Source organism: Antechinus flavipes, chromosome 1 (assembly GCF_016432865.1).
Source record: "Antechinus flavipes isolate AdamAnt ecotype Samford, QLD, Australia chromosome 1, AdamAnt_v2, whole genome shotgun sequence".
NCBI lineage: Eukaryota > Metazoa > Chordata > Mammalia > Dasyuromorphia > Dasyuridae > Antechinus > Antechinus flavipes.
In genome coordinates, this window is record NC_067398.1 from 303,079,305 (window position 1) to 303,151,393 (window position 72,089).

General features: G+C 35.2%; 1 protein-coding gene across 1 annotated transcript; it reads right to left on the reverse strand.

Annotated features, from left to right (window-relative positions):
• Positions 1 to 17,370: 17,370 nt before the first annotated feature.
• HAPSTR1 (HUWE1 associated protein modifying stress responses) lies at positions 17,371 to 59,642 on the reverse strand. Its single transcript, XM_051963564.1, has 4 exons — positions 59,323 to 59,642; positions 58,252 to 58,332; positions 48,153 to 48,428; positions 17,371 to 22,942 (listed from the first exon to the last, which is right to left on the reverse strand). Exons 1-4 carry the CDS (start codon positions 59,543 to 59,545, stop codon positions 22,698 to 22,700), a joined length of 825 nt encoding a protein of 274 aa, XP_051819524.1. The 5' UTR covers positions 59,546 to 59,642; the 3' UTR covers positions 17,371 to 22,697.
• Between the last annotated feature and the right edge of the window lie 12,447 nt (positions 59,643 to 72,089).

Here is a 72,089-nt window from a genome sequence, read left to right on the forward strand (position 1 = left end):
AAAAAGAAAAAAAAAGTGGATATGGGAAGGGATCTCATATTTTAATAGAATTTTGTTGGGAGGTCCAACAGAAAAGCTGTTATCACTAAGCAATGAAACAGAAAGTACCATCACCATATCTACTTATGAATATCTCATCTTACCTATTATCAATTAAGAATTTTTTGACTAGAAATTATTACAGTGAGTTTCTAGGACCTGAGGAAAATTTCTTTGAGAAGGAGAGAGACAAAGATCCCCAAACTGTTGCTGGAACAGCAAGTACTTGCCATCATTACCATTGATCACAGGCCTTTTACACATGGCCTAGCAGCAAGATTCAGTCATATGGTCCCTTCAAGAATAGCTGACCAATAGATGATGAATAGGCAAAAACGGGAGGGAGGGGAGAAGTAATGATGACTACAACCACCCCTATTAGAGAAAGGGGATGGGGTGGGATGAAAATGTCACATGCCAGCAGAAAACCACTTTAGGAAGGAACCATTCATCCCACTCAACATTAGCATCCTGGCGTACAGCTTCAGTTGTCCCATAGTAATATAGCCTCTTCTCTGTGAAGTTTTGCTCTTTTCTGTTTCTGTTAAGACCTATTTAAAAAAAAAAAAAAAAAAAAAAACTTTCCGTACTTTTGGCTCCTCTTTGGGAATGAGCAGAATGAAATATTCCTGCTGTATAGTAGGATCAGAAAGCCTAAAGGTCTTAGAACATAGTGTATCCCACAATGAAATAGGATGTTATGTGCCCTTCCTCCCAATGCTTGTCACTCTTCTCTATCTAGACGCAGTTATATTGTAACCTACAATCTTAGGAACTCTTAGGTATATTCACACTGTCCTTGGGACTAGATTAGAACCCATCTGACTACCAGTAGTGGTAATCCATTGTTGTTCCACAAAGTAGGAAGCCAGGAACACATTTGCTGTAAGCAGAGGAGAGCACCCCTAAGCAAATGATGTACTATCAGACACTACTTTCTCAGAAGGCTAGATGACTTCTGAGGTCCTGTTTGAGATTCTATCATCTCAGGTGAAAATACCTTCTCTTAGTGGAATACTTTAGCTCTGAAGCAGTTTGGGGATTTTTCCATTTTAATGTCCTTGAGTTGCCTTAATGATGGTAAAGATGATGGTGATATAACTGGGCAAGGAGAACAGGACACAGTGATTTCTCCTCAACCAGTCATCATCCACCATGTCCCCAGACATGCTCTATCTCATTGGGAAGGGAGATTTAACTTTTTGGTTGAAGTATCTCTTTATTAACAGCCTAATTTCTCTAATACCTGCCTTTGTTTTCTTCATTTCTTAAGGGTGACAATTCTATAAAATCAAATAGCTAGAATACATGGGGGACGGAAGTTCTGGATAATTTAACTTTCTAGTTTGTAATGTATGCTTAAAAAGAAATTTTTTCAAGACTTTTTGGAAAACTTCCTAATGCCCAAGTCAAAGCCCTTCAAAATCTAGCCCCCAGCCCTACCTGTCCAGTCACTCCAATGATACTTTTCTCCTTGATGTTCCATGAATAATGGTTTGTTTTTTGGCTATAGGCTTTTTATCTGGCTATCCCCCATGCCAGGAATGCTCTCCTTCCTCATTTCTGCCTCTTGGTTTCCCTAGTTTCCTTCAAGTTCTAACTAAAATCTCATCTTCTACAGGAAGCCTTTCTCAACCCTTCTTAATTCTAGTGCCTTCCCCACTTTTTAATTATTTCCCATTTTTCTGTTATTTCCTGTTATATAGCTTGTTTGTATTTGTATAATTGTTTACTGGTTGTCTCTTCCATTAGATTATGAGCTCCTGGAAGGCAGGGATTTGTCTTTTGCCTTTTTTTGTATTCTCAGTGCTTAGTATTGTGCCTGGCACATAGAAAGTTTCTCATAAAACCCAAGTCCCATTTCTGACTTTGGTACATAGGGTCTTGATGACTATCTTGAAACCACTGATGACTGAGACTCAACTATTGTCAAACATAAGTTTTTATTTTCTAGGATTGTAAGCAGTTGGAAAGGGTTAAGCTAAATATGGGCTAATCATAGTTAATCTCCAGATGTTATTTTATTGAATTGCTTTTTGCCCATGATGACAGGTGAGAAATCATAGTGGATGGAGAGTTGTCCTCAAAACTCTAATACTTGTATTCAAATGCTGTCTCCAACACATAACTGGCTGTGTATTCCTCAGCAAATCACTTTACTTCCCAGTCTTCTATTTGTCTAGCACTATAAATTGCTGAGGAGGAATAATCTGTATTGCTAGGGCTCTTTCATCTGGTAGTTCCCTTTATTCCAAGTCCACTTCCCAACACTATCTCCTAAATCTCTGATTCTATTTTATTGTCCTCTTCTAAACAATGGCTAACAGAATGAAAATTCTGGTTAAATATTCTGGCTAATTGACTTCTAATTAATAAAAGCTACACTGACTCATATTTACATATTGCTTCATATCTTTTACCCATATCATTTGATCCTCAGAACAACCTGTAAAGGCTTTTCTTTACAATAAATGGTCAGGTCTGAGGTTATTGTTTCCATTTTACAGATATGGATACTAAGACTCAAGAGAAGTTGCCCCCAAGGCAACACCGTTAATGTGACTCCATAAGATTAGAAGCCAAGTCTCCCGTGACTCCTAATTCAGTTTTCTTTTATGGAGCCTATTCTCCAAGATACTATCAGACACTACTTTTTCAGAGACATTGTTCTGAGCCAGTTCTCAATTATCTATGGAGACCTGGGCACATGCCATTCCCCAATCCATTCTAGGACTGCTTGTTGTTTTTCTTTCATTCTTGAAAAGGTCCATGACATTTGGAAGTGAAATGGATTTAAGTGAGGGAGAGGTGTGCAAGGTCACTTGCCTCACTTTCTTCCCTGGAGCAATGGTAAGATATAGATTAGAACAACTGAAGATGGCCCCAGATGCAGTTGGAAACCTTGGCCTTTTCAAACAAATCTCAGTTTGACTGAGGCAATGTTCCATCAGTATTTAAGGCTAGGTAAGAAATGAAGCTGAGAAAGAACTCTTACCTAGTTATTTACACAGATAAAAATATAAATTTCTGAGAGAGGAAACCTGAGAAGGGAAGACCCTTGGGGTTTCTGGCCAAAACAATTTGCCATTTACATTCACTCTGAGTCAATCAGGGCCCAAACAATGACCAAGTGGGGCTTGGTTTGGAACCTATTATTGGTCAGTCAATGAGAACCAAAGTGATTTGGATTTAAAGTATGATCCTAAACTATAAGCCCCAAGATATCTTGTGAGGTTTCAGAGATTAAAATTAACATTCCATTAAGCAGAACACCCATCAGTAAGGATATGATATCCTATGACAGAGGAAAGAGAAAAGAAAAAAGAAAACAGATGTGTTCAAGATCCAAGTCATAGTCTAGAAAGAACTGAGGTTAAGTATGGAAATAGACAGGTGGGTATAAAATCAACATGTAAGTATTGCAAAAGTCTTTAAATTTTGGTAGATGCATATTATGTATGTTCGTATATCTATGTATGTATGTATGTATATATACATACATATGACATAGATTTTTAAAATCTCTTTACTCTTGAACTATGAATCCTTCATCACATGCTGATAATAAGCATCCCTCCCCAGTTGTCCCACTAGCTCCATCACTGGCTCTGATGGAAATCCTCTCATTTTATCATTGGAAAAAAAAAAAAAAAGGAACCCTTTCTGAACATCTTGCTTTGGAAGTTCTTATTAAACTCTATTCCTCAGTCTTCTGGGGCTTCCTAGCTGGGAGAGAAAGAATGAAAACCTTACAAAAAAGTTCATCTAGGACTCGTTTTCTTCTGTCACAAACAATCCGGGGCATTTCAGGGTTCTATTACTATCTGGGGCTCAGCAGGAGGCCAGGCTCTTCTTTACTAGCCCCTCTAGATGGCAGTAGAACATAGTAATTCTTTCCAAATCCAAGGGCCACATACAACAGCTAGACCACTTGTTCTTAACCTTTTCTATATCATAACCTTTGGCAGTCTGGTGAAATCTGGATGGATCCCCTTCTCAGGATGTTTTCAAATGCATACTACAAAAGAAACTAGTTATATTAAGATATAAAGTTTTTTGGTTTTTTTTTTTTTTAAATCAGCTCATGGACTCCAAGAACCCTCTGAATAAGTGTAACAATGCTCCTCCCCCACTTTGCTGATTAGGAAAGTGCAATCCAAGATGATTCTGACTACTCTCAGATCCCTAACTATGGTCCTTTATCCTGCTCTGTCGGTCTTACCCCCTATAAAATGGGGAAAGAGAAGAAAATACTATCTGAAAGAAGGTGGACAATTGGGTGAGAAAAAGTTAAAGATGAGAAAACATCCATCACTGCACTGATTCTTCCATGTGAAGAGAAGGAAAAAATATATATATTTCTGAGCATCCATACCTACACAATTCCACTCAGAGGAGAAGTAGTGCCCAAACACCAAAGAATCTACCAATAACACAGCAAATTTTTATAAACTACCAACTAGAAACTAACAAGCTCTTTCTCTTAACAACGAAATACCTCACAAGGAACTGAAAATTATAAAGGTAATATAAAGTGTTAAGAGAGTCTATATGTAGGATCAGGAGAACTGGGTTCCTGTTGTGACTTTTGCACTTACATTGTTTTGTGATCATGCTCTGATTTTCATCTTTCTCAGTTACCAAAGAAAGGTGAACATTTTCTACTAGCTAGCTATCTTCCTTTCCATTTTAACTTTTCCCATACATTTACCACCACTTAATTTGTATTGTCATATATGTACACCTCATTTCCTTTTAAATAATAATCTTGAGAATCTGAGTTATACCAATATAATCATCCATATTTATGATAATAAATAATAAATTTATGATAATGCTGCAGAGAAGCAAAAGGGAGAGAGGGCCAGTCTTAGAATAGGGAAGGTCGAGTTTAGTGTCTACCTTCTAATGCATACTAGATTGTAATCTTGGGCAAGTCCCCCACCAATTAATTCTCTAATGAAGGAATGAAAAAGAACTAGATACATCGTGGCTATGCTAAAGTCTGAGAGTGCAAATAGAAAAATTAAATTTAATAGTCTGCTCATAAGAAACACATATTCTTATCAGGATATATAGTTCAGTTGCAGGGCTAAGAGTTTCAACTGTGGAGTAGATGATATAGCTCATAGGTTTTTAGATTATATAACTAGTTAAGATGACATTGAGAAGGATAGAGGAAGGCATATGAGGGCAAGGCAGATAATAAGGCACTAAGGATATTAGAAGGAAATAACAGGGCAGATGGTAAGACCCAATGATAATTCTATGTCTCAGAAGGAATAGAGGGAGGTGTTAACTCCCATATCATACAAGTTCTGTAAAATAGGGCAAAAGGAGAAAGCAAGATTGTGGAGCACCCCCAGTGGTGGAAATGCTTCTTCTCACAATTAGGCCAACTTCATGAATTGTGGGACAGCCTAAGGTGAGGGAGAGACAAAAGGAAGGAAAAAAGGGTGTCCTGCCCGTAATGATGGCTTTTGCTCCCACCCAGATCATCCTCAAAGTTGTTTAGTCTTATATACAAGTTTGCATATATGGTAACATTCCAAGGTCTTTAGAAATCTCCTCTGTTCCCTAAAAACATTATACCTGATTTGTTGATCCTTTCCCTAAATCCCCAAGAGCAAAGACTAAGACTTAAATGAGTGTTTCAAAATAGGAGTCACTTTTTAAACATGTTAAAAATCATTAATTTTAATGTCTCTGATTAATCATCACCCTCCTGGTGGAAAGTTTACTAGAAGGGAATAATAATCTCTTTAGCACCTATTCCTTCAGGAGCAAACAGAACTATTCCTGAAAAAGTTAAGATTTTGATTAATACAAAGAAAGATAAGATGAAAATTATAAATCCTGGCATGGGGAAAAACTAGTTAGCATTACATATTGTAATATAATTGTAATTGGAATCACATATTGAGAGTCACAAAGAACTAGAGGGATCCTTTTAATTCAATTCCCCTTCTCTTCCAAATGAGAAAGCTGAAACCCAGTGAGATTAAGTGACTTGCTTAAGAGTGTGCATAAGAGCAGAACTGGGATTTGAACTCAGTTTTTTGGTCTCCAAAGCGAACACTCACAGGACCACACTATCTTGTACAATGCCAAGCCCTTACTTTAAAATGTTTGGCTTTTACAATCTCACACACTCCGTTCTGTTCTCCAGGTGTTTAATCAGGAGATTAAAACTGGTTTGACCAAAGGGGAGCTTTTATATCACAGGGCAAGGAGGTGCAGCGTACAAAAAAGGAGTCTGTTACCAGAGCAATAATCTGTTTAGTAAGAAAAGATCTGCCAAAGGTCATTGGATCCACAATCTTGTTTTTGAGAAATTCTGCTCCTAAACCATGGCCTTCCGTTTTTCCCCACTGAAGCTGTCTTTTTGTTATTTTTGATGAGTGAAATGGATCTAATAAAAGACTCTAACAGTACCTGATTTGTTCTTATTTGATCTCCCTCATACACTTGAATCAAATTCTAATTTGTAGTATATTTATTTCTACTTATCTTATCCCCTATTAGATACTATGCCTCTTGAGAACAGGAATTATGCCAATGCTCATCTTTTTATCTTTGGCATCTTAGGGAGTCTTATATTTAGAAGTTATTTCATGTTTACCATACTAAGTTGAGTTCTTATTAAATCCTCCTTGTTATAGGACATCCTACTCCTATAAAGCTGAAGAATTGCTAGTTTGGGAGAAATTGGTCAATGAGTATTTTTTTGACCACAAACAATGTCAGGCACTATGCTAAGGGCTGAATGGGTGAGTAGAAGCAAACAAGGGAAAACAAAAACAGCAAAATCCCATTGGAGTCTGAAGGTCCTGTCTTGAACTTCCTAGAAAATGGGAAGATATGTTCAATTTGGCATCCTCGGAATGGGATTTGAGCAAGTCCTGCCAAGGCAGGCCATAGGTAAGCAAGAAGTGATGTTATGAGAGATCCAGATAACCACTAGCAACGAATAGACCAGTAAACAGAAATCACCAAATTGAAACAAATTCAAATAAGGTAGAAAAATGACACAAACAAGCACCAGAGTAGAATCCCTTGGCAACACATCACTTCAAGGGTATAATCAACCAGAGAATGTGAGGGCTTGCAAAGACCTTAGGGATCATCTGGTCCAATCTCCACCTTATCTCAATAAAGACCTGAGCTGGAGCCCCAGAATAGGAAACACTGCCTTCAGGTCCAAGGACTCAGATTCTATCCTCAACCAGCTATGAAGCACCTTTGGGCTGAAAGACAGTCTTAGACCAACAACTACTGTCTTCTTCCAAAAATTCACATCTCAGAGCATGATAAGCATAGAGAGTTATATCTTTTAGGTCCTTGTGCTGACCAAATAGGCCCTGGAAACAAAACAAGCTTTTCAAGTTTCTTCCTGAGTGAGGTGGCAATATTAAAGAGCTCATACGGTGATTGTGTGTCACTATATATATTTGTTTTCCTTTTTCTCCAATGGGGAAGGGACAGAGAAAAAGTCTTTTGCTCATTGGAACAAGTTAAATCTTAGGGAAAAAAAATTGAGAAGAAAGAGAACAACTTATTCTTTAGTACCTTAAAAGGGAGAATGGAGAATGGGTTAAAATCTAAAGTTTCTATCCCTTCTCAACTTGCATCATCATACAAAAAAAATTTTACCAGCTTAGAAACAAAGCCTCCCTTCAATCCATCCCCCGACCTAGTGCTTGCAGGGCTCCCAAGAGAATCACTGCCCTACAGGCTGTATCTTTAAGGTTCTGATGGGTGTGGTCAGGAAACTGGCTCTGGGCCACCCTCTGGGTTTCCTCATGTTCCAAATACCACATGGTTTCCCATCAGAATACTAAACAGGAAGTGAGTCACAATGAGTAGCTCTCCAACTCCTAGACATAGGGCCTGGCATCAGGGACTCTCAGACTCTAACTCTGCCTCTTCTACATCTCCTCACCCTACTATAGACCCATTTATAAAAACATCTGAGAACCCTTCACATTATATTTCTTTTGTATCTTCCAAAGGAATAATATGGCATGCACTTTAGTCATTCCTGATCAAAGAATGAATTTGAATAAGGTGAAGGGTCACAAAAGCTTGTCCTACAATTCCCTGGTCAACCATTTCACAAATGCAGCTGTTGTTCATCCCAATAATAGCAGCTTACTATGGGTGGTTAGATGGCATAGAAGATAGAGTGCCAGGCCTAAAGTTAGGAAGCCTTATCCTTCCTGGGTTCAAATCTGGCCTCAGACACTTATTAGCCATGTGACCTTGGGCAAGTCACTTAATCCTGTTTGCCTCAGTTTCCTCATCTGTAAAATGAGCTAGAGAATGAAATGGCAAATCACCCTCATATCTTGGCCAAGAAAACCCAAATGAGGTCATGAAGAGTTGGATTTGACTGAAACATGTGAAAAATAACATTACTATATGCCAGACACTGTGTTAAGCACTTTACAATTATTATCTCATTTGAACCTCACAAATCTTGGAGTGCTAGTTTATCCTCATTTTACAGATAGGGAAGCTGAGGCAAACATTGCCCAGGGTCATATGGCTAATAAGTGTCTGAGGTCTGATTTGAACTCGGGTCTTCCAGACTCCTAGTCCAGCATTTGGTCAGTAGATAGTGCCACACAGCTGCCACCATGAAAAAGACCAGGTCATCAAGGAAAAAAAAAACAGGCCAGAGTGTAACCACGTATAGGACAATACTAAAAAAGTACCCAAAAATACATTGTCCTATGTGAAGGCCTTTGGAAGGAATGTGAATACATTGCTTCTTTTTTAACCTTAAATAACTTTACCAAATAGGTGTTCTGTGGTAGCAGAAATGAAATATCCCACTGTCCTTCCCATTCAACTTTCCCAAAAGGAAAATCCCACCAACCCAAATTCTCTTTAATTCATATCTGTTACAGATTAACCTACCACTTATCATCTATAAAGTGTTTAGCACACTGTCTGACACACATAGTAGGAACACTTGTTCCCTTCCTTCCCTTGCCCCCCACAACTTCTAGAGATAACAAACTCAAATCAGCCAGTCCCAGGATTCCTCCAACAATTTTGAAACATACTTTTCAGGAGAAAAATTAACTCCCAAGCTCAGCACTGAAGCTTTCAAAAGGGAAGTCAAGGGAGGGAGATGGTAAATACTTCTTTGGGCAATGTTCCCAGATCACATTCCTTCTTACTACAAATTCTCACTCCAATACTGTCATGAAGAAGGGGTTTAGAATTATAAAATCTGGGTTCCACCACTTCCTGGAGAATATCATTTAAATCTATTTTCTTATTGGCAAAATGTGGATATACATTCTTGTACTATCTACTTTATGGGACTGTTGGGAAAATAAAATGTTTATAAATTTTACAACCAAAAAGCACCACATATGTGTGTGATTACAACTAAACTCCATTAAAAGTATGATTTAACACAATCATCATTCCTTCTCTTCTTAAAAAAAAAAAAAATCAAGCTGAGGTGACTAAGGTGAGTAATTATAGAAATAAACTCTTCCCCATTCCTAGGATTAAAATGATGCATCAGAATCCCTGCCTTAGAAAACATCACCAACAGAATAGTCATATAGCAAGAATATAGATAGCAGATGGAAAGGGATTAATCATTTACTATGTGCCAGGTACTGTACTAAGCACCTTAGAAATATCACCCCATTCGATCCTTGCAACAACTCAGGTTGTTGGGTTTTGGGGGTTTTTTGTTTTTGTTTTTGTTTTTTTTAACAAATGAGGAAACTGAGGTAAGCAAGAGGTCAAATGACTTTCCTCTGAGGCCAGATTTAAACACAGATCTTCCTGACTCCAGGCCCAGAATTCTATCAACTGTACTAATTCCTGGTGATCCGTATAGTGTAACAAATCATTCATCCTTCATTTCTGGAATATCCTGTTATCTCTGCCAGTCAAAATCTTTCCCTTCCTTCCAGACTTGGTTTAATTGCCTCTTCTGGGATAAAAACTTCTTTATTCCTTCCCTAAGCAGCTCAAAGTAAAGCACACTTCTCCCCTGAGAAACTTTGAATATTTTTTGCCCCTATTTCACTCCATCTTGAAATATACTTGTATGCAAGTTTCATTTCTACCCCATCCCATAAGAATCATACATCAGGTAACTATGGTTTCGTTGTCATAGAAATCCCCAGTATATAACTTTCTCCACCTAAACAGATTATAGTCCAACTATAATTTATATTCTGAAAATTGTTTGAGGCTCTGAGAGATTAAATGACATATTAGGTGTCAGAGGTTAAAAACTCAAGGCTTCTTGATTCACTTTTTTCCACTATACCATGTTTCTCCTTGATTCTGAAGTCCTTGATTCAAATTTATTGATTCAATAATTTAAGGTTCCTGTCATATGGACTAGGCTAGTTTTTCCTCAATGAAACTGTCCTTGAGATTTATTTAGCCTAAGAAATTAATTACTGACATGTTACTAGTCCATTAAGTACAAAAGGAAATGTAGTAGGAGTTACTGGTTCCTCCAGCTGCACAAGTTATTTCTGATTGGTGTGACACCATGATCAATGAGAGGCTACAGCCATGTAAATCCACAATGCATCCTGACTGACTAATCTTTCCACCCTATTCAGAAAATGAACCACTGAGCCACCAGACCAGTTTGAGTAATTTGGTTATCAGTTGGCAGGACTATCTGAGAATGACCTCATGGTTGAAGAGAAAGAAGGAAAGAAAGGTGGGAGACTCCAGTGATCAGAAGTCTTAATACAAACCCTTGTAGTTTGTGACCTTGGTACCAAGTTATTCACCAGAAAGTGGCTCACCTTGGTCTGGAGAGAATTAGAAGGTAAATTCTACAACTAGGTAAAGATAAATAAAAGTCTTAAAAAAAAAAAAATGCCCTGAAAAATAACAAACATTGTAAACCAGAGGTCCTCAAACTTTTTAAATAGGGGGCCAGTTCACTGTCCCTCAGACTGTTGGAGGGCCGGACTATAGTAAAAACAAAAATTATGTTTTGTGGGCCTTTAAATAAACTTCATAGCCCTGGGTGAGGAGGATAAACGTCCTCAGCTGCCGCATCTGGACCGTGGGCAGTAGTTTGAGGGCCCCTGTAATGTAAACTGCTAGTGAATAACTTATATTTCAAGACAGTAGTATCCTGAGAGGACCAGTTTTGATAAGTTTGAATTCTCTGTGAAAACTGGTATTTGGGAATTGTCTAAGAACTGGAAAGAATAATTTGCTTAGAACTCTGTGCATGGCATTTTGGAAGACCATCATGAATTATGTCACAAATTTTGTGGAGGATCTTTGGTACAAGGCACCAGAAGAGGGACTTGAAAGAACAATACTTGAGCCTCTGCCTCTTCAGCCAAATCTCATGTTACTACTCTGCACACATACCACACTCTGGCCAACCTGAACTATGACTCCCAAACACTCTACCTTCTTGCCTTTGTTCACATTGTTCTCTGAGACTGGAATGCTTTCCTTCCCTTTTTTTATCTGTTAAATTACCATATGTCTTTTAAAAGTTCAACTCAAAAGAACATTTATTAGTCATCTGCTATGATTTTCTAAATACTGTGCTAGATCCTATGAAACAGTCCCTGCCTTCCAAGAGCTTACATTCCAGAGGGGAGCAAAGTATACATATTTAAGAATATTTTTTTAAGTGGGGGAGGGGGGGAGGAAGGGGAGAGGAGGGGGAATGCGTAGCAAACTATGAACTGAGCTAAAGGAGAAATCAAGAAAGACTCGTTTAGAAGGTGTTACTTGAGTTAAGATTTGAAATAGGTAAGAGATACTAAGAAATGAATGGGGATAAATCAGACAAAGTATAGTCAGAGTAACAACAGAGATGAGAGATGGAATATTTTGAAAAAGGCCAAACTGATTAGACCACACAGAACCAGGAAGGACATCATGTGCAATAATGCTGGAAAGGGACACTGGAGCCATGCTATGATGGCTTTTGTCAGATTTTACTTTTGGTTCAGTTTTTTTTTTTAATTGCCAGAACCTTGTATTTGATACAAAGTAAATTGCTGAAATTCACCAAGTAGGTCCATGACATGGTCAGAAACTTGGGCTTCAAGAAAATCACTCTAGCAACTATGTGAAAGATGATTAGAATGAGGAGAGATTTGAGTGAAGGACCAGTAAGGAGGTTATTTACCACAATTTTCCAAATAGTCTAGATGATCTAAGGTGACAAGAGTTTGAACTGAAGTAGCAGCTCTATGGTTGGAGAGGAAGTGTAAGATACTCTAAAAGAGAGATCCTCAAACTACGGCTCACAGGCCAGATGCAGCAGCTGAGAACATTTATCCCCCTCACCCAGGGCTATGAAGTTTCTTTATTTAAAGGCCCACAAAATAAAGTTTTTGTTTTTACTATAGTCTGGCCCGCCAACAGTCTGAGAGACAGTGAACTGGCCCCCTTTTGAAAAAGTTTGAGGACCCCTGTTCTAAAAGTACAAAATCTGAATTTTGGCAGTTTATTTATGTGGCGTGAGAGTGATTAGAAGATAACACCAATGTTGTGAACCTGGATGACTGGAATGATTTTGCCCTCAACAGAAAAAGGAAGTAAAGGATAGGAGAAAGGGAGGAAAGAAGATAAAAAGGGAAGAACGAAAAAGAGAAAAAGACAGAAAGAAAAAGAGAGAAAAAGAAAAAGGAAGGAAGGAAGGAGAGAGGGAGGGAAGGAAGACCGAAAAGGACAGAGGAAAGGAATAAATAAGGAAAGAAAAAAGGAAAGAAAGCTGTCATGGTTTTCTTCACTGTTAATTTGGCTATTAAATATAGTCTCTCATTGTATCCTTTTCACTTTATTTATGCTTTCTCTAATTAGGATTGTAAGTTTCTTGAGGGCAATAACCATGCTTTATTCAACTCAAGAGGGCAGAGATGTTGGTCAATAAAGCCTTTTTGAACAAATGGCCTTGGCTCCCCAGAGAGATCTATGGACTTGGCTTTTGGATCACTTCCATGGATGGAAAGAATATGAGACTGACTCAAAATATCATACTATGTTAACACAACATGGTGCAAACAAAGAATGCTGGAATTAAATTCCCATTCTATTACTCACTACTCATGTAAATCATTCACTTCTTTAGGTTATCAGTGACTTCATCTTTAACATTAGGAAAATGAAATATGTGAGTACACACACATACAAAAAAGCACTGGATAAGAGATTCTTAGTTTAAATCATGGTTCCTTCACTTAGCAAAGTGTAACCATGAACAAGTCACTTCTGGATCTCATCTATAAGATGAGGAGGCTGGGCTAGAGAATCTCTTGGTATCTTCCAGTGCCAGATAATCTATAATTCTAAGACCCCTAAATCTAATCCTCCTGTGATCCTAATACTCAGAGTATTTTAATAGAGGTTAATGTCTTAGTTCAAAGTGATAAGTATCTTAAGAACCCTGGCAATAATTCCAGAAAAGGGTTTCAGGATAACATATTGATAAGAATTTTACTTGGTTACATCACTATTTATACATTTCAAGGTAAATAATTTAATCTTCCTGGTTTTCATTTTGCTCAGCCGCTAAGGAAGTTTGAACTATCTCTTCCAGGTATAAATTTTGACTTCAAATGATTGACATAATTTTTACCATTTGACGTGCTATTGCCCTTGGTACTGGTGTCTCTAAACAGGATAACACTAAATGAAATGAGGGGAAAAGACAAGAGCTAGGAAATCTTATAAAGGAGATACTACTTCCAGAAATAATAGGAGTTAAGACAACAGAATTAGAGATTTAGAGCTCTGAGCCCAGAAGTCTTTTCATCCAACCACTCTCACTTAAATGTTTGGGATACCCATATATTTTTAAGTCCTAAGTGGCAAATGGAGTTAGGATATGAACCTAAATCATCTGATACCATTGGTCTTTCCACTATACTATATTACTACATATTCAAAGGACTGAAGACTCAAAAATGAATAGATCAGGAGGGGAATGAATATAAAGCCTGCTTTAAAAAGTTGAATCACTGAAGAAATGCTGGTTATTGGCAGCTTAGAAAAAACTGGAACAAATTCATTTTGCCCTCAATGTTAAAAGCATCAGTTCAGTGTCTGTCCGTCCTACTTTTTACTTCCATGTCTCAATTATCATCTCCATAAATAACAAATTTCCTCAAAGGAGGAAGGCAAGTGCCAGTGGCAAAAGAAAATTGAGGAAGGGAAGGAGAGAAGGTACTACTCAGCCTGAGCAAAAAGCAGAGGCTTATCTAAGTTATCAACTTTGAGTTTAAAAATTCAAATTCACAAGCTGCCTTTTCATTTCCAATGACTCTTAAAAGTGTGACAGCTCATCATTAGTCAACTAGACTTCTTAATCTCTAAGGGAGGTGCAAAAAAGACAGCCCATCAATCATCATTCTTCCTTAAGGTCAGGGAGAAGCCCTGCAAAGTCTTACAATACTCTCTCACTAAGGGAACACATTCAACTATGTTGAAACTTCCTTTAAAAAAAAAAGTTTTTAAATGGCTTCAGAATGCAGCATTCTAATAAAGAAGAGCCAAATTGCCATTTATCTCCAGTATCTCAGGAGTAGAAATAGGATAAAACAAGACTAAAAAGTTAATAAAGTGCTTATTTGGAAAGCTCATTTTACTAGCCTACTCCTGGGGAAGAACAACTCCCAACAAAGGTCTTTGTCAATGTCTAGCAATGCCTACTAAATCATTAATGCACTGCAGTGCATTGGTGTTTTGGGCACTTTATCAATAATGTATCAATGATTATCATATTTACTGCAAACTGGGAAGATCTACTTCTATGATTAATTTCATGTACAATCATAAAATTTGTTGTAGAGAACCTTAGTCTAGGATCCCTTAATAAATGAAGACACTAAGAAAAATTAAGTGACATATCAAGGTCACAATAATTAGTGATCTAGGAATTGAACTTAGTTTGGTTCTAACCATTGCAACACACAATTCTGCCTTTCTCCTAAGGTCCCTTCCAGACGTTCCTGTGAATTTATATAAGGGTAAACTAGTATACTGGAAGCAAGACTGAAAATCAACCATAAGATGGGCCTGGCAAAGGTCTCCTAACGCAGTACTACATTAGGCGGTGGAAAAGTACAATTGCTAATATGTTAGAAAGTCACAAAAAGACCCAGAAAAAAGAAAGTGAAGATATGAAGAAAATGTCAAAGTTTCCTGGAAACTTGAACAAATTTAGTTAAGACTTTTTTTCTCCCACACTTCCATACCTTTCATTATATTAAGGATAATTTCACAAGCAATGAAAATTAAAATGCATTTCTATGTTCTTGAACCAGAAGCTCCCAATTAGTAGTAAAGCATTAACCTCTGGATTAGGAAGTTTTTACCTGAGTTTCCAAAATGATTGTTGCCGTGTCCACACATCACTGTCCAGTTTGGTTCAACTTTCAGCCTGACTTTCCACAATGTTTTATGGTTTGCAAAGAACCTATTTGATTCTCATAACTGTGAGGTGTTAACAGTATCATCATTTTACTGATTTTTTTTTTGTTTGAGAGACTTGTCCAGGGTCACCCACTTAAACAGTTGAAGCAGGATTTGAACAGAGGTCTTCCTGATTCCAAATCCAACACTGTATGCATGATAGTTAGCTACCTTTATACAGAGATTGGACCAGTATCACCTTCCTACTAGTCCCTAAGGAACTATACAATAATCTATAATTCTCTTCAGTACTCCATCCCTAAACAATTTTCCCACAGTTATTTTAAAGAATTCTACCTCCCATGCTAAAGACCATGGCTTATATTAGCAAAGTGACTTTAAGTACATTGAAAATTATAGAGAGAAGTACTACAAATATTCCAAATCCTTTAATCTTATACCACAATTACCCACCCTATCCTGAAGGGATTTCCTTCTTAAAAACCCTCTTTCCTTGGTTGTCTGCCTCTGAGAAGTCTCTAGCTTTATCAATGAGTTCTTCCCAATGTGGCCATTAAAACTGAGTAATATATAATAATATATAATATGATCTATGCAGAACACAGTAGTTCCTTAATTCAGGAACATTGTCTTTCTTAATGCCATCTAAGACTGTATCTCTTTTGTTGACCACCTTATCACTCTAAAGTTCTATTGCCAAATCTCCCCAAATTTTTTTCAGGTCAAATAGTCATCTATCTTGTACTTTGTGAAGTGAATTTTTTAATATAATTATGGAATTTTACATTTATCTCCATTAAAAAATCTCATTCTATTTGGTGTGACCCAATCTTTTGGCTTGTAAAAGTTCTTTATTTGGAATACTGATTTTGAAAACAATCCATCAACTATTCCTCCCTATTGTGTCAGGCTGCAAATTTGCTAAGCCTTTATCACTGATAAAATGCTAATAAACAGCACAGCCAGGCATGGATAAAACCTGGGGCATTCTAATAGATAGCCTTTTTTCCTCCAAGTTGATTTGGAATCATTACAAATCCATCTAATGTATCATCTAGCCCAGGGTTTCTTAAACCATTTTCCAGCCATGACTCCTTTTTGCCTGAAAAATTTTTACATTGACCCCAAGTATAGTTATGTAAAATAGGTATACGAATCAAATATTTACTGATGATAAATCATAATTCTGAGATCCCCACACTCAGTTACAAGATCTCATATAGGAACGTGACCCAAAGTTTTAGAAGCTTTTGAAACCTGACTAGGAGTGCATATATTATGGTAAATCCTTCCTTTCCCCATCCCCCCCCTCCCCACTCCCATCCCTTGCCAGTGGTCATGCTCTTTATGCCAAAAGAAAACACAAACCAATAAGAAAATAACTATGACCATTCAAAATGACTTCACAGCTCAGGACCTGTTTTCTCATCTATAAAATAAGTGGGATTAGATGACAGGGGTCACCTTCTGAGTTCTCACATTCTACAATTCTAATATATTCTAATATCACCTTACCTCAAAATAAAAATTACTACTAAGCTGTAGGGCTCTCCCACCACAAGATGATACTTTTCCAGTCATAAAATAGCCGGTCGTTGTAGCATCTGTGCTAACAATTCATCCCATGCAGCTGTAGATTTCAAAAGATAAAGTTTCTTAGAGTCAATGTAAATGCCAATACGGTTTATCACAAGACAGTTCCATGCAACTGGTCAGTGTTCCTTAGTAAGGAACTTTATTAACAAGTGAAAAAAACACATGAATTGGTAATCCCTTATAAAAATATTAACACTTTCAAAATTCAAAGTCTCACTTCAGGTTTCAAAAAGGTTATGGGATATGTTTTATCATGCTTAAAACTACCTATCGCTAAAAGTGCTGTAAATCAGTTAAGTTGTGAGAAACCAGTAGTTCAGGTTCTAGTTCATTTTCCAAATTAACCACATTTATTAAGTTACAGTACTGTGCATTTACTTATTACAACAAACTCTCACAGAGGATAGAGTCCTAAAAAAGTGCAACTTGAAACAATGCCTCCAGTTACAGATGTTCTCCTATTAGCAGGCATACATTTAGCATATATGGGAACACTAGAAGTATTAAAGGGGTTCTAAGGCTGACCCCTACAAGACCAGAGAGAAAATAGCTTTTCTTTGGAAAACGCTCCACCATCACCACTCCAACCCACCTTCAATACATCTGTTCATCCTGTTCCACAAAGCACAGTGACAAAGATATTTAGAATATCATAGGATCATAGATGTAGGGCTAGAAAAGAACTTCACAGGCTAGTTCAACCATGTCATTTTACAAATGAAGAAACCAAGGCCCAAAAAGGTTGGGTAAACTTGTACAAAGTCAAATAAGTATTAAACATCAGAAGAGATTGTAAACCCAAGGTCTCTGACTCCAGAACCAGTGTTCTTTCCTCTTTATTATGCCCAAAGTCAGAAATGGGTATCAAAATACCAGTTTCCCTCACAACTAACAATTTGAGTTAACAAAAGCAGTATAATATAGAGTGAACACTAGACCCAAACTAGAATAAACACTGGTTCTAGTGTCTTGGCTTTGGAGTCTTGGCTTTGTCACTGACTTGCTGTTAACTTTCGCTAGCAGTCACTTCTGAAAATGAAGAAATTGTACAAGATAACCTTTGACAAATTTATCTTTTAAGGCAAATACCCCCTTCACAGCCAAGTAGTAATTAATACCTTGCTATGAACTAATCAGCTTGTCTAAAACCCAAATAAATAGTAGAAACTCATACTATGTTTTAATAGGAAAGAATTTTACATGAGAGGGTAGCAGAGGAAGAGAAGCAGAGTTTAAGGTAAGGACAAACCTAAGTAGAATGTTTTGGAGAAAGAGGTGCACGATACAATGAGGGAAGCACTAGAAGTAGAAGACAAACTTTGTCTTCTTACTTCCTCGATTTTAACAGACCCTCTCATTATCACCTCAAAAATGGGGAGCATGGAAAGTTCTACTATTGTTATCAAATGTGCATAAAATGATTTGACATCAGTAATTGGGATCCAATTGTATATTACCTAGCAATATATATATGTATATATATATGCCTCAAATTGTGCAATTAAGAAAAAAAAACACACGCAAGCACACACACACACATACACACACATTAGGGCAATGATGGCAAACTTACATAAGGTTTCCTGTAACTGGTAGATAGGCTTAGAAAACCACAAATTAACATTATCTACATTATATTTTATTTTTATTTATTTAGACATCTCAATTACATTTTAATCTGGTTCAGACTACATTCATTTAACATCTCTATACTAAGGGAGCTTGCTATTTAAAGAAAATCTATTTTCTTTAAGTTTGGCAAAGGAATTCATCATCCCTACCACTGCCAAAAAGTTAGGGAGCATCTCCATAGACTTTAAGAAATTGCCCCTGGTAGAAATATTTCCATAGACTAAGAAATTGCCTCTGGATTTGGGAGGGGAGGCAATGGAAATGGGAACAAGTTGCAACTGCCAGATGTAACTGGTTAAGTAACAAACCATTATAGAGGCAGCATTAGCAAAGGAAAAAGAAATAGGAAATGTTAGAAAACCTAAGTTTTCATCTCTGTCAACAGGAAACACTGTGTGACCTTGGGCAAATTATTAGATTAAGGCCAGAGATAATTATTATCCCCACAAAAAAAGCCAATGAAAATTGATAATGTGTTAACTTCAAATGTAACTATTTAAAAAGCTTGTACTCAAGTGTATTAAATGCCAAATGTCAACTTCCTGTTCGTATAATTTTCCAAACTTAAGGCTGCTGTTTAGATCCAAAATGAACAATTTCTTGGCATTTTCACTTTTAATACATAATGAAGCTGATTAATTTTTAATTCTCAGGCCAGGCTTTGCCTACTTCTCCTATCATAGTGACCTCTCAACTGTGTTCAATATCAAACCTCTAACCACTTTCTTTTTACTGATTTTCTAAAGTAAGTTATCTTCCCTCAAAAAAAATCAAAGTAATTTCATGACATTTTCACTTTTACCACACTATAAAGTTCACTAAATCTTCAAATTAAACCTTACCTATCTCTTTTACTTATCCCAATAAAATAGCACCTTAAAAATTCCATAGCTCTTTGGCCTTTAGAGATTCAAAATTACACACCTTGAATCTGCAAATTTAAGCATAAAAATCAGCAACAACTTCAAATCAGTGAATTCTATGAGCCTGGCAAACTTAGTAGACTTTGGTTCCTTTAGGAATTTTAACTCTGTTTATACCAAGCAGTGATCCAGGTTATGATGACCCAAAACAAATTACAAACAAGCCCCAGTGTTGATGTTTTTTTTTTTTAAATATTTATTAGGATTATGATTTAAGGTGTATATTACTTCAGTTGGGTAAACCACATTTAAGAATTTGACTGCAGGACTTTATAAATTCAGCCAAATGCATTTTCCATTAATTTTGTTTTATATCTTGTATATGATGATTTTTTAAGTTTTTAATACTTTAGTCAAGCTCAGGTCACTGCAGTGTAAAATGTATTGAACCCACTCATGTCAAATTAGGTCTGCCTACATGGAAATAGAACTGATCAGCTGTGGAAGTTAAAGGACCAAAGGATAAACAAGGTTAAGAGGTTTTGGTTTCCCAACTTAAACTATGTTTTCAGTTCAATGTACATTGTTCTTAAAAGACCAAAAGTGTCTTTTAAGAGTAATTTTTCCAAAAAAAAAAAAAAAAAAAAAAAAAAAAAAAAAAAAAAAGGAAAGAAAAAACACAAAATAACACACACAAAGGCAATCTTCCATGATTTGTTTTGAAACTGGCACAAGAAAGGCTTCAAAATCCTAAGTGCTGGACCTATTTTTCCTTTTAAGAAATTATTCCCCATTCTGCTGGGGAATACATGCATCTTAAAGGTTTATTTTGTATATGGGTAGCAAATGTAAGGACTGGGGCATGGGAGTAGGAAAAGGGAAAGGAAGTACTTTAAGTGGCAAGTAGCATTGAGATTAAATAAAATTGAAAAAAGTAGCCAATATTAAAGTTTAAAAAAGTTTAATGGAGCCTGTCAGGCTTATAAATTGTGTTCTGGCAGACATTAAGACCTGCTTTTCTCTTACCAAAGAAAATGGCACAAGTTTATCAAAATTTGACAATTTAGTGTAAAGGGTACTAGGACTAAGGTTCAGAGCACCAACTTAAAACAAAAAAAAAGAATTGTTATTCAACTTGGAAAAGAGGAGCTAGTACATAAGGGATGGATTAAATCAACGTGTTCCACTACCTCAAGCTCACTTAGGCATAGGAGCGCCATCCACTCTTAGCATCACATCAATACACCCCAACTTCAGCATTCAATTTACAAGCAATAGAAAAACAAAGATGATCCTAGATGCATTTCTTGGTGCATTATTATTAAGTGGAAGGCTGGGAAAAGTGTTCATAATACATAGGCATTTTCCGTTTCAGGTTAAATATGACAGAGCACTATAATTTCACCTGCAGCTGTTTTCCTTACAAGAGGCTATGAGAGACTGTGTTATATACCTCTGAATGAGTGAGAGTGAGTGTGTGTCTATGTGTGTGTGTGTGTGTGTGTACACACATATTCTGCAAAAATGGATGATTTAAAAAATCATGCCTAAATTTTTGTCTTAGGATGGATTTTCATTTCAAGCTCAAGTATGAAAAAATAAAATCAAAAAAGGAGCCCAGAATTTCAATTCATTCCAAACTTTCAAAATTCCATTCACATCCTATCAGGCCAATGAGTATTATGGGTCAAATTTATCCAAATTTCATTTAAGTCTTCACAAGACTATAAAGTGGTTCAATAAACAACAAACTTTAGCTAAATGCTATAATTAATTATTGGAAAATCCCTACATTGATTTGTAATGGTCTTGAGACAGAAACAGGAAATAACTGATAATGGGCAAGGAAACACTCTTATCTTTGTCCTACATGATGTAAGAATGCCATTTAGTAAGTTATAGTGACTGGCAGGCTTACATTAAGTTCTTCATCTAAAGAACACTATATTTGGTTCAAGATATTAGAAGATGAAGAGAAAACATGCTTCAAAACATTGTAGCTATTAAGAGGTCTTACATTTGTCCAGAATTCTATTTGAAAGAACTTTTGGTTAGGTCTACCTAACAATTACAGAACCTGCATAAGATTCCATCTTTTTTTAAGAATGATATTCCAATTGTTTCCCCTCCCACCCCCCTTTTTATTTAAACAGTGATCATATCTTGTTCATTAGCAGGCAAAATACATACCTTTACCCTCCACCCAGCCCAAAGTTAACACCTGCCACAAACATGGGCATTCATGAGAAATGTAAAACTGGATATATAGTTGCATACGATACCTACCCCTTCACTAATACTGAACCCAAAAGGAAGCCTATTCTCAATTTTCACGACCTCTCTAAATTTAGGTCACTCAAGAGTGCAGTCTGCAGTGCTTACACTTACCACAAGGACAGTACCGGCATGTAAATAAGTACATTATATCATTTCAAAACTGAAAATTTTTAAGTCTATGAGGTTAATTGGGGAAAAGTTTAATATTGCTACTTTTAGAGCACTAAAACACACAAAGTGAATCCAATAAAGATCCTTGTATTGATTCAATATTAAGTATTAATTGCATGACCATCATAGCACCTCTTTACATTATCACACAATCACCAGAATTATCAACTGCTTTTAAAACTAAAAAGGGCACAGTCCAATATTTATAACTTGCACACTGTTACTATATAGAAACTAGGTGCATGGTACAGTGCTGCGAAAATGGAAGCCTGCAGATTTGACAAAGATGCCAAGTCATGTTTTAGACAATTTCAGTCAACTGGCAAATACTGTTGAAGCAAAATACTCAACACAGCAGGAAATAAAGGACAAAAAAGCATTCTATAACCAAATAAACATCTGATATTTCCTTTCCCTTTAAGAATACAAGTAAGGTCACTTTTAGCCTTGGAACGGATACATGTTTGCCTATGATGATCTTGCTAACTACTACACAATATCTGATGTCCTCTGCTAGGATTATAGTTTAAGAAAGCCATAGTTACAAGAGGCATCTACTGTAATACCTAAAACTTCCTTTATGGCAATCATTATTGAATTCACTTGTCTTAAACAGTGAACAAGGGAAGATGGCCTCATGTTTCCTTTTCAATAGTATGTTGAGGATCAAGTGGCTTTCAAGCAGCATGGTGGGTTTGAAAATTTTGCAGTTTAGATCATTCTGTTGCGTTTATGAGTTGGTGAGTCTGTAATGACATCGCCACATTGGGCTGAGGTACGCTTTCTAGTTCCACCATTGTCCAAGTGGAGTGCCATTTCTTCTGATATGAAAGTGTTCAAATCCACATCATGGAGTCCATTTCTCCTTCGACTAGCATTCGATCCACTGCTTACATGAGTAGGAGAGCCTGGAGTACTTGAACGAACGCTTATACTAGCCATTGCGCCACTAAGACCTAAGAAGAGAAAAAATAGTTTTAAAAGTTGTACAGTAATAATATAAAGCGTAAAACTTAAATTTTGCATTCTATCGCACTATAAAATGCCTGCCTGTATTTTGATTTTTGCCAATCAAGGAAAAAGAGTAAATAGCTATCTGCCTACCAAAAAAATTCATGTATGTATGTTACATACTATATCATAATACCTAATTCTTTCAATATGTATTCTTGGGGGCAGCGAGATGGCAGCTCGGTGGCAGTGAGTTCAAATCTGGCCTCAGACACGTAATACTTCCTAGCTATGTGGCCCTGGGCAAGTCATTTAACTCCAATTGCCTCAGCAAAAAAAAAAAAAAAAAGTATTCTCATTTTAACATATCAGGGCTGGCCGATTTCAAATCTTTACTTCCTCTGACTATTTTTAGACTTAATGCACCTACCTCTAGGGCCCAACCCAACAACTGTGGGGACTCTTAGGACTAAAAATTATTCAGCTAATCTGGCTTCAATGCATTCTACTGTCCTAACCCCCACCTGACTTCAATTAAAAGACTTCTGGATTTTGGTTTAAAGTTCTAAAAAATTCAGTAACAGGATGAAAGTCCTGCCATTATACTTTAAGATATAAAAGGTAAAAAGATGTGATTATGGCACCTAAAGCCCTGTTTGGGAAACCATGTCTACTGGGCTCTCTCCATGAAATCAAACCTCACTCCTGACTGACCAACATAACTTTAAGCCTTCAAAATATGCTTGGATCAAATCTGGAAACCTGCATCACATGAATGTCTATATTCAAGGAAAAACTGTAACAAAATTATAACAGCAGTTAGAATTTAAATCTTAAATTATGTTTTAAGAAATTATAGGCCCTTTCAAGGTTCACTAAATTTTGTTATACAACTCTATGTAATCAATATTTCTAAGACCAATTTATATTTTTTATATTCATAAAAAAATTACTGAAAATGCTAAATATAAAATTCAGCATATTCATTAAGCACCCACTATATACAAAAGGTATCATTGCAGGTGCAATAGACACAAAACAAAAACACAAGGTCTTTGGAATTCCACAATCTAATTAGGGATGAAGAATGGAGTTATGACAATAATCTAAACAAATATTTCAAGTAATATAAAAAAGAAGAAATTATTTTCAATTTTGAAGTAAGGAAAAAAAGATCAAAGAAGGTTTCATGAAAAAGGTGGCATCTGAAATGGACATTAAAAAATATTTTTAATGGACAAGACTTAATGACAGTGGCATGAGGGAAATTGGAAATTAATTCATGGAGGAATGGGCAAAATGAACTCAGAAACCACCTACTATTTATTCTAGATTGACCAAAACTGTTCAGAGAAATGATATAAAACAAACTAAGAAGTATACTGGAACCAGATAATAGAATGCTCTGTATAGTCAGCTAAGGAAATAGTATTTTCTCTTATAAGCAAATGGAAGGCTTCTGAGCAGACTAATGATATAATTACTCCTATATAATATATATTATACATATAATATATATTTTTCTGGCAGCCATGAAGGATAGATTTTACAGAGAAAAGACTAAAAACAGAAGAAAACAAACTGGATAAAAGACAGTGAATACAGAAAAATATGAACTATCCTGCTGATTCTAAAGGAGCAGGCAATTATATGAGATGAGAGGAAGAGAGCCCAAAAAGCAGAGGTTCTGCATCTGAGTGACAGGACAGAATAAGTCATGCAAATAGGGAAGTTATGAAGAAAGGTAGTTTTGGATCTGAAGATGAATTCAAGTTTTAAACATGTTAAGTTCAAGGGTACCAATAAGACACACTTCTAGAGTTATTTAGCAGGAAGTGGGAACTATAAGGCAAATGTTCAATGCACTGTTTGGTTTTAGTTATTAAGTAAATTCATGGCAGAGGTAGTAATTAAAGCCACAGGAATGAATGAAATGCCCAAGACTAAAGAATATAAATTAGAATGGTTAAATAAGCACAAAGTGTAGGTGAAAGAATTGATAGTGTACACAGAATGTTTTATGAACTGTTAGATATATTCTTCACTGTTGGTGGCCAAATTTTTGTTTTTAGTTGTTAGATGGGAGAGTGCATAGAAGAGAGTAAAAAAAGGACAAATCTAGAAGTGAATGACATAAAAACAAGAAGGCATCAATGTAATTTATTTTTCAAAATGATTCTAGTAGAGAGGGAGTCAAATAAGAGGAGGGAATAATTTAAAAATCTCGGAAGAAAAAGGAGGACATAGGGTACAAAGGGGACTAACCTTGGCAAGGACAACTGCCTAATTCTTTTGGAATAAAAAAAGAACAGTTGAAGATAGGTTTTGAGGTATGGAGTAGGGAGTATGAGGAAGCAACAAGAAAAATATGGAAGGATCAAGAGATAATATTGCTTGGTTAAGAAGATTTCTGTGAGGAAGGAGGGTAGAAGAGAACTTAAAATCAAGAATCGTGGTGCGTAAAGTATCAGATGACCAGAGTTTAAATGAAATTCATGAGAGTGGCAAATTTCAACCAGGAAATGAAAAGAATCAAAGACATTGAAGTCACCAATCTTGATGAAAAGAACTGAAATGGAGGTATTAAAAAAATTTTATGGAAAAAAATACCAAGCATTTTTAGAAGGAAAATGAAAGTATAAACTACAATTGTATGGAACAGTATCAAATGATGGCAACAAGGATCAAGACAGAATTATAAAAGCATAGTGGCATGATCAGCAAATATTAATGAAGGTAATGCTGATAGAGCAAGATTAGAGAAACTGCAGAAAAGAGTACACCAATTCCTCTTAAGTTCAGATTCAGCATGAGAAGGGTCCTAAAAGAACATCTAGTCCAATCCCCTCTTTTTTCAGATAAAGAAACATAGGCATTTAAAGGTTAAATATGGCTTGGCCATGGCCACACAACTATTAAGTGTCAGACTTTAGCCCAAGGATTTTTGACGCTTAAGTTAAGCCTGCTGTCTACATTATTCATCTCTTGCTGATCCTATAAAACAAGGGTTATGAGAAGAGTGATCAGCCTTGAAAAGAATCTTCAGGGAGAGACTACTTACCTCTTGATGGTGGAGAAGGCTTTAGTTAAACATTCAGCAATTTAATGTGAAATTAATTTTAACTGTGCAAAATGGATAAGACTTTTGAACTCAAAAAAAAAAAAAAAAAAAACATCAAAAAGAAAAAGCCAGAAAAACAAAATGAAAGAAATAAAAGGTGATGGAGATTTCAAGAATAAAGGCATTGCTAATAGTCATAATTACTACTACTATTACCTATTCTGCATCTAAATTTTGACTGGTCTCCAAGGTATTTTATACACTTTGATCCTACAGTTTAACAATTTTAACTTCTGTCCAACAAAAACTTTCTACTGTATTCCCCTACCCCATACATATCCTCATTTCTTATCTTTCTGGGTTATGTTTAACTCATTCTTCCCAATGCAACTATCCTTTCTTCACAAGACTCAAGATGAAATTCCAGCTGCCTCTATCCCAGATTTAACCTCACCCCATTTTCTGCAATCCTATCCAACTGTCACAGTACCATATGATTCAGAATTATTATTTCTTAATTGTTTTGGGGTACTCCTTTGTTTCCAACTATGTTATATTCCTCAAGGATAATAATCATGTCTACCTTATATCTACTTCCCCACCTCCAGAACCTAACCCAGCATAATGATCACTTACATACTTACTGTATGAAATAACTTTGCTAACTTTCTACACAAAATAAGTCACACAACCTTGAGTAAATAATAGTATAGCAGTAATAATGACAGTCATTTTTTATAGTATTTTAAGGTTTGCAAAATGCTTTAAAATCTTATCTCATTTTGTTACAAATATCTCATTTTATCCTCACAACCCTAGAGGGTGGGTGCTATTATTAGCAGATTTGCAAATGAAGAAAACTGATACAGACAGGTTAAGAGACTTGTTCACAGATACAAAGTTATTTTGTAAACTACATTCAGAAATAAACACAACCAACACATACTGGAATACACATGGTATTGGACTTCACAGTCCCTTTGGATTAATTAATCACAATTAACTCATGCAAAAGTCCCAACTTCCTCTCAACTCCCATCTCCCATAGCTTGGGTAGTATTTCTATATGGAAACACCAACTGGCCTTACTTAACTATATAATAAAATGCTATAAAACTGCCATAAAATATTTTTTATGCTTAAAACATTTTGATGAAATCCATAATTCTGAAAAGGGAAGTTTGTATACATAGAATACCCTAAAAGATAAATCAAATGAAAAGACAGAAGAAATTTGGGGACAGAGAAGAAATTAAGGAAATGAAAAAAAAAAAATTTCAGCCAGGCAAAACTTTTAGTACTTAATCAATTTCACCGTTAATAAAGGGAGAAAAAACACTAGCATTTAAGTATCCCATGTAATAACTATTTACATGCACAGTATAGAAATTTTTTAAAATATTCCTGTGTGTGTGTGTACGTATAGTAATATTTCAAAATTTCATCTGATTTTTGATCACTTCAGTTCTTTTATGTGACTTATAGTATAGGAAACCATTAAAATCGATTAGTGTCAGTACCTGGTTCCAATAAGTTTGAATATTACAATGGAATACTTGTAGAAACACTTAAGTCCTTCCTCTATCATCACATTGGTAGATAATATATTTCTCATTATTATTGCCACATGCTTTATAATATAAAAATCAATTAAAATTAAAGTTTTATCAGAACCTATGAACCTTGCAAGACTTACTTAACTTATATAAGATGAGCTACTTGACATATGAAGTAATTATCAAGATATTTCCTAACTATACTGAAATTGGAAATTTGAAAGTTGGAAATACTATTTTATTACACAAAAACTCATCTGTTTAAAGATATATCATTTGCTGACATTAAAAATATACAGCCCTCAACAAGACATCATTATTCTAGCAAAGTAATGAAACTTCATTCCCTGCTTACCAGTGGAGTTTACCCTCTTTCTTCTACATAAAAGAACATCAATTTTCTGAAATGTCAACTATAAAAATGAAAAAGTTTTTAATAGCCTGCAATTTTATTTTTAAAAATCACTGGGACAGCTTCTACAGCAAATGCTTTGGGGGAATATTAAGACACAGAAATAATCAAACCAAATCAAGCCCAAACAAACTAAAACATATGATTCAGCAGTAAAAATTTTACATTATAGATTAAAAAGAAACTAGACTGTATGATAACTGAAACAATAGGCTGACAGTTCTGAAGTGTCAGTGTGTTCACTATAGAAGTAATGTGGTGAGGGGAAAAATGAGAAATTAAAATAATAAAATAAAAATAAAAAAAAAAATCAGCCACAGTAAGAAACTTCAAATTATGCAAATAGACAAAAATAGATTCTTAAGATTTTTTAAAACAATTTCAATGTTAAATCATTTCTTTCCCCATAAGATTAAGTGCTGCAAGTAAATTGTTGATTTTTTGTTACATGGAACTAAAAGAGTTTTGATCATAATGACTACTGATCAAAGGTAGATCTCCAATTTCATTTGTACTGGGGAACTGCAGGAAAAAAATTCTCTACAAATGCAGAATGGCTTTCTCAGCAATTTTTAAGTCAAAGAAGGTGTTTTTAAACTGGTTCCAGGTACATTTCAAAGGGTCCATAAATTTCATGAATTTGAATAGGAAAAAAATGACATCTTTATTTTCAACAAACTATAACTAAAATTTAGTTAGTATTTCCTTCCATTATAAATGTAAGCAATAAACTACAATAGTATTAGGAACACCTATTGACATTTGAAAACACTAGAAATTAGAAATTATCACATTACATTAGCTATATTATGTCACTTAGATTTCCAACATCACTTTATCAAAACCTACACAGCTTAATGTGTTTAAGTTAGGCAAAAACAGCTTTTTTTTTTTTACACTGGCATCTTGAAAATATAAAATTTAGGGACAATTAGTTGGTGTAGTGGAAAGAGCACCAGGCCTGAAGTCCGGAGGACCCGAGTTCAAATCTGACCGCAGGCACTTGCCACTTTGTGGCTGTGTGACCCTGGGGAAGTCATTTAACCCCAATTGCCTCAGCAAAAAAGAAAGAAAACATAAAATTTAATTTGCCTATATTTTTAAATATATCATCTTATAAATTTAATTTTAAAAGCATACAAAATTTTAATTTCTGATTACTTTATTTCAAACTGTTTTCTTAGTAATCCTATGCGCTTTCAGAAATTTCATTTTAAAATATTATTCTGAAAAGGTTGCAGACTACCCCAAGAAGTCATAACACAAAAAGTTAAGGGAGAAGCTAAATGATTTGCCTTCAAGATTTGCGCTCTCTCTCTATTCATTCTAGCACATTGCTTTACCTATCTAACAACCATGAAACCTCAAATTTGGGAGAACAGAGGAGAGAAAAGAAAAGATATTAAGACACTATATTTTACTCACTTTACTGCTGAGTACCACATTCTACCTATATTTGGGGAAAAGTCAAAAAGTTTGAGAGTATCCAGAGAAAGCAGAACAGGGTAACAATAGTGAGGGAATCATACTACGAGGATCTATTGGAGGATTGTTTTAGCCTGAAGATAACATATTTCATTGTCTGGCCTTATAATATCCAAAAGTATCTGAAGAGTTGTCAGGTAAAAGAGGGATGAAATTTGCTTATTTAGCCCTAAAGGGCTGAGCTAAGAACAAAGAAAATCAGATTTAGACTTGACTAAAGGAAAAACTTAAATCACTTAAACTTAAAATTTAAAACTTAGTCAAAAGTGAAAAAGGCATGGTTCCTATATTACTAGAGGTTTTTTCCAAGCAGGAGTTAAATGACTTATTGTTATTATTATTACATATGATTACTTATTGTTGTTACAATGCACAGGCTGAACTAGATGACCTCAGAACTGCCTTCCAAATCTGAAAATTCACAAGTGTAAATTGATTATTAAGGCCTAAACAGAATATTTTACAATTCTAAGTGCATGCATAACTACACATAAGCAACTTTAATCCCATTTTTACTTTTCCAGTAAGAGAAAAAAAAAGATTTTATCCCTTTAAATATTAATAATTATTAATTTCTAGGTTGGGAATTCAAATAAGCTTAGGGAGAAAAGGAAAATTTAAACTTTTTATTTTTTAATGCACCTTGATGGCTTTAATGATGACTATCCTAAAGGTTGCTTTCTTTAAAGACAATTTTAGAAATACATGTTTTCAGAAAAGCTTTATAAAAAAAAAAAAATTCAAATACAATTTTAAGCAACTAAAGTTGTCTTGGTACATCAGTATTTTTATCATCTAAATTCCAAAGTTCACTTAATACTAGTGTCCCAAGATTATTTATACTTGCATCAATTATTTCAGGAATATACAACCAGTTTTCTTCAATAGAGAAGGAAAAAGAATGGAATAAAAGTATACAGAACTTTGAAAAATTTACAGATATATAAAGTCCATAGGCCAATTCCAGTTAGTTTTGCTATACATGAACTTTCCTTAGCAACAATAGTAAACAAATCTTAGGAAAAAAATTTATTAGCTTACAAACTTGACAATACATATTTAATTATGTGAACCTGTGATTTTTCTACTTTTATTAAATGAAGGAGTGAGGGAATAACAAAAGGAGGAACAAAGGAGTGAGAGAAAAGGGAAATGAACACAAATACTAAATGGACATACATATCTAACAGTAATTAACAGTAACCTTACAGAACTTTAAAAAAATTGCCTTGACCTCCAAGGACTCCCTTACAGTACTCTTCTTATTTTTCTTCTAACTAGTTAAGTTGTTCTCTAGCCTGATTTTAATGTCCAAATAATCACATTATACTCCTTATTTCCATACATCCTCTTATTCCAATCCTTGTCACCCAACTATACTTTTATGTAACTTGTAATAATATACCATCAAATAAATGGATGCATCTATTTAGTAGTTTAGATAATCCATTTCTCTTCTATCATCATTTTTCTATTGGACACAAATGCCACAGAAAATAGCCAGCCTACCATCACAGTCTTGATGGGAGAAAGTAAAACTTCACTGATTCAGACTGTCAGGAATCAGAGCCTTTGAAAATCAGGACACCACCAGGTTCAGCACTGTTGTAGAGTATCCAGATCAACTTTCCATTGGATTAGATAGAAAAGTGGCACCCATTTTATCAAGTTAAGATTCCTACTAAAATGAACAGAAATTCTGTATACTTCTACTCAATTTATTCTGATACAATAATTTTCAAAACCAGCTTATGTATCAAGTAGCCCCACCATTTTATAGAAAAAGGAAGAAGAGCAAAAATTTTTGAAGCTGATTTCCAAAGGCACAAGGCAAGACACTAGAAAGTAACAACCATGTAACCAGGAAAACATGTCAAATGTACACTACTATTACTCTATTAAGAAGTTACCTAAAATACTAAATTATTAAAAAAAAAAAAAAAAAGCTAAGAAAGATCAGAGGAAACTTGTTTAAGGCAGAATTGGTTTTTAAGTGACATGCTCAAAGATATATATGTAGTATAACGCCAGAATTCAGAATCAAAATCAAGTATTTCTATTCCAAATTCAGCATTCTTTCCACTATATAAGAGTATCTGCCTAATGATTTCTCCAGATGTTTATTATCTAAAAATTATTTATGCAAAGAATAAATTACTATAGATCACAAAGACAAAAAAAATCAAATCTGAAAACAAAATTCTAGAATCCTCATCAAAAAAAAATAAAAAGTCTCCTAAACAAGTCCACAATAAGAACTACACTAAAGGAACTTGTTGTTTCTTTAGTTCTCCAAACAAGAAACCAATTACATGGTTGAAATTTTTAATATTGTTATTGAGAACCATTAAGCTGTTCTGAGAAGTGAAATTTGAGATATGAAATGTTTATAACTGCATTTTTAATATAAATAAAAGAATTTAAACAGAAAGAAAAAAACTAAATTTGTAATGATAGTTATTTCTACATTTCATTAAATCTCTATTCTACTTGGGGATATATTGAATAATCCGTAAAAGGTAAACAACACACCAGAAATATCTACCCAGATTACAAACCAAATCTTTATTTCAAAATCTGAGTTATTATTCAGTTATAAGACATCAAATAATTCTCCTGGAGTTTAGGTAAAAAAAAAAAAATCTATTTACCCAATTTAATACATGGAAGCCAGTAACCAGTAAACTTTAAAATAAAATAAAGTCTGTTACTCCCACAGTCTACACATGTTAATCAATTATTGCTTTAAATTCTTTTATTACAAAAGCCTTGTCTTCTAGAAAGCTAGAAAGCTCAAACTGTATCCTTAGCTGCTGGTTGTAAGAGAAATAACAAATCAAGGAATTTACTATTTCTTTGTCAAAATGAAGCCAAACTATCATTTAGTGTCTTAGCTAAGACTAGGCTCATAAAAGATAGATATATTTCAATTTCCTGAGGTGACTGGTATCACAGGAAGATTAAAATAAAAGAATAATTTCTCCTCTGAATCTCAAATATTCTTGGTCCACAAACTTTGCCTAAGCATTTTTCATTCCTCCACCCTAAAGATCCTATATGTGCAAATACAGCATTTTAAAGAATTTCCTTTAACAGAATTCCACCTATGTAGAGGCTCAATGTTTTTCATTGTTGTTAAATAACAAATTTCTAGGCCATGTAGGAAAAAAAGTCTAACGTTTTTTATTAGCTCTGTGTTAACAAACCTCCCCAAACAATTTAGCTCAGGCTTTACATAACCTAGCATAAAAGTTAATACTACTTTCTCAACACTATGTCACATTTTTTATCCAAATTACTCTAGAGAAATTCCAAGAGGTTACAAGGATAGATTTAAAACAGAAGTCTTCAAGTCTCAAAAAAGTCATTTAACTTTGGTAGGGAAAAAAATCTCATATTTTCTCCTATGTTCAACCGCCATTATTCAAAAATGTACCCAGAAAGCATACCTATTCTGTCTCTCTTCAGTTGTTATCTCCAATTCAATTTTTCTCTTTACACTCAGTTCAACCGTTTTTGCCCATCCCAGCTAAACTAGACTCCAATCCTGTCTCCCAAGATGAAACTCACTAATGTGATAAATTTATTGCATTTATGTGCTAAGAGAAAGACTAGCCCAAAGAACAAAAAATTGCAGAGGCAAATTTAGGTTTGGCATAAGAAAATCCTTCCTAACAACTAGATATTCAAAAGAGGAATGAACTGCATCTAGAGATAAAGTGTTTCTATATAGCTGGGTCTGACAAATTGTAGATGTTATAGATCAGAGATAAGCAAACTACAAACAAACACCACAAGCTAGGAGTGATTTTTTTCACATTTTTAAGATTTTATTGCCTTTAAAAATATAAAAATCATTGTTGGCTCCCCGGTCATATAACAACAACAATAAACAACAGATGGCTTGCTGGAGTTGGCCAATGGGCCTTCTATATAAGTCCTTAATGGATATATATGGTCAAATTCTGTAAGCTCCCTACTTATTTCTCAGGACATTAATGTATGTTATTATAAAGTCTTCTACTGACAAGTTATTAATTTGTCTATTAACTTCTATTAAAATATATCTTGATACCAAATAGAAAAACATACCAACTATATGAGAGCTCTTCAAAGTTCTAAGCAGAACTATTCAAAGATTCTCTTCTTCACTAAAAGGTTCTAATCCTTTCCAAGGAACACAAAGTTCTAAGGAGAACTATTCAGAGTTTTTTCACCATTAAAAGGTTTCAATTCCTTCCAAGGAACACTTGGTTTCCAAAAATCTAGTTAAAGTTCCAGCATCTAAAAAAAAGCAAGCAAGGATCTTCTTGAAAAATTTAAAGGAATAGCTGATATATTTGGCCAAGATCATTTCTGAGAGATAAATTAACCAAGCATGGAATTTCAAGTGCCCAGTGGTCTCTCCTCCCTGAAGCTTACGTTTTAACAGGTCCATCCAGAGGAATCATCACATCAAAATAGATTAATATCATTAATCTATGTTTGGTGCTTTGAGAGTTTTAAGTTCCTGGGATAATAAAACATGAACAGAATAAAATGCCAACTTTTAATTTCTACTCATTGTGTTTAGTAGCTTAAAACTTTAAAAATAGTTTTAAATTAAAATTTGAACTTATCTGTTTGGGGGGAGGGGAGGGGGAAGACTGCAGAAAATGTTCCTTTTGCCATTAAGTATAATATGCTAAGTAAGGTAGGTTGAAAATAAGCAGACTTGAATTTGAACTAAAACAGCAAAGGAAGAAGCATGACATAGCAGAAGTATTAGACTTGGAGGCACAAGATTAAGGTATAACTCCTAACTGATTAGCTTTAGTTTTCTCACTAATTAGTGAGGTACTGCACTGCTAGGGGTTGAGAGGAAAGCACTTTTGCAAACTTTTGTTAATTAAATTTAACTAATTCCTGTGCCTATACACAATTCAACCATCTTATGGGAAAGACAGCTGAATTTCATAAAGGATCAGGTTTTCTGTGAAGATGGAAGTTTTCTAAATGTTTAAAATGCAAATACCACTAGAAAAAGTACTTTAGCTAATAGCATAGTGGGACTGAGAGCTAGTTGAGAGCAAGAACAGAACTTGAACCTGGGAAAAGACAGATTTGTATAAAAATGCTACTCCTTCCACATCAAGGCAGAGAGGTAAACTGAGAGCTCGGGTTTTATGCCAGCACAATGGCATGCTATACAAGATGAAAAGCTTAAGTATAGCCTAAAAAACTGTATCTACTATTAAAAAAAAAATCAATCCAATTAAGAATGATCAAGTTCCCCCAAAAAATTAAATACAGTATCTTTTGCATTTACAGTGAAGGGGACAGAGTAATAAAAGAATTTGGAGAACATGCTAAGATTCATAATCTTTGTGATAGGACCAATGAGCTGTCATGTAAATAAGAGAAATTGATTTTCATTAAAATGAAATCTGAAGAAAAAGCTTACTGATTCTCTTCAGAAAAGAAAATATAGATAGGAATTATCAATACTTTGTAATATGTCCAAAAATATCAAAAGCATTTCAAGTGCTTATAAATAATATATAATCATAGCTTATGCAATAAATTCCATTGAAAGAAATGAAGAGGTAGAGAAATCATGTGAAAAATTTAACTAGATCCTTTAAATTAAGTCAATGTATTTTGATACTAGGAGACTTCCAATTCCAAAGCTGCGAGAAGGACAGTGAAAATTTTTGGGAAATAAGTTTTAGCAGCAAGAAAGGAGTCTAAGGCCTATTCAGAAGCTTTGCACTTGTTCACTACGAAAACTTTCTTCAAAAGAGTCCATAAACAATGGACATCAAAAAAAACTATTTTTAAGATGAAGTCAAATTAATCAGATGAAGTCAATTAATCAAAAAAGTTAATCAGAATCTGTTTCTGTAAAACTTACTCAGTTCAATCAATTACACCAAAAGTTAGAGAAATTATCAAGAGAGAAAAAAAGATAATGAAAAAATGCTGGGTACAATTATGGTAGCTCTAAAGCAAAGTCCTAAAATTAATTAATTCTGAAAAACTAGAAATAGACAGTAAGACATTATCACCATTTTGAAAGAAAATAAGATTCAAAATGCTTGCCATAAGAAGTCAGAAACAGCTTTAATCAAGACACTGAGATAAATTCAAAACAAACTCAAAGAGACACGGTTATCAAAGGTAGCAGTTAAAAGTAACTGACCTGGGGTCCATAAATTTTTTTGGAAAATATTTTGAAAGGGCAATTTTTGATATTTTGAAAATATCTAGACAGCGCAGTGCATATACAGCACTAGCCCTGAAATCAGGAGGACCTGAGTTCAAATCTGGCCTTAGACATTTAATACCCTCTAGCCATGTGACCCTAGACAAGTTACTTAGCCAAACTACCAAAAGACTCCAACACACATATACATATACATACATACACACACACACACACACACACACACACACACACACACACACCCCTTTTAAAGTGGTTCAGAGTATAGTAATGATGATCTTGAAGACTAAAAGAGAACAGCATTTCTTACAAAACAGCAATAAGCATTTAAGAAAATCAGATTATAAAGAATTTAGGAATCATGCCCAGAGTATTTGCATATATAAATGTCAACAGCTGAGAAATAAACAAATCTGTTATTTTTATCTTGACCTATTTTTAATAGTATTGATAATAGAAACACCACAACTGCATTCTAACACCTCAAGTAGCCAAAGTGATGAAATAAGCAAAATTCTGTTCCAAAATATAATTTATAGTTCGTTAGACCTGAATACAATCAGAATAAATTCAGATCAGAGGCAACACAATTTCCAAAATGTCAGCTCAAAACAAGACCCAAAAAGATGAAATTCTGTAATTACAGGAGAGAATCACGGTGCAAATAACACTCTTCCCTAGTAAAGGACCAATAAAACAGTAAATACTAAAACACATCTTCTTTTAAAAATAAAACTATGAAAATCACATACAAATGTAGACACATCACACTTCTAAGCCATTAAAGAAGAAACAGGTATGCTTTCATAGCTTTCTACAGCAGACATCTTTAAGATCATAAGACTAAGAAATATAAGATCCCACTGCTGGTTGATTTTTTTGAAAATCATTAAAATTAAGACAACTAAATTTAGCTTTCTTTCAACTGTTGTTCAAGCAGGATGTGAACTAGGAAGAAATGAGAATTGAATTCTCAATTCCTTTCTAGTTTTATCTAAATCTAAGACCCTTTGATTAATAGTTATTTATATAAGGTTTTCACCTTTGCCTCAAAAGTATCCTGCACCTTGTCCAAAGTAAGTCTATTGTGGGCAGAGGTATTTACTAAATACGACAAAAACTTCCCAATGGAATCCAAGGAAAAACAAGAGTAGTCTAACCCATGCACTATGGAGGGGGGTGAGGGGAGAGGGAGTTGGATTAAAAAAAAACTTCCTATTGTCTCTCTTACACAAGTACCTGGATGGACAATTTTTGAATTGCAGATCTAGAACAAGCCATCATCTAATCTATATGCCTTCATTTTATAAATAGATGATGAGGCACAGAAAAGTAAAGTAACTTCTTCAAGAATTCAGGACTGAAATCCAGATCCCACCCACAAAGATTCCAACAGTAATTTTGTCAGAAAGAGTGTTATAAGTGGACTCAGATCTGGAGGGAAAAAAATGGTCTAAATTGTAGCACTGATACGGTACAGTAATACCATTTGGCTGTTAAGTCATGAATCAATATGATCATGCAAGAACCAAAAGTATAAGTATTCCATATAACTATATATATATATATTATATATATATATATATATTATATATATATATATATATATATATATATAACTAATGACTCCTGAATATACATATTCTCATTGATCACATGTGCCTAGAGAAATTGGGGGGGAAAAATTGACAGCCTGAATGTTACATTATTCAAAGAAAAACCTCTATTATGTATTAGATGCATCTTCTATAAAGGACTTATGAAAAAGAAAGGACAACGATGACAACAGATGAAAAGGACTTTTATCTCAACGCAAGGGATCAGCTGGTGAAAGTAAAAAACTAAAATGTTTAATTAGAAATAATTTTATAACCTTGCAATGAATGAAACATTTAAGCATTTACGATGTGTAAATACTGTGATAGATGCTAGGGAAACAAATAAAAAAGGCAGTCTCTACTTTCAAGGAGCTCACATTCTAAAAAGGGAGAAAAGAAAATACATAATGAAAGGTTTCAGCTGCAAGTCAGATACTGCTCTGAGTGCAACTGAAATTTTAATACCTACTCCTTACAATTCTTTTAATTTCATAAAAATCTGCTTTTTCACTTACACAATTATATCCCTTTCAATTGATTTTGCAATTGAATAAATCCCTAATAATCAGAGAAGCAATTCTGAAGTTCTGTCTCATACCTATCAGATTAGCAAAGTTGACAAAAAAAGGATACATGTCAGAGGAGCTGGGGAGGTGAGAGAGGTATATTTGAGGCACTGGTAGAGCTATGAATTGGTCAGTCTTCCTGAAAAAAACAATTTGCAATTATGCTCCAAGAGTTACCAAATTGTACATATCTCTACTGTGCCTAGGCTCCAATAAGATTAAAAAAATAAGGACCTCTAGGTACAAAAATACAGCAGCTCTTTTGTAGTGGAGCAAACAACTAGAAACAAAAACGTGCTTAATGAAGTAGGGAAAGGAAAACAATTTGTGCCATAAAAATGCAATGGAATAAATATTATGCTGTAGGAATAGTTTTACAGAAATATGGGAAGGTGCATAAACTTATGCAGAGTAAGCAGAATTAACACTAACATTGTAAAAGTAAACAACTTTAGAAGTCTTAACTCTGATCAATACAATGATCAATCATAATTCTGAAGCAAAGCTGGCTTAAAACTGTGGGTTAGGATCATGTAACAATGTGAGTCACAAAACTATAATTTATTATCAGTAAAAGTTTGGTTTGTATATCATTTTATATACCAATATCTCTGGAGTCAAGTAAAAATTTCTCAAGCAAAAAGAGTTATGAGTGGAAAAAGTTTTAAGAAGTCCTGTTCTAAAAGACTAATGATGAAGAACATTGCCCCACCTCCTGACAGGACAGGTGATGGTCTACATACATAAGCACAATGAGACTCACATTTTTTGGTTTGGTCAATACAAGAATTTATTTGGCTTGACTATATTTGTTACAAGGAATTTTTGTTTTTTAAGGGCTGGGAGAAAAAATGCTTGGTAACTGGAAATAAAATTTAATTAAAAACAACAAAAAAAGAAATACAGTACTTGACCATGCATGGATCTTTAACTAGTAATCATACTGTAGAATGAGAGCTTCCACTGACAATCTTTGACAAGATCACCTCCCCGCCACGAGGCAATGATGTGAGACTTTATTGGAGAAACCTTAATTCAATAATAAAGAAGATTCAGAAAAATACGAAGTGCTTTCAAATTACCTTAAATGAAAAAAAATAAACACAGAAATAAAAAATTTCCCTAAAATTTCATGGAAATGTAATTGTTAAGTACAAATGCTATCCGTTCATCCCACCCAGAAGCAATTTCTCGCTCTGAATTTTTTTAGCAATACTTCACTTGTACCACTTATATATTCTTATTACACAGTGCTTTATATTGTAGTAATAAGCATCTTATTTCCCCTACCAGACTTGAGTACCTTGAGTACTACAGTACCTCAAGGACAGTGGAAACAAAATAAATACTTGTTAAGAATAAAAATTCAAAATAAAATTTCAGAAAATTTAAAATTCAGATGTGCAAGTGTGTAAAATTAAGGTTTGATTTTAAATGTAGCTATTTACATTTATAAATAGCATGGAGAAAAAAAAACACAAGAGCCAACTGCAATGTTAATTAATAATTAAGAATGTTGAATTGGTCCTGTAGTTTAGCTTGATTTCTAAATATAAATTCTGATAATTTAACAGTGAACAATGATGTCTCAAAGTTGCAGTTTTTACATACAATTCAGATTGTAGGCAGTCTGAGTTTCCACTTTTGGGTTCACTATGATACCTAGTCATCTAACTCCTAATTAACCCTACTAAAAGGCAAAAAACCATGTGCTGTAATTCACATTTCACTTGTAACTGCAAAATTATTCTAATCTAAATTTTAATTTAAAATAAAGAAATTGGGGAAGTTCAACAATGTTTTTACATTTTAAGAATCCCTAAAAAATATATACTTTCCCCTGTTATAAAAGAACTTATAACTTATACTTATTCTGTATTTATTTAATTGTTACAAATAGCTGGGCCTATTGTTACAAGTCCAAATATTGGTAAGAAGAACTATATTTCACTTAACATGAACAGTGTAAGAAAAATCCCTTTAATCCAAACTCATCTATCAATGATTTTTCAGTTATGCTGAACTTGTTTTCAAGTTCATTGAAATGAAGATCCATTATAAGAAATAGTTATAGATTCACACATACAAATATATCATAAAAGCTAAATTACTATGGGCAATTAACTAAGTTCTATATACCACAGACATCCCTTCAGACTAGAATTTCAGAGGTCCTTCAGTACTGACTCAAATTTAAGAATAAATCCAATATAATTCTAGTTTTAAAATGGTTGGAATTACCAAGAGCTTCCTTTACTCTTAACACTAAAAACCTATTTAAGATTTAAGTATATAAAACTGGTAGGCAATTTTAAAATTTATAGCTTAAATGCTTTTACCCAAGACTATCTTTCTCCATCTTCTCTTTTTTAAATGAAGTGCTGGGGCAGCTGAGTGGCAAATTGGATAGTGCATTAACCTTTAAGACAGGAGAATCAGAATTCAAATCCAATCTCTAGCTGTAACTCTGGGCAAGTCACTTAACCTCAACTCCTTCCCCAAAAAGTGTGCAAAGGGCACCTAACAGATGAAAGAAACTATGGCCCTGTCTTGACTATTTATAAAATTACATTTAAGGGGTCCCAGAGTCTATATACAAACACATAAAAAAGCAAACAAATTCAATAAAATGTTATTACTTACATATAAATGTATTACTATTTTTCTAATGTAACTGAAAAGGCTCTTATGATTAATAAAATAAATTCATTTAAACCTGCCCCCCAAAGAAATTTTAGAATTACATGAAAAATCAAATAACTAGTCAGACTATTATGCACAATCTAGGTGAGTTTTAGAACAAGCTCTTATTTTAAGAGGCATAATTGGATTCATGTGACTCAGTGAAGTTACAGTACTCTGGTGAAATATCTTCTAAGCCTCAGTTTCAACTGTTAAGTGAGATGGTACTTTTATTATGCTACATTCTGCTATTTGTAAATGAGGCAATATAGCAGGGAAGAGTCAAAATTATTTCATGAGGTTAAAAACCTAAGAATGTCAATTAAGTAATGACTTCAGTTACATTAATTCAAGCTGAAAAAAAAAAAATACAATATAAACTGTATCCAATTTTGGTACTGCCTAAATGGGTTTTGAGAACTATATATAGCAAAACTATTTCCTAGCCTTCTGATTCTCAGTCGTTACTGTAATTATAGATTAATGTTTTAGAAAAAATTAATAACTGGTGATAAACTTTACAGTAAACTATAAAACTATAATCCTAAAAAGGGAAGCTAATTTCTGGATGCCAAGTAACTACAGAAATATCAACTACTAGTTTTTACATCAGTGACAAGAAACACTGGTCTGAATAACTAGAGATATGTTACACTGAGCACTTACTATGTTGCAAGGCATTTGGGAAAGTACAAATTTATAAAGGATGTACTCAGACAAACAGACATATGACCCAACTGCTCAGAGGAAAATTATTTATCACAAAAGTCATAACCAAAGGGACCACAACTCCATTCCCTTTTAAAACACTAGAAAATCATGACCCAGAAGAAACCCATGTTTAGATTTATCAATGCCAAACTAAGTAGTAAACTGACATCTAAAAGTGAATAATAAACATACCTAATGAAGAACAGATAAATCATAATCAACTATGCTCTACATCTTTATTCTATAAAGAAAAAAAAAATCTTTGGCACTTCCTGAGTACAGAAAAGACTTTCATATAAAAGCTATGGTGAAATTATTTTTATACTAACAGTGCTCCTATCAAACTGACCTATGTATGAAAAGAAAAACTTTTAGAAAGTCATGTACAATATTATTCTTCCTTTCATTCTATCAAAATTGTCTTGGCTTTGTTTTGAGAAAAAGGGAAGAAATCATGGTGAGTTGTTAGGATTCTTACAAGGTGCTAAGTAAGTGGAATAGAGGAGACAGTAGTTAAATCTAGTTTAGCATTGATTTAATCCTACAACAAATAATGGTTTCCTAGTGATAAAATGATTGGTGTATACTCAGTGTGACATAGATAAGGAGGTCTTCTCAGGGCCAGGAAGGACAAGCCCACTAAGGCTAAGCTAGAAGCTCTGGGAGCTTTAGCCAGGATTCAGTCGAGGAGATTCACAAGTCAGAGAAGGCAGCTTAAGCTCTCGGAACTAAGACTACAGAAGGCCTCCAAAAAACTAACCGAGCCCCAAGTGAAGGAGACAAGACTTTAAAGGAGACAATAAAGGATTTGGACTTTAACTCCTGGCAGCATTTGAGGTGATTATTGAAATGAACTGAAACTAAGGCTGCTCCCAGAAGCCCCCAAGAAACCTGCTCCCAGAGAACATTATATTTTTAGAGAAGAACATTACAGTGACTATTCAAAGGCATCTAGTTCCTGATCCAATACTAATTGTAGTAGTTTTCTGAAATTGTAACACACTCTAGTCCCCCACTTCACAAATGTGTACTTCAAATTACTAAAAATAATAATAATAATAATAATAATAATAACTGACCTGCATAATAATTAAATACAATCTAAATCACCTATTCCTTTTATTCCTTCAACATCTTTGCATGAAGGAAAAAGGATAACTAATTTTATGGGAGAAACCATTTCTAAGTAAGTGATTGGAAGATAATGCTCACATTTAAAATCCTGCCTCTCTCTGGCTAATAATAACATGATGATGACGATAGGAACCATTTATGTAGTGCTTTAAAATTTGCAAAGCCCTTTACAAATATTTCATTTGATCCCCACAACAAATCTAGAAAATAGGTGCTATTATCACCACTTTACAGATAAGAAACTGAGGCAGAAGTTAAATAATCTGCCCAGGACCTACTGTGAGGCAGGATATTAATTCAGGACTTTCTAATTCTAGATTCAATGTTCTTTCAACTACATTGACGTCTTCTAGATGAATTAAGATTGCTACTACAACTCCAGCTCAAATGATACTGTTGACTGAGACTAGTATAGACCAGGATTATGTGCCAAAAAATAAAGATAAAGCTGGAGCTTTAGTGTAGAGAAGAATAATAAACTGACTCCCCCTTCTTTATTTCTTTGTCTATTCCATTCCAAATGGTTTTTGACTATGTCCTCCATCAGGTTTCTTTTGAGTATGCATTCAAGATATATATTTATAACTTATATACAATGGGCTACTGAATTAATAACTATGAATACCATTAAATACACAACAGAAATTTTACAAGTGTGAGATGAAAATAAAATTAACATTTAATAACAGAGCCAACAGGCTGAATCACTGGAATACATAATACTAAGGCTTTCAGACTTGTTCTTTAGGAATATGCTGCTGTTGTATGGAAGATGGATTTAAGTGGGAAGAAACTTGATGCAAGAAGACCAATTAGGACAGTTAGGCTAACAGTGATATGAATTTGAATAAGGCCCTCCATTTATTTATGATTAGAGAGAAGGTGATAGCTTCAAGAAATGAGGTAGAAACACCAAGATGATTGGATATGTGGAATGAGAGTAAGGAGTCAAGAATTACAAGATTGTGATTCTGGGAAAATAAAAAAGATCACAGAACCAAGAAAATTTATAAAAGGGAAATAGATCTGAGCAAGGAAATAAATGTATTTAAGTCTACAATGCAAATGACATGTCTGACCATCCTGCATCTACTCTATCAAACCCAAATGAAAACAGGGATATGGAAGAAAAAAGAAGGGCAGGAATTTTACTCACCGATGAGCTAAGAGGCAATCTGCCAGATATGATGTAGAGCCCTGAAGGGGAGTGGGAAATATGCTTAACTACTTGTTGCTCATGCTCATGTCCTGCCTAGGTTGTAGTAGAGAATGACAGTAATAGGAGTAGGGCAGAGAAAGAATGTTAAATGATAACTGCAGTTGTGTGTTAGCGATGAACCCCATAATTGGTTTGGATGGGATAAAAGATCCCAACTCCCATCTTCAAACTAGAAGATTATCCACACAGGATTCATGATAGTATCACCCCACTAGTCCATTTTGGACAAGGATAAAGCAATCTATTTTGAAAAAACTTCAACTGGCAGTATGCTTGTTAATTCAATGGGATAGGGAAAAGTTTATTATTTCTTCTTAAAATGGGAAAGAGGTGACGGTAAAGACAATTACTTATACTGCTTTACAGTACAGTCCCTCAAAACATAAGAGCTTATACTTATTAAATCAAGACACAAAGAAAAAAAAACAAAATGAACCTTAAAATGTGTACATTTTGATTACAGGCTGATTTTAGTTTGTGAAAACCATCCCAAAGCACAAATCAACATCATATCCTTTAGCTCTTGGACTTATTACAAACTCATTACCTTCAACCCACCTAGTTTTAAATTTCATATCAATTTACACATTAGCTAACGTAAAATAAATCTCAGACATTAAATATCTGGGAAAAAAAGTTTGGCGAGGTAAATTAAGCATCAACAGGACTTAGGACAAAATGTTTAGCCTATTTATGGGATTAACTTTGCAAATTTTAAACCATTTTAAACAAACCAATTTTATACAATGTACCATTTACAAATTAACTGACTCATTAAGGGGAACAAATAAAATCCAAGTGATAACAGTCAACTATTAGCTTGAGTTACTATAAACAAACACAAAGTAATTAAATAGCATTAAAAATTATTCTGTAATTATTTCCACCATTATGCTGAAGTTTTTCCTAACAGCGTTAGGTTATTAATGAACAAATTCACAGTAATAATATGTGAATGAAAGATTTTATTGTCAGTAAAAAAGCTGACAAAGCTGTTACAACTGTAACAGGGGAGGAAAAAAAAAAAAAAGAGTAAAATTCCATTAAAGTTAATTTAGTTCTCCTTTGTAGCAGCTATCCTTCATGCCAAGAAAATGATACTTTATTAGTTCAACTTTTTGGAGTCTTATTTCTTTTAGCTCAAGCACCATCTTCTGAATGAAGCCTTTTTCTGATCCTGCTAGCTACTAGCACCCTTCCTCCTTCAAAATACCTTTTTATTTTTTGTGTACACACACACACACACACACACACACACACACACACACACACCCTTCTCCCCTCTATTAGAATATAAACTTCTTTAAGAAGAATGCTTAATGACAGACTATTGCTCAAGTAAAATCTCAAGTCCTCCAGTAAGTTCTTTGATTTTTGTTTTCTTACTAACAATATCAGACAAATAATAATAAATGTTAAAAGTTTTAACCATAAATGTGACAGAAAATATTTAAGCATTCTCATCAAAACTGTTACCTTTATAAATCAGACACAAAACCAGTTTCCTCATCTGTAAAATGAGAAGGTTGAACTAGATGGCCTCTTTTTTAAGTTCTCTCCTATAGGAATCTATTAAAATAATTTGAATAAGTAGTCGTACCCATTTATACAATCTTAACAGTGAATTGAGAGAATGTAGTTGTATTACAACTTCACTTAAAAAAAAAAACCCTTAAGAGACCTAAAGAATGAATCCTTTCAACAGGTATCCAACTTGTTAAACTGAACTAAGTTCCAAATCTATTATTTATAACACTTTTAACAATATCCTAGGGAAAAAAAAAAAATAAGGGTATTTAGAACTATCCAGGAGATGGGGATGTCATAAACCACAAAGCAAATAACTGAAATTTTTAAAATGCCTAGGCTAATTTAAGTGACTTTTGGAAAAATAGAAGAATGATGTGGCTTAGGCAGGAAAGAGTATAAACTTCTCAGAATTTAAGTTCCTTCTTATTAAAAGTCTTCAAAGCAAAGGTTTTTGGTAAATATACTACAGAACAACTGAGATTCTATAACATTTTTTTTATTTTGGGATTTTACAATTTATTTTAAAATCTCATGCTACTTATTATCTTCACTTGATATCGTGACTACAAGCATCAGCTGTAATATTTATAGGAATCCTTTGGACTTATGTTAGGATACATTTTTAAAATACTGAAGTGCCAGAAATAGCAGCTATGACAAGAGTAAAGATAATCTACCTACACTCTTTCTATATGCTTAGTCACTTGTTTGATGCTTCAGTCCTAGTATTTTAAGTCAAGCCTGTGTGAAATATCACAAGCAAAATTACGGACTTCTTTTTCAACTTATTTCTTAAAATAAGAAAAGTAAATCTATTCTCTAGTTTTCAGTCAACTTAGGCATTATACAACTTCAGTGAACTCAGCTCAATGAAGCTCAATACAGTATTAAAACAAGGTTTAAATTTGCTTGCCAAGGGTTTTCAACAATGAATAATGATCAGCCCAGACTGAAAATGTAAAAGGAATCCCCTCTAAAAGGCAAGTTTCTCTAGGTGGTTTTGTTTTCAGAAGATATGGGGAAAGCATCATGTCCCTAAATCCTATAAGCATCCTCACTGAGAAACCTGGTCACTTAAAAAAGCAGCCTAACAATCCATAAAAGAAAAATTAAATGTATGAAAAATGTTTCTTTTTAAAACTACAATATGCAAGTGGATGAGTAGTCAATTAATTAGTCCATCAGTATTTCTGCATTTAAGGATCATCACTTTAGATGGACAATGAGATGAGTAAGCAAACAGACTGGACTGTAAGAAAATGAGCAGCATTTTCAACAATTTCAATCTATACTCCTGCCTTCTGCATTTTATTCCTATGTACTCTATAATTTAGATACACTTGCTTGCTTGCTTCATACATGATGCTCCATATTTTAGCCTTTCAACTAGCTAGCCCCTCCATACCAATAGTCAGCTTTCTCAACCTTGATTGTTTCCCTTCAAGATTCAGTTCAAATCCCATTATTTAGACTGTTTATCCCTCTCCAATACATCTTCTTCTCCCTACCCCATTCCCCAGCTGCTAGCCGTTCTCTATCCCTACCTTTATTACCTTCCATCTACTCTGTGTATATATCCCCCATTAGAACATGAGCTCAACCTGAAGGCAAGGGTTATTTTTGCTTTTAGCACAATGCTTGACAAATAGCAAGTATGCTTCCTGACCATACAATTCAGAAGTTTATCTGAAATGATAGAAGACAATCTCAAAAAATAACAAAATTACAGATAACTTGAAAAACAATGCTAGACCTAAACAGGTTGAAAAGTATTACCAATTACACAACCAATTATGATTTACATGCAACAAGTGGCATAAGTGAAATTCTCTAGGAAATATATGATCAGGAAAATATATAGTGGTGTAAGAAAACAGAAAATATCAATGAAAACTTTTCTGAAAAAGGAAAACAGGCTGGTCTTATATTGAGTGCCAATGATAACAGATAAATACCACAAATTCTGGGATGGTACTCAAAATATGCAATAAAACCCAGCACATTAGGTACACGTTTGCTCAACTGCAAAGTTTGAGGATATGGACAAGAACATCACTCAACTAGCTATGTATGGATTGTGATCTAGACTGCAAGAGAGAGTTACACACATCTAGAAGATCATAGTACACTGACCATGTGCTAGTAGAAAACAGCTTTAAATCCCAATTCTACTATTTACTATTTGTGTAGCTATGGCACTAGTAAGACACCTAGCTTTCCTGAGCCTTTCTTTGTCATTATCTGTATATCAGAAATAATAATACTTCTACAGAATTCTAGCATAAGAAAAAATATTGTGTAAACAAAACAAAGTCTCTGACAAACATTATTATAAGTATTTAAATAAATTATTTTTTAAAAACACTTTTCAATGAACTGCATTCCTAAAGTTAATTCTGTTATATCAAAAAAAAAAAAAAAAAGTCTTTGGTTCATATTAATTCCAGCCCTGAGAAAAGGAAACTGGGTATAAGCTTATTAAGATACCCAATATTCCAGATGATATCAGCGAATAGGAACTAAGGGTAGAGTAAATAACGTAAAGTAATACTTCATTTGTTATTCCCACTTTTGGTTGGTCACATAAGCTCATCTTTACTATAGAACAAGCATACTTTTATAGGGACTTCTGAAAGAAAAATTATCTATATGCTATCACTTCAATGAATCCTTACACTTAGCTGCAATTAGGTAAGTCACGATAATTATAAATGTTACATATTTTAAAAATCTAAAAAATGTCCTTAGCAAATGAGATAAGAAAATCCAACCAATTGCAAGTACACTACAAATTCAGGCATACTATTTTCATTGCCTGCTAAACACACACTTGGCACAGAATATTTAGCTCAAAACAACAGCATTTGGGACATTGGAAAATTAAGTCTACCTAGCAATCTAAGAGTCTATTTACCTAGGTTTTTGGTTAACATTCTATTTATCTATATTCCTGATTAACACCTATAAATGTCAATACAGTTTAGCTGTGATAGAAAAAAATAGTCCAAACAAGGCATAATCATTTTTAGCAGAGAAATGTTTTTAAAAAGCTTTACCATGCAGAGCTATGGCTTCACGGAAGGGTTGCAAATCAGTCTCTACAGATGAGCTAGTTTCTGTTGAAGTAGCTCGGTTAGGGGATACTACAGTTAGTCTTGGGGGAGCTCTAGAGTTTCGTGGAGGAGGAACTTTTCCACAGAGGAAGCTGATCAAGTCTTCTCTACGAATAGTTCTTCGGCGTTTTTTAACCCATGCTAACACATCCTTATTGCGACGCTGGTAGCCAATTTGAATTCCTAGATCAAAACTCCGTTGATGGGCATCCACACTTTCTGTTAAAAAAAAAAAATGTAAATATATTTATTAGTTATTTTGTTTATTATTAAATTTCAAAGTAGAAATTTTACAAATGGCTGAGACTAGTTGCAATATAATTAAACCCTGAAATCAGAAGAACCTGAATTCAAATCTGGCCTCAGACACTTAACACTTCCTAGGTATGTGATCCTGGGCAAGACATTAACCCCAATTGCCTCAGTCAAAAAAAAAAAAAAAAAAGCTACTGTTAAACTGACTTGGAAATATTACATGGCATTTTACCCAACTCCAAATTGTAGATCTTCATGCTAAATAAAAGCAATGAGATTCAGATCTCATCATCTTTAAAACATTGCTTGACTTTTAAAAAAAATTCAATTTTATCTTTCATCAAAATGACATTTTCTGAATGACCAAAATATTGCATCGTATCTCAAGTAGAATATAAAATATAAGTTCTGACAGAAGATTAAATGAAATTTAATCAATCTGAAATAAGTCAATTTTATTTCTTCACTGAGAAGCTCTCATATGAAATTTATTTCGAGTTTTTTCCCATAATTTTTAATCTAAGTGCAACCAAAATACTTACGTTTTAAAACCTGAATTCCCACCCAACCTCCCAATTCAATGAAATTCTGAAAATGATAGGGGAAATAAAAGCGTACCCATTTCAAATAATATGTAGATTTTTAAAAATTGTTTGAAATTTTTAAAAACTGAATGAAACATGATAAATATGGAAATAAGTTTAAAATGATTCTGAAAAAATTTGGAACTCAAAATCTTACAAAAATAAATGTAGAATCTTTTTTGTTGTTTGCTTGCATTTTGTTTTCTCACTTTTTTCCCCTTTTTGATCTGATTTTTCTTGTGCAGCATGATAATTGTAGAAATGTATATAAGAATTACACGTTTAATATATATTGAATTTGCTGTCTACGAAAGGGGAGAGGAGGGAAAAAATTTGGAACACAAGGTTTTGCAAGGGTGAACGTTGAAATTATCTATGCATATATTTTGAAAATAAAAGGCTTTAATAAAAGAAATGTAGAGAATTATATTTTACATGTAAATGAAAATATACTAAGAATTATCTTTTACATGTAAATGAAAAAATAAAATATTATTAGGAAAGGATTAACTAAAAAAAATTACATGAAATCAAATCTTAAGTACATGTTCATTTACAATACAATTTCAGAAAGACATTCCCACACAGAAATTTAACAAATGTGATTAAAAAAACATATTTGTAATTTAACATAGCAAAGCCCTGTCAAAGTACTTTTTTTAAATGTCATCTTTTAGGATGATTATAAAATACTAAACTTGAGCATGAAATGAATACTTTGACATCTTTCTTGGATCCTGGGTATTCTGCAGGTATGTGAGCAGACCACTTCTAATGCCTATGGACTCAATCTAGGATCTTGGCCTAAAATTTACTACACTATCTCCTCACTTTTCACATTTGTCCACTTTTATACTTTAATCAGGTTCAGTAAAATGATCCCTCTTAATTTGACATTCCTTTGATACAATTTCTCTTAACAGTAATATTGGAAAATTTTAAAAGTCACTGAAGCTTGTTTCCAAGTCTTAATGAATTGATAATGCATGGGGGTAGCTAAGTGGTGCAGTAGAGCACCAGCCCTGAAGTCAGAAGGATCTGAATTCAAATCTGATCCAAGTCACTTAACATTTTCTAGCTATGTGACCCTGACTGAGCAAGTCACTTAACCCCAACTGCCTCAGGAAAAAAAAAAAAAAAAAAAGATGCTGCATCTTTAATCATTTTTAAATAAAGCACATCCCTCTTATTCCTGGTCTTTTTGTAAAGAAAAGAAACTATTTCATAAAATGAAAAAAAAAATTCCTTAATTTATCAAATTCTTCCATTGCAGTTTCAAACCCTAGACACATTTTTAGAAGGAAAAAATAATGACTAGCTACAGTTTCAAATAGTAGAAAGTGATCTTTTTTTTTTTTTTTAATCATGTCAGATCCCAAACTGAAAATGGAAATTTGGCATGTAGAAAATGAGCCTGTGACATATATCACTCAAACCAAAAAATAAATAAATCTTTCCATTATAATGAGTTAAATATTTATTAATCTTTATCTTTATTATATTAAACAAAATGAATTATTCTATACACTATGAGGCAGTCATTCTGTGGATTAATTTTATTACAGGTAAGGTATTACCATGGAAATAAGTGATTAACACAAAAAACAATGATCTAAGTAACAAAAATACAAAAAGCAGAATTAGAAAAACAAACAAAAATTCTTTAAGTTCATAGCTAGATCAGGAAAGTTTTTACATGTGTATGTATATACACACACATATATATAAATATATGTATATGTATGTGTATATATATATATATACACATACATCCCTTATCTAAAACTATAATCCCAATTATATTATTTTCATCTTTATTTTATTCACTGAGTTTGCTCATACTAAAATTGTACTTCAAACCACAAGTTTTTTGTCAATAAATTTTAGAAGAGAGCTCATTAAAACAAGTTCTCCCCCTCCCCAAAAAAAATTAAACAGGGGAATTACACATAAAAATACATCATAAAAAAAATATTCAATTATGCTTCCACTAAGAATACAAGAGAAAACAGATTTAAATTACAGCAGTTAATAAGAAGAATCTAGTAGTGTACACTTTCTCATGGTTGACCCAGGGAATTACTTCCTGTTCTATGATTAGAAGAGGTGGTAATTATAAAAAACAAAAAAGTGAAATCATGCTATAAATCTAAGGTGTCTCATTGTACCCAATTTCTCTGGTTTAGCTTCTTGCACATTAAAGGAAAAAAGGTGCTCAAGCCTACACTGAAAAAAAAAATCCTAAATAGAGTACGTAATCTATCCCCAGTTTCACTCCTCACTCTCTCATATTAAGAATTCCTCAATAGGTAAGGGCAAAAGATAATTTAAGAGGAATATATTTTACAAGGAATTAAATGAAGATAAGATTCTAGTCAGATTACAACATTTCAGGAATAAAAGTCAGGACAGAAAAACAAATTTTAGCCACAAAGATATGCAAAACAAATAACAGTCCAAAGTATAAGAAAGCAAGCAAAGAAGTATATACATACAAACCAGATAGCAAAAATGAAAAGCAAAATTTCATACAAACCAAATTGAAAAGGGTCAATAAAGTAGTTAAAAAGACACAACACTGCAGATTCTAGGCAAACAAATTCTATTTTGATCTTGAGACATTAAAAGAAAAATTTTCAAAGAACAAAAATTATAATTGAATCATGCAGATTTAAGGCATGGTTTTAAAAATGTTACACTGATTGTAGCTATGCAATAATTTTGAATCCTTGCTATAACACATTTTTTATTATATAGGTCAATCATTTCAGCTCAGAAATTTATTTTAAGCCCTTCCTACCTTCACTAGTAACAAGAAGCCAAGCAAAGACTTTAGAAAATAAAGGACTCAATGTTCTGCAAACATAGTTTCAAAAATACAGTATATAAAAAACATACTAAGTCAGCTATATATATTTTTTCAGGTGTATGCTTTTATATTTTTAGGATAACAATTATTAAACTGTGCACTATTAAATTAATGCACAAAGACAGTCTATTCCCAAGGATTCTCCAAACTGTCATTTCCTAAATCAGCAAATAAGTCTGACACATGGAAAGAAAATAAAAAATACCTTTAAAATTCTAAACTTTAACGTTTTACCTGCTTTAAAATATTCTTTCTTATCTATCTATTTAGCTGGCATGGTAATTCTTATTTGTGACTTTAATTGAACTAAAACAAATGCATTGTGTCTCCTTATTATGAGCTCGCAACTACCTGCATGAAAAGTAGTAATAGTAATAATTCACATTTATATGGAACAGTAAGATTTAACAAGCATTTACCTTACAATAACTGTAAGATACATAGTTTAAGAATTATTACCACCATTTTGAAGAAGAGGAAACTAAGATTCAGAGTAGTTATATAACTGACTTTGGAGGACACTCCCTTATATATCAGGCACAGAACTTGAACCTAGTTCTCTTAAGTTTCAAGTCCAATAATTAAATTTTTTGATCGAATGTTTTTATAATAATTCAGGGTCTAAAATGAGACTATGAGCTCTAGGATTAAGGGATCAACTTCAATAGCTACATCCTACTACATCTTTGAACTCTATGAACAAACTAACTCCTAATCTCTAAATCTATGGCAAATCCACAAGGTCCCACCAATAATTAAGTATATACATGGAGATTCAGGGGATATTAGTATCTAAAGGTATACTGGAGCCAGCTGTTACATTTTCATAGTAAGTTCTTACACCTCACAATTTAACAAATGCTATAAATCAGGGATTCTGCTGATTGTCTAGATTTAAGTCACTTAGAAAATGTTAACAATGCAGATTAAACATGAGTATATTTTCCCCCAAAGAGTCAATTGTTAAACATTGACCAGCACACCATTGCTGGTATCCAAAACTACTTTCCTGAGGCCAAAGCCCAAGTGTAAAAAAAAAAAACCCAAAGTTTGGCAGGACCTCAACAGTACCATCTATCATCATATAAGACCTTTCTTATTAAAAGTAAATTCATAAAATAAGTCATTTCAGATCAGCTAAAATTCACATTTCAATAGGTTTATGTAGGCAGTTCTACTGAAATGGGATACTATTTAAAGCTAAAAGTTATAGTATATCAGAATTTTTTAATTTCACCAGGAGATAGTCTTCCAAGTTCAATAATATTAGACTGCAAAGAACCAGAGTTCAAAGCCACTCAAAATTAATCATAGCAAAACATTAAGAATTTAAATCTTGGAATTATCAATCTAGCTGTCCACAAAGGAGAAAATACTTTTCTTTTTTTCAAATTCACCCCAATTAGAAATCTGAGATTTTCTAAGGGTTTCCTATCTTACTCTGTTCAAATATGAAACGACCATAAAAAAATGAACTAAGAAAAACCATCTTTACAAAATTCCTTAAAAGTAACCATCACCTAAGTCTACAGAACATGACAAATGCTTTTTTCAAATCTTACTAGTATCTTAAATTATATAATTAGACATCTATTTTTAACCCAAATGATTAGGAATGATGCACAGAAGGCTGAGGAAATCAAGAAACTAGATTCAAGCCCAGTTTCCTATGCAGAAAGAAGTGTGACCATAGAGAAGTCACTCAATCATTCCATGTCTTCAGGCAAATCTAAAACCATTTGAAGAGTTAGCCAGATCTGCATATATGCACCAGAAAAGGGGAATCCTGCAAAGTTCAAATCATCACCCCCAAAATAAATTTATATTCTTCACATATTCAAATTTGATTCCAAGTTTCATATTCTGTTGCCTCTCAATAAAAACAAAGTATTAACAATTGGAGTAATAAATAAAACAAGTTTATTAAATACCCTATACATTGTGCAAAACAACTTAGATTTTAGAACACCAGACTATCTTCTCATCAAGTACAAGAGATGGTTCAAAAATGAGGGAGAAAAAAAACTTGCTACAAAACAATATTTACTTTAAAATATCCCATTAAAATTTTTTTACACAAAACTATTAATGGATGGATGAGGCTTTTTCCCTAATTATATGAAGTTTATCTAAAGACACATCCATTTAGGACTTTCATGATACTGTGTAAAAGTTTTGTTTGTTTGTTTTTAAAAGTCAAAGTTAACTAGCAATATTACAAGAATGATTTGGTTTATTAACCTAGCTCCAGAAAGTTATTTTTTAAACAGATTTTAGATTATAGATTTTAGAAAGTTTCCCTGAGTTTCGCATTCACTCTCCCCTCTGACCTTTAGAATTTTAATGTCCTTTAGTTGGCATCTCTATATAGAGGTCACAAAACGGAAAGTAACTCAAAAAAGACAAGACTTGGAGGAAAAAACAGTACTCAAGAATAGTCCTAAGAATAGTTCTTAGGACTATTAGGACTGTTAGTCCTAAAAATTCTTCTCATGTCTACAAACAGAATGTTGAGAGCTTTGGAGGAAAAAAATGTTTTAAGAGATCATAGGCTATAGAACAGAAAAGACAAAAGCAGAATTTATTTGAGGGTAGAGTAAGGAGGTCACACACAGAACCAGTACTTATAAATTTAGTCAATATAATAATGCTAATACTCTTCACTTAAAATCCTACTCAAAGAGAAGATTCTCTTGAACAAACTTTATCCAAGATGAAAACATTAACGACTACTTACACTGAGTACATTATTATACTAACACTACTTACAAATAGTTTGGACTGCTAATAAGTCAGTTATGGTATAATGAAAAGAGAAAGAGAAAGTGAAAAGAACAGAGTTTGACATTCTAATTCTACTAATCATGAGGAATTCTGGGCACCTAGGACCACAAATTTAGAGGTAAAGTGGATCTTGGGACCTCAGTCCAATTCCCTTATTTTATAATTAAAGAAACTGAGACCCCAAAAGGTGCTAAGTGTGTCAGGCTGAATTTCATCCCAAGTCTCCTAACTCTAAAGTGAGTGTCCTTTCTACCACACTAAGTTATTTTTGGCCATCTCTAAATTCTAGGATACCATAAACCTAGAGGCATATCTAATACTGTCACTAGGAGTTAATTCTCTCAAACTACTAAGTAGTAGCCAAGATTCACTAAAATATCAGACTCAATAGCCCCACACCTAGATAGATAGATGGATAAAGACAGAATCAAAAGAAAAAATATTAGAAAAAACTTAATGACAAATTACTCAGGACCATAATTAGCAATTTAAGTCATTTGTCTTTGACCTTTCCCAAAACCATTTTCAAAAGCTCTCAAAGAACTAGCCCCCAAACCAGAGTGTGGGCAAGGATTTAGAGTCTCATAGACTTTACTTTGTTTTATCTACTTTTGATATTCCTAAAAATTGTATTAAGTGGGATTGAGGTAAGCCCTTAATCAAGTACTTAGGTAGCTACTTATAACCAGAAGAATCTCACAGCAGTTAGGCTGGGGATTGACCAGAATAGTAATCAATGATGGGAAAACAACTGTCTGAGAGAAAAATCAGCTCATTATCTAATAATTATCTAGGTTTTAAAACAGAAAAGGCAATTCACTCCTAATGCCATCAACACTTGAAAAATGAAGACATGTCACCAAAGAAGATTGGGGGAACCTGGAAACAATTACTAAGAGATATGTTTACAACAACAAAATAATCACCATCCTGCCTGGGAAAGAACTAAATTATACTCATACCAATGTGCTAGGGTACATCTTAATTTCACAAACATACAAAAACCTGATTAACTTATTTTTATTTTAAAATGAGAAGTTAAATATTATTAGTGATTCATGGTTATTAAATTTAGTTAAGAAGCCAAAAATCAGCAGTCAGGATTTTCCTATATACATTTAAAAGGGGGATAATGGTAAATACACAAAGAATGTTCTTGGAGCAGGCACTCACTCCAGGCCTTTGGCATACAGCTGATTAAAGCTGCAACCAACAGGCTTGACAGGCCCCTTAAAGGGATTCTCAGATTTACTTTCACTTTGGCTGTTCTCAAATTCATTTTAGATAATAATTAGTAGCCAATAAGAGTACCCAAAGTACACAAAACCTCCCATTTTTAGTTTACTGAATATAATCACACAACTTAGCATATATAAAAGCAAGCAGTGCTATCTGGGAGTCCTGAAAGTCTTCAAAATACTTTCAAGAAATCCACAAAGTTAAAACTATTTTCACAATACTCCTAGGGTGTTTTAAATTCCAATATGGAAGTTTGATAAATGATTCACATACACAAAAGCTTTACAGTTTTTATATAATATAAAAGGCAACTAAGAAACATTTCGGAAAGAGCACCTGTCCTGGAGTCAAGAGGACATGAATTCAAATCCAAACTCAGACGCTTGACACTTACCAAAGGTTTGAACCTGGGTAATTCACTTAATCCCAATTGTCTCTCAAAAAATATTTCAGTACAGGGCAGTTAAGTGACACAATGAACAGACTCATCTTCATGACAATAAGCCTAATCACAACCTCTGGGCCTCAGTCTTCTCAAGTATAAAATAAAGAAGTTGCATCAGATTTTGAGGATCAATTCCATCCTTAAATCTAAGATCCTTTGATCTTTTCCATTTCAAGGATAAAATTTTTAAAAGGGCGGAGGGGAGAGAAAATCACTATTCAAGAAGTTTTTTCAAAAAATGGATTACAAGTGATGGTCACTACAGCAAATTTCGTAAATATCATCTACATCAACATATTTACAATGATAGAAGTAAATGTTTAACCATATTTACAAGCAAAATACTTATTAATGGAAAACCTCATTCAGACTCTGCTAAAAACTACTGAAAATGTGCTGCTTTTGAACCAAAAAATAACATCTCCCTTTGCCAATATTCCATTTTTTACAGATAGAGAGATCACTCTAAAACAGATTTTTCTATAAAAACTCAGGAAATTTAGGGATTATTTCAATATACCTCAATTTCTGCATACAGCAATGTTTTATGTTCCAGAATCTCCATTACATTAGCATGACATGTCATTTTTCACTAACTTCTCATCTTAGTACTTAGAAAATGTAAGTTTATACTTCTAAAATATAATTCAAATGATACACAAATTCTGGCCTGCCTTTTTCCAAATTAGCAACATTGTGTTTTCATTACTAACACACCTTCAAAGATAAAAGCATTCTTAACTATTTCATACTTACTCCTTCAAATTACCACACTGATAGCCAAAAGGAAAGCAAAGGTTGAGCATAGGTTAGGTTTAACATGGCACTTAGAAATGGGAATTCATTAGAACTATCACTTGTCTCAACTACTAGCAGAAAAAAACAAACACTTTCTTCCTAAAAACATTCATAATCACATCAACCTTTTCAAATTTAGTGATAGAAAACTACATGAGCAATTCAAAGAGACTATAATAACAAGCTTTTCATAAGGAATATTACTGTTACCTACATATTCACACATCATCCATGTAATCCTAAATTTTGGAAACAAGAAATCAATGTAGAGAACCCTTGCTACTTTCATCTCTGGTTTTTGCATAACAACTTATCCAGAAACTACTATGTATGCAAAGTAATACCATTAGTGCTGTCGACTTTTAAGTGTTTAACTTTTAAATCAAGTAGTTGATTTCCAAAACCTTCTTTGACATATTCCTTATTTTCAAAATCAGTGTGTATAAAATGCAATAATTAGTTGATAATGAACCTCAGCAGTAGTATTAAGTGACTCATGGATAGGTTTGATGTCATCAAAGAAAAGTTCATTATGCAAAATCACCAAAATCAAAATTTGTTTATAATCAATGGTAAGGACAGATTGACCTCCTATCCAAACTTCGAAATAAAAAGAATAATTTCAACTTATTAGAGAATATTAACATAGTTACTAACTAGCCAGACGATCATATCAGGTGTCTTAAATCATTTAACTTCAAATGGTGATACCCTCATTTGCATATAACTAAGCAATCAATCATTTGATGTTATTGGAAAAGACAACTGAAAGTGTTGCTCCCATTATGACCACTGGATTAAAAAAAAAAAAAAAGCCCAAATACTATCAACTACCTTCTTTCCTGTATTCTGAATTTAGAATGTAGTAATACCTCACATGTAATTACAACGCTTCAAGAATATTTTGAAATGTATGGCCCTCAGAGTTAGTCATGCAATCAATTACTCGAAGTTGTAAACAATTTCTTGCACACACAGAAGGCAAAAAGAGGCTCCCTACCACCTACTTCTGAAATCCCCCCAGCACTGTCACAGACTAGCCTGGAGAGACATACAAGTCATCTTTACCTTTGTAGAGGTTGGTAACGGCAGTGGCTGCATTTTGGAAGGGAACCCAGAGGGAAAGTCCTTGCTGTTGACATACTCGATCTAAAGAAACACATAAACACAGAAAAACAGGATTTTGGAATCATTCAATTTGAACGGCCATGTTAGGTTTCGCCATTTTGTTCAGGGGTTTTACAAGTCTCACAGACCGTGTAAAGGCCGATCGCTGACCCCTCATCCCAACCCCTCGGGCCGGCGCTACAGGCCTCAAAGCCGCAACAGAGTAAACGCCCGAGCTCGACCAGGACAGCGGCCCCTCCCCTCAGCCCCGGCTCCGGGATCACCGGGCACAATAGAGCCGGCCCTTCCTTCGCCATTTTGTTGATACCGTCGCCGCCTCCTCCCCTTTTCCCGGATTTGGCAGAGGCCTCGGTGGTGGTGTCTGACCCAGGCAAAGTGGGGGAGGCCCAGAGCTTCCGGGCCGGCAAGGGATAACCCGACGCCCACCGTCCTACTCCGCCCCAGCCCACACCCACCAGGAACGCCCGGCAGCTTTTCACACCTCCCCAAGAGCAGCAAACAAACCGGGCCGGGTGGCCCCGGGAGCCCAAGGAGGGATTTTCCTTCTCCTCCCTCCCCCCGCCCCCCGGGACGCTCGCGGCCCGGGGCACAGCACCTCCCCCTAAGGCCAGGGCCGCTCCCCGCCTCCCCCCGTCCTGGGGCTGTGCTTCGCCATTTTGGGGAAGAGAGAAGGGGGAGTTCTCAACCGGGGACACCCGCCGGTCCCGTCCCCGGAAGGCAGGGCTTCCCCACCCCGGCCCCACCCCTCGGGCCCCCACCTGAAGCGGGGCGGAGACCAGACCGACCGACCTCCCTCCCCCACCCACCACAGACCAGGGCTCCCCTCCCCCCACTCCCGGGGAGGCCGGGGTCAGAGTGGGGAGCCGGGGGCGACTCCGCCCCACTGCCCGGGCCCCGGGGCCGGTCCGGGAGCCGAGGCGCCACCTTCCGCCATTTTGTGTCCCCTGTCTGCTTTTTTGGGGGGAGAACGAGGAGGGAAGGTCTTTGGGGGTCTCGGGGACGCCGCCTCACCTTTGTAGAGCTGGGCCACGGCGGTGGCCGAGTTCTGGAAGAGGTGCCACAGCTTCTGCTGCTTGTGCTCGGGCTGCGCGGCGGCCGCCTCCTCCTGCAGCTCCGGGGGCAGCTGCTCCTCCTGCTCGGCCTCGGCCAGGCACTGCCGCTCCCACTTGGTGAACCAATGCTCGGGCCCGTGCTCCTGGATCTCGGATTCGCCTTCCTCCTTCTTATCCTCCATCCTCCTCCTTCCTCTCCGCTTCTTCCTCCTCCTCGTCGTCGTCCTCGTCGTCTGGCGAGCTGGCGGCGGGGCCCAGCGGCCGGCTGCTCTCTCTCCCCTCCACCCCGGGGCCTCCTTCACCTCCCCACCCCCCAGGCCCCGAGCTCACCACACACCCCACCCCCTCAGCCCCAGCCTGGCCCGCCGGAGGGCCGGGCCGCTGCCCGCCAACCGCCGCCGCGCTCGGGCCGCCGCCGGGGAGATGAGCACTAGAACTGCCGCCGCCTCTCTCCCCTACACGGCCCGCCGGGCCCGCTCCTACCGCCCCCCCATGGCGCTGCTACCGCCTCGGAGCCGCCGCCGCCGCTCTCAGCCGGCTCCCCCACGCCCCTCGCTCACAGTCCCTGCCTGCGCCACGGAGCCCACACTGAGAACTGAGGAACGCGGCGGCGGCGGCGACGGCCGCTTCGCTTCCCCTCGTCTCCTTCCTCCCCCCGCCCCGCGCCCCCCTCCCCCGCCCACATGCTGACAGGAGAAGGTGCCGCCCACTTCTCCCCCCTCCCCTTCTCCGGGTCCCACCCGCTCCGGGGCCCTCATTGGCTAGTCTCGCCTCATTCCGCGCCCCGGCCCACCCGATCCCTAGAGATGATTGGTGCAGAAGAGTGTCTGTCGTGACGTAGACGAGCTTGGGAGAGGGGAGGAGGGTGGCGGAGAGGGAATGTCATAAAGGGTGAAGAGCGCAGGAGGGAGTGGGGGGAAGAGGGTGAAGAAGCAGAAGGAGGAGCCAAGAGTGGTTGCATCCGCAAAAAAAAAAAAAAAAAAAAAAAAAACTAGAAGTATTGGGTGCGCATGCGTGCTTCACGTTTGCCCCAAGCAGGTTGTCAGCCGTCTTTTACCCTTAGCTATGGGCTAGAGCCAAGGAGTCACGTGTTTCAGTGCAGGAGCCGCGCCCGGCTGGGACCTCCTTTAGAGGAGAATGGGTTTTATCCCGTATCACTGGCTCCCAAGACGCAAACCGATCTCTACCCTTGGGTCCCGAGTTGCATCACGTCCCCCTTTTGGTTCATCATTGTTTATTCCCTCTACCCGACACACAAGAGCAATACCCGCAACAGCCCGGTAGAGCCCAGTAAAATGAACATGCGTACGGAAATATCCTTGGATGACCACAATCTAATAGTGAAATCACAGAAGTGTGTATCTAAGAAGCATAGAATCCTTAAGAGTTGAAAAGGAATCTTAAGGATTATGTAATGTTATGTACCACCCAAATGTAAGACAGCCCCTCTCTACCCGCATTCCTGCTTAATCACGCACCTCACGCCATCCCAGCTACGGGGAACTGACCGTCAGCTGTAATTGTTTTAAAAGTTCGTTTCGTTTTCCAATGGTTTGGCTCCCTGTGGGTTCCATCCATTGATCCTATTCCAGCCCTCTAGGGCCAAGCAAAATTTAATTCAGCATTTATTAAGCGCTTAATATTCAAGGCATTCGATGGCTAGGCATTGGGGACATGATAAAAAATGTCGCCGCTGGTGCCTTCAAGAAACATAGAATATCACTAAAAATTGAAGAGCTTTGCGTTAGGGATTGGATGTATATAAAGGAAAGATCCGTACAACAGGTTCTACAGATATTTACGAAAAGAGAAAACATTTTGGGGGGAAGGGAAGGAGAAAATGATTCACCGAAGAGGTGATGTCTGAGCTGTTCTGAAGAAAAGGATTTCTCCACCTGAAAGATGGAGATGAGGGAATGCCTTCCTGGTGTACTGATGGCTTCTGAGAATGCTTTGGAGGTGGGAAATGATACGTCAGGTATCGCTTGACTGGAATGTGAAATGTGTGACAGGGAAAGATGTAAAATAAGACTGGAATGGTGAATTGGAGCCAGGCGTGAAGACCTTAAATGCAAGGTTGAAAAATTCGTACTTTATTCTAGAGAAGGAATTTTTATATTTTTGTGTGTCACAAATCTCTTTTGAATAATAGGGTGAAGCTTATGGAGCTCTTTTCAGATTGTTTTTAAATGCATAAAATAAAACACATAAGATTAAATACATAAAATGTATGGGAATTAAAAACATTTTTAACATTATAACATTTTTCATATCCAAATTTACAGATCTCCACCCCCATAGGTCCATGGACCTCAGATAAGAAGCCATGTTATGGAACCAATACAGAATCACTAAAGATTTTGATCAGAGAAGTTATGGGGTCAGACCAATGATTAGAAAGATTGCTTTGGCATTTGTATGAAAGACAGACTGGAGAGAGGAGATATGGGAAACAAGGTAAACAATTGCTAGGTTATTACAGTAATATATGCAAGAGCTGAGGACTTGAAGTAGACTCATGTTAGTAAGAATGGAGAGAAGAGGAAGATGATGAGAAGTTAGAGTAAACAGGATTAAATGACTGATTGATGGGGTGTGGATACCAGATAGGGGAGGAGGGAAAAAACAAGAATTCCAAGACATAAGAGTTTAGGCTTCTAGGAGAATGGTAACTGGTATGCTGAATTTGAATTGCCATCATGTGAAGCTGTCCTGGAGGCAATTGAAACTGGAGGTAGGCTATGACTGGGTATATAGATTTAGTAGAGAAAGAATCAAGAATTGGACTTAGGGACAGTCTTCGGAGATACCCACCCTTAGGAGGACATAGAGAAAGGAAGGAAATAAGAGATGGAGCAGTCAGACATACAGGAGGAAATAAAAGGACCATCACAGAATCCAAGCTATATGAGAGTATCCAGGAGACTAGGATGGTCAACAAAGTCAAATGCTATAGAAATTTTCCAAAAGAAATAAAAAAATAATAACTGGGGAAGAGGCATAAGATTTAGCACCTAAGACACTGGCTTTTGAAAGAATAATTTCAGGATAACAGAGATTATGAACTGCCAGAATACAGAGGATTAAGGGGTAAGAAGCTGGAGATTGCAAATGGAGACTGTTCTTTCTAAGAATTTAGTAGTGAATGAGAGGATATTGATCAATATCAAGAAAATAGCAAGGTCACATGTTTTTTTTAAGGATAAGGGAAACCAGAATATATTTATTAGCAACCAAGAAGGAGTGCATAGATAGGAAAATATGATAGATGGCAGTTAGGAGTAGACTGAGTAGAGTAAATCTAATTCTCCCTCAAGATAACCCCTCTGAAAATTAAATGAAGCTTTCATGAAACACATACCCCATAAGTCTTACTTTCACCAGGTAGACAGATTCCTCCCTCCTTTCCCCCATCAGCTGCCCAAAGGAATGCAAGGATTGTTTTCAAGGAAGTGTAATAGTAAGTTTTTGTTGTCTTTTTGTGGGTTTTTTTTTTTTTTTTTGCTTCTAATGGTAATTGTTACAATGGAAATTTCAAATAGTTGGTCTAACAAGTTTAAGATTAAGACCCTCCTCCCCTCAAAATGATTGTGAGGATCAAGTGAGATAATATAATATGCTTTGTAAATCTTAAAAAGCACTATATAAATGTTAGTCCTTATGTATCTTTTTAGAGAGCTTCAACAGAGGGTTAAGGTGAGACTAATCTCACTCTCTGAGAAGCAATCATAAGTCATTCATCTGGAAAGCTCTGTCTCAAGATTTTAGAATAAACTATATGTGCTTAAACAGGGGTAGGGTACAATGTATCCCTTAGCATTCTCTTATCCTATTCTCCATTCTCTCTCTGTCTCTGTCTTTGTCTCTGTCTCTGTCTCTACAAGGATGAGTGTTCATATGTCCTTCCACAATAAGTCTACTGTGAGAGTGAACCATCATTGAAATCCCCATTACCCATTTCACCTAAAGAAAACTCTTTAGGAAATATCAAATGACTACAAACCATTTTGAGCAACCTAAGTATAAAGTTTGCTGCACCAAAGACAATGACATCTTATTCTCTTCTCCATGAATATGCTCATTAATCTCCTTTTTAAATTAAATTTTCCTTCCAACTTCTTTCTTCTAAAGACCCATATGTATTCTATATGGTGCCATACTCAACTCTGCACCAAGTTTTATTGATTCTATTTTCATAGTTTCTCTCATCATATCATTCTCTCCATCCCAATGTCCACCATTCTAGTTCTGACCTTCTTGCCAGTTTACAAGCCTTACCTAGAGTATTACTCAGTGTTTGAGAAAATTTTTATTAAGTGCTTACTATGGCTAGGCACCCTGCTAAGTGCTGGGGATACAAGAGAAAGTAAAAGATAGTACTGGCCTTTTATAATGGGGCAAGTTGGTATAAGTTTTATTGTTTCCTTTTTACAGATGAGAAAACTGACATTTAGAGAATGAAGCAACTTGCCTATGATTATGAAGCTAATAAGTGACTTAGGTAGTATTTGAACTCAACCTTCCTGACTTCAGTTCTAATGCTCTTTCATCAGACCTCTGCACTATCATAATAGAGTTCAATATTCTATTTTCAATCTCTTTGCTTTTGCACAGATTATGGAGTGCATTCCTCAATCCTCTCCAGCTCTCAGAATCTTTATCTACCAACAATTTTCAGCTCAGGTATCACCTTAATCTATTCTATGAAATCTATTTTTTAATCCTTCATACTCAGTGCTAAATTTTGTTTTCCAGTATGTATCCCAGTTCCTATAATAAATGCTTATCAATTTGTCTTTATTAGATGCCTGTTAATTTTTTATATTTAAATATCCATGTGCATGCCATATCACTCAGTTTAATGTGAGCACGATGATAGCAAGATTATTTCATTTTTATTTTATATTTTTCTAGTACCAATACATTGCCTTGAAAATGAAATACACTTAACAAATGTGTGTTGAATTGATTTGAGTGAATTGAATTTTTTGAAACAAACCTATATTAAATGACCTGTTATGTAACAGAGAGAAAAGATACAAGATGTCAGGAAGGCCATTGTTCAGATCTTGCTTCTGATTCATACTAACTATATTACCCTGGCAAATCACTTAACTTGTGGGTCCTCAGAAAGCTTTCTAAGATTAATTGTTGATCTAAATCACTGAAGGAGTTTTCACCCTGAGAATGCTCAATCTCAACTCCTCCCCACAAGTCTGGGTCCCATCTCCTTTCCCACCCTCCAAAAATTACATGTGTGTGTGTGTGTGCGTGTGTGTATGTGTGTGTGTGTATCCTTCCTTCCTCTATGTCCTCCAAAGTGTGGGTATCTCCGATGTAAATACCCTGAGTAGTAGATTCACCTTAATCACTGAATAGGTGCAGCCTCAGTCAAACAAAAACCTGTTAAAGACTGGGCTTTAAAAGTCTTAGTTGAAAAAACTAGCTTTGAGGCTCCTTCCAGTTCAGATTTATGATCCTATGAATACTTACTACTTGTGTTACTTTGAGGAAGTAGGTTGCCAATTCTGTGAACCTTAGTTTCCTCATATGAAAAAATGGAGGAAGGTGTGGGGGGAGGAATGAGCTAGAAGTTTCCATCTATCTCTTGATATGTAGAGAGAGAGAGAACTGTCCTAGGTGCTGAGGATATAAACACAAAAGAAAAACAACACCTACCCTTAAGAAGTTTACATTATGGAAGGATACAACTTGCAACTTGTACAGGAATAAACAAGTAAATACAATGTTATTAAACTATGCAATAAGTGTAGTTTAAAGGGGGCAGAAGAAAAGAAAATGCTAGCTAGTGCTAACATGTGTAATGTTCTCTGGTTCAGTTTTCCTGGGGTCTGAGAGCAGCCTTTCTTTCAGTTCAGTAATCACCACAAGAACAGCCAGGGGTTAAAGCCCAAATCCTTTACTATCTCTTTCAAAGTCTAGTCTTCTTTCTTGGGGTCCGGTTAGCTTTCTTTGAAGTCTTCTGGAGTCTTGGTTTCAGTGAAGAAAATGAAGGAGGAGAGCCCTGCCACCAAGGTGGTGTGAGATGAGGGCTTGTGTTTCAGTCTCTAGTCCTTTGTTTTCTCTGCCTCTGTGAATCTCTGAATCTACCTGCTGAGACCTCTATCTTATATGCTCTGCACTGAATATAAGCCAATCATTATATCATTAGGAAACCATTATTTATTGTAAGAGTAAATCTTGCTAAATTAGATAAACATTGTCTCTATCAATTCCACTGACTTAGCACCTTGTAAGAATCCTTTGTTTCAAGTTCAGAGTTCTGGCCCATAACAAACAGAAAGGTGGCACCCACCTGTGCTTTGAAGAAAGCTAAAGATATTATAAGACAGAGGTGAGGAGGATATTCCAAATATGGCACCTGTGTAGAAACCAAGAGGAAAGACACCTTTGTGGAATGTCATGTATCAGGGAGAATAAGTAGTTTAGATGGACTATAGTAAAAACTATGTTAAAGAAAGTAATGTGAAATAAAAATTAAGAAATAAATAAGAACTGGATGATGAAAGGTCTTCAGTGTCAGATTGAAAGTGTGTTTTATTTTGGAGGCAATAGGAAACCACTGAAGATTTCTAAATAAAGCAGATGACCTGGTCAGATCTTCATTTCAGGAATTTTACCTTGGAAAAATTTGGTGGGTGGATTAGAGACTGGAAAAGCTGGAAGCAGAAAGATTAATTAAGAAGTTATGGCAATAGTCATGCAAGATGTGGGCATGATCATTCTAGGATAGATACAAAATTAGTAAAGAGAGGAAATTGATGTGAGGAATGCTGTGGAAGTGGGATTAAAGAGACATTGTAACTAGTTGAAAATAGGGATTTAACCAGCTCTATTTGGAACTGAACAAGCATTAATTGGTAGTTATATATGTCTTCATTGATATGATATTATTTGGTATTTGACCAAGGAAGCAAGGAAGGAAGGAAGGAAAGAAGGAAGGGAAGGAGGGAGGAAGGAAAGAAGGAAGAAAGAAAGGAATGAAGGAAGGGAGAGAGGAAGGGAAAAATTAGTTAAACAAACTAGCTTTGAGGCTCCTTCCAGTTCAGATTTATGATCCTATGAATACTTACTACTTGTGTTTCTTTGAGCAAGTAGGTTGCCAACTCTATGAACCTTAGTTTCCTTATATGAAAAAGGGGGAAGGTGTGAGGGGAGGAATGAGCTAGACGTTTCCTTCTATCTCTTGATCTATGGCACTACCTGACCCTGTGAAAATAAATGAAGAAAAGTTGGAAAATTATACTTTTAATCTCAGGATAATCAGTTACTTTCTGAGTTATAACAATGATAGTTTCTCTCTCCAGTTTTTGTCTTGCTCAACTGTTCATTACAGCAGCTCTTTCTATTAAAGTGAAGGCTTCCTTATATTTAAGAAAATTCCATCTTCATACTGTGATTTGCTACCTTCAATAACTATACAGTATAACTTTGAATGCAAGTTGGTACTTGCTTTCCAGTGACATATAGGATATAAATTTGCTATTTAATCATGACTGTAAGCTGGAAGGTGAATCATATGCAAATATACTTTAGCAACCCTGTCTACAAATCTTTCCAGAGCAATAGAGTCAGTAGATTTTCCTGAGTAGTAGATTCCTTAATCACTGAATGGGTACATACTCATTCAAACTAAAGCCTGTTAAAGGACCAGGCTTAAAAAGTCTAAGTTTCCACAACATCCAGGGAAATCTCCAGTCACCCTGATTTGTATCTGGTCACTGGACCCACAGGGCTCTGGAAGAGAAAATGAAACTGGTGATTTACTCAACCTTACCTCACTTAAATCCAATTCACTTGCACGTCATAGCATCACTTGCAGGATGTCATGGTCATCTTTAGAGGATGAAGGACAAAAACCCTTATGAGTAGAGCTGTCCTACTGGAGACCCAAATGGAACTGTTCAGTTGGGAAACCCTCCCAAGATATCCTGGGGTTTACTGGCTAGGTGTTTTTCTTATGGACCATTTCTTAAATCCAAATCACTCTGACTCTCATTGAGTAGTCAACAATAGATTCCAAGCCAAGCCCCATTTAGTCATAGTTCAGATTCTTATTGACTCAGAGTGAATGAAATAGCAATCATTTCTATTTTGGCCAGATACCCTAAGGATCTTCCCCTCCACGATTTATTAATTTTTTTTTTGGACTAAGTGAAAAGTCACTCTGTGTCAATTGCTAGATTGCCTTAATCATTGAATGGGTGTGACCTTAGTCAAACAGATACCCGTTAAACACCTGGCTTAAAAAAATGCCAAGGTCTCCTACTGTATCCAGAGCATCTCTAGTCATCTTGATCTACATCTTGCCACTGAACCAAGATGGCTCTGGAGGGGAAAGTGAGGCAAGGGATTTTGCACAGCCCTCCAGCTCTTAAATCCAATTCACTTGCATGACATGGCATCATTTCCCTAATGTTATGATCCTCTTTGAAAATGAAGGATAAACTACCACAACAAGTACTACTATTAGTACTACTACTACTGCCTTCCCTCTGAGGTGATCTTCCATCTATACTGTATACAGCATGTATAGGTGCACATAGTTATTTGCATGCTTTCTCTCCCATTAGACTCCTTCAGAATGTCAACAATGTTTTTGCCCTTCTTTATATTCCCAGGGTTTAGCATAGTGCCAGACATATAGTAAAAACTTAATAAATAGGGGCAGCTAGGTGATGCAGTGGATAGAGCAGCGGCCCTGAAGTCAGAAGGACCTGAGTTCAAATCTGACCTCAGACACTTGACATTTCCCAACTGTGTGACCCTGGGCAAGTTGCTTAATCTCAATTGCACCCCCCCCCAAAAAAAAAAAACTTAATAAATGCTCACCAACCTACTAAATAAGGCTCCTTAAACTTAGAGTAGCATTACAAGTCTAGAGTACTCTATAAGTTACTAGGGAAAAGTGGGATTCATCTGAAGGGGAAATAAAGTTATTTGGACTATGTAGGGCTCCTGAAAAATCCTTTATGTGTTTTGCATTTTCACTGGGTGGTCATTTTACAATGCTTCTGCACAATGAGAGATAACACTACTGTGAACACTAAGATACATTATGCTAACTTCCCCAATACTCAAAATTTAAAGGGGGGTTTTCATTCTCCTGAAAATTCCATATTGTAAAATGGTCACAACATTAAAACCAAGACAGACCATTTCTATTTGGAAATGCTGGACATTAAAATAGAATAAACAAGCTATTATCCCTGCCTGAACAAACAATTCTCATTCATTATGCCCAGGATACTGAAATGACAATATTAGAGTCTAGTTTATTACATTTTTAGGACTTGGTCACTAAGTTCCTCCACAATCTGATTGTTCTCACAAGAAATCTGGTGATCTTTTCCTATCTTTTTAGCAAACACACATTGCCAGAAAGAAGTTCGGAGAACGCATATTTCCCAAGTCTATTCAGGCCTATAAAGTATTTGGGACTGACCAGGTAATGTCAAAAAATTACTTGAAAATTAAATTTAAGTTGTCTGAACTATACAGCATTCCTTATACCATGTTTTGTTTCTTTTCCTGACCTGGTGATTGTCCGTGATTTGTTCAGATTGGCTAAATTTAGATATACAGAAAGAGTTGTGGACATTGTGTGGATGACAACATAGTCTTTTCATTTTTTTATTGTTGTTTGCTTGCATTTTGTTTTCTTTCTCATTTTTTCCTTTTTGATTTGATTTTTGTTGTGCAGCATGATAATTGTGGAAATATGTATAGAAGAATTGCATATGTTTAACATATATGCCAACTAGGGAAGGGGGTAGAGGAAGGGAAGGGGAAAAAAATTTGGAACACAAAATTTTAGAACACCCTTTTTGCAAGGGTGAATGTTGGAAATTATCTATGCATGTGTTTTGAAAATAAAAAGCTTTAATAAAAAAAAATGGAGAGAGCAGTTCAGGCATGGGGGACAGTATGTACAAAAGCTAGAAGGCAGGAAATAGAATGAGAATTCAGAGAAATAGCTGGTGGGTCACTTGGGCAAGTGTGTACAAAGTATGAAGAAGAATAATGTGTAATTATTTTTTAGTTAACACAGGTACAAAATGACATTTAAGGATTATCCTTTTTCATTCTAAAAGTGCATGAAAAATATACCCTTACATCTATAGGTCCCCATTCAGTTGAATAGGATCCTCCTGGACATTTCAAATTTACCCCAGTAGATATCCATAGCTCTCTCTACACAGCCAATCTATCTCTCTACAACTTGTCAAGATTCTGAGCTTGGAAGGGGAGCAAACTATAATAATGGCTTTCTTCTCTGATTTTCTGGGGACGTGATTGTCAATAGTACCCTTTTATCACTGACAATAGCTTTATCATTGGGTTTCCCCTCTTCCCACCCAAGGCTCTGGTAAATTGAAGAAAAAAATTCCTTCCAAAAGGTGGGCACCCCAACTGTGAACAGCTTAGAAACAATCTTCACAATGACAAAGTCATGTTAACCCCATCGTTACCACAAACATAGCACATCCTCTATTGTCACTCCACAAAAAGATTTGTATATATACACGAACCCACATTACCCAACTTGAATATGTATTAGTTGTCTAATAATATCTACCACCTCCACTTGATGCTAGAAAATTGGACAAAAAAAGCCATTCTGCTATGTAGTCCTTAAAAAATAGTTCTGAAAACCAAATTACATTTGTTGTTTAAAGGAATGCAAACAAATTGTTTTTATAAAATGAAGAGCATTTGTAATATAACTAATCACCACTAATTTTCTTGACTTTGTAAATATGGATTTGCATATATTAATTTTCCTTAAATTGAAAAAAACCTTAACATGTAATAAGGTTTTCTAGCCTCATCTTTTATAACAAAAACATTTCCAGACTCCTTTTCTTCACTTTTTTTTTTGGCCTGGACTATTTATCTCATTAATGCAAGGAACTCCCAGGGAAGAAATTCCCCCTTTATTAGTAGCTATTTTATAATTTAATATCTTAAGAGTTCCTACAACCAGTTGTTACATATCAACAGAATGAAACTTAGATCTTCCTAACTGCTAAGTGATGTATCTGCTCTCTCTCCTTCATCCCACTTTTTAAGAGAAGAATTCCAGGACAACAAACAAAAGCGTTTGGACAGTTGCCTCAAATTCACTCTGTTGGAATTTGAAATGTTCTTTAAAAACCATGCAAACAAACAAACAAAAACGCAAACCATTCCTTAAAAAGCTCTTAACCAGGAAGATTAAAATAAACCTAGTCTGGACTGACCAGGAATAGACTGAAAAAGGAGATATGACCAAGACAGAAATTGCCCATTTATCTGCCCCTTCTAGGTACATGAAGATGTAAAGAAAAATTAATTTTTCAATTATTTCATCAGAGAGCTAGTTGTACAAGTACAAAATTTCAACTTCAGTAAAAAAGGAAAAGGTAATAGGTAGATATGGTGAGGGAAGAGTGACAATACTAATAGTTCAGATTCATATTATGATATCATTAATTACAAGTGATTACAATGATTACAAGTATTTTGTAAATATTTACATGTCTAAGGCAATCCCAATAAACTTTGGATAGAAAAAAATGCCATCTGCATCCAGAAAAAAAAAAAAAAGAAAAACAAATATTTACAAGCATTATGTAATTTAAGCCCCATCTCCCAAGGTAAAATAGGTTTTGCCATTATTATCAACCATATCATAGAGTCAGCTTGGTGGCATGGTGGATAACACACTGGGTGTAGAGTCAGGAAGATCTGAATTCAAATCCAACCTTGACTCAATGATTCTACACAAGTCACTTAAACACTGTTTTTTCCTCAATTTCTTTAACTATAAAACAGGGGTAATAAGAGCACCTACCTCCCAATGATGTTATGAGGATCAAAAAAGATAGTATTTGTAAAACTCTTTGCACAATACTTGGCTCAAAGTAGATAATAATAATAATAACAATAACAATATGTTTCTTCAATTCTTCCCTTATAGATGAGGAAACTGAGGCTAAGAAAGAAGTTACTTATTCAAGATCACATGGCTAATAAGGACTTAAACCCAAATCTTCTGACAACAAATTCAGTTCTCTTTCCATCATCTTTCCATTATATGCTGTATGAAGGTACCTATTAAAGTTGATTAAGCATCAAAATATCTATGATTTCCCCACTGAAAGTATTCCTTCTACTAAGAAAGATATTTCCACACTTTTGTGGATATTTTCATTAAATTGCTTTGGGGGAAAAAAAAGTATCATCTGGGGGCTAATCTCCTAGTGATGAAATCCCTTTGTCCATAGCTATGTTATTTTTCAATTCATAATATATCACTGGGTCTAGTACCCCAGGCCTTTCCATTCTGGTAAATCCTACAGAAGATGTGTTCCACTGTCATAGTCTTTGAGAATCTAAGGTCACCTCCAGGCCACAATAATGTAATGATGAGAAGAAACAGTCCTGAATTGTTGGACAGTCTTTCCAATAGCCTTTGTATTCACCGACTCTTAAGTGAGCAATTCCATAATTTTTAGTAGATAGAAATGTTTGGCATATGACAAATTCCTTGCATATCTTCATTTACTTGGTGAATTGAAAATTCATAATAGGACCTTTATTTGATCTCCTCGGAAAAGAAAACAGTGCTCTCTGAATATAGAAAAATACCACTGAGCTTTGGACAGCACACCAGTCATTCATGATTTTGTGAGCTATTCAGGATTAAATGAAGCACTGCCA

Excerpts from the sequence above, each read along its gene's own strand:
- HAPSTR1 (XM_051963564.1), bottom strand. The coding sequence starts at position 59,545 with ATGGAGGATAAGAAGGAGGAAGGCGAATCCGAGATCCAGGAGCACGGG. Across the intron at positions 48,429-58,251 it reads CGTTACCAACCTCTACAAAG|AAAGTGTGGATGCCCATCAA; the intron begins GTAAAGATGACT and ends TTTTTTTAACAG. Across the intron at positions 22,943-48,152 it reads TGAAGCCATAGCTCTGCATG|GTCTTAGTGGCGCAATGGCT; the intron begins GTAAAGCTTTTT and ends TTCTCTTCTTAG.